The 72,089-nt window shown below is 43.3% G+C and overlaps 1 protein-coding gene across 1 annotated transcript; it reads left to right on the top strand.

Moving 5' to 3' along the window:
* Positions 1-23,160: 23,160 nt before the first annotated feature.
* On the top strand, positions 23,161-23,906 carry LOC124298075 (THAP domain-containing protein 3-like). Its single transcript, XM_046749652.1, has 3 exons — positions 23,161-23,540; positions 23,608-23,735; positions 23,814-23,906. Exons 1-3 carry the CDS (start codon positions 23,344-23,346, stop codon positions 23,852-23,854), a joined length of 366 nt encoding a protein of 121 aa, XP_046605608.1. The 5' UTR covers positions 23,161-23,343; the 3' UTR covers positions 23,855-23,906.
* Positions 23,907-72,089: the final 48,183 nt, after the last annotated feature.

Below are 72,089 nucleotides of genomic sequence, written 5' to 3' on the forward strand. Positions count from 1 at the left end.
GGTCATCGGATTTAAAGAGATCCGATCGAACTACGGTTACTTCCGCGCCCGTGTCTATTACCCACAGACAATCGACGCCATTAACAGTACCACGCGCGTAAAGGCCAGACTGTCGTAGACTTTTAATTAAAAACTGTTCTCTAAGAGGGCTTTCACTACCAACAATCTGCCATGATTTTCGCCCTGACAAATCATCTGAAATTAGTTTTTTGGGTGAGTTCCTGTTGAAGAACTCGATTGAGGATTTGCTTCCCCTATTTCTATATTTCTCTTACGCCAATTATAAGAATTTGGATTCGAGCCTTGCATCGGCTTTCCACTAATTTTTTTAATTAAAAAACAATGATTGGCGTCGTGGCCTGTTTTTTTACAAAATATTCAAGTCAAGCTAGTTTGACTTGTCACGACCACGTTTTTATTTATACGCTCGTTTCGACGGTTTTGAAAAGAACCTCGATTTCTTGATTTAAAATTGTTACCGTTATTTCTATTTTTATAATTTTGAGGTTTTGGCTCCTCCGAGTATTCAAAACTCTGTCTTCCTGAAGTGTTTTCAGACACCTCAATCCGACGAAGTTTGCTTAACCCAAAATATTGCTTTCTCATTGCCTCCACCTCGAGGGCTTTGGCGGTTGCCTCCCGCAGAGAAGTGAGGCCCGACGTTCCAACGGCCATTTTAATTTCCGGATCATTAATTGCATTCAAAAAAGCTTGCGTTGCTAATAAGTTACGAGACGGCTCGTGATCCGGCAAAGCTATACGAGAAAGCCGTTCAATGTCCTGACTAAGAGACGCAAGGTCTTCGTCTCGTCCTTGTCTTCTCGTCTGTAATTGTGCTGTGTACAGTTTTGTTAAGTGGTCATTTCCGTACCTCAACTTTAATGCAGAACTAAGTTTTTCATAATCAGAGATTTCTTCCTCAGACAACGCCGTTAAAACGTTCAAAGCCGGCGTTCGAAGACAGGAGGCAAGACTGTCGGCCCTCATGGCGGAGTCCCACTGATTATGTTTAGCAATTGTATTAAACTGGCGTTCGTAATCTGCCCATGGAACTTTTCCGTTAAAAATTGGCGGTTTTAAAGGATAAAGAGGCTTCTCATTAATCTGAGAAGCAACCTCAGGAAATCCTGAATTATTTAATTGATTAAAATGAGAATATTGAGGTCGAACTTGAGGCAAAGACTCGGAAAAACCAACCTCATTATTTACTCTCCTTCTACTAATTGGAGATTCAACTACTTCCCTAGTAAAAGGCACAGACCTTGAATCTCGAACATCCTGGATTCGTCCTGGATGTCGGACCTGTCGAACAGCGGAAACGGGAACAGGAGAAGGAACAGGAGAGAGAAGCGGCGTAACGACTCTGGAACCTCGTGGAGTGACAGCCGGTTCTCCTGAGCCATTCACCCGATGAACAGCCTGAAGAGCTGCCACAGTCGTCCGGAACAGTTCGTGTAGACTAGTTTCGGATCGTTCTTGTGCTTCTCTATCAAGCCTGCGCTGTTCCAGCTGTTGTTCCTGTTCTCTTCTTCGCTGTTCCAACTGTTGTTCTTGTTCTCTTTTTCGCTGTTCCAACTGTTGTTCTTGTTCTCTTTTTCGCTGCTCTTGTTGATCAAGAAGCAGCTGAAGAAGTTGCTGTTGTTGGCGCTCAGCAGCCTCTTGCTGTTGAGACATGATCTTCAGCAGATCAATTTGAGAGATTGTCGAAGGAATTGGAAGAGGGTCCACTGAAGGCGATGGAATTGTTTCAGGGACCCGCGGATTCTCCATAACAAAAGGTTCTTCTCCGCTACTTTCTCTTCTTCGTGAGCGCGTCAAACGACTGCTACTCATAATTAAAGTTCGCGCACTGAGTTGATTCAATTAATAAGAACTCAAGATCCCGCTTCTGACACCAATTGTAACGATTTAGGCGTTACGTTAATAAAATATGGATCCGCGAGTTTACTTATTATCAAACCAAAGGCGTGAACAAAAATATCGTGCTAAATGCTTTTAATGCAATATACGTGTTTCTCGTTTAAAGTCTGAAACAAGACTGTTTTTACAATAATATCGGTTGGCGCAGCAACCTTATTCTTTTTAAAGACATAAGAGGTTTATAAACGTCTTTTATCTATGCCGACTACTAGATCATTAAGGAGGGGGCAAAAGGGGTGATTTCACCCTTTGTAACAATATTATAAAGTCTTGGTGATCGGTCAAATAAGAAAACGTATTTTTAGTTAACGTTTCGACCTTTTCGACTTTTCTTTTTCATCAGATTTACCCCTCTGGGTCGCAACCGCCATTGCCTTCAATAATTTGTCCTCGAGCCCTTTCACCTGGGCCGCGAGCAGCTTCTTTATCGTCTGCGCTACTGTTGGCTCGATCCCTGCTTCAGTAATTGCGGCTAATCCAGGTTCGCCTCGAGTCGCCGCGGTTTTGGTCCGGCACGCTAATTCACTAATGAAGGACTCTTTCGGCGTGGGCGGGGGGCGGTATTCGCGAAATAACGCGAGGTTTCGTTCCCGCTCCGTGGCGAGATAGATCAATTCGCTCCACGTACGAATTTCCCTTCGACGGAGGACTTCGCGAATTTCGGGACGCATGTTCCTCAAAGCCAGGTCTAGTTGCTGTTCCATAGTGTACGGACGCGGCATTCGTCTCAACAACCCTCGAACACGGGAAAGATATTCCGTAACTGACTCTACTGGTCCCTGAGTTCGTGACCTAGCCTGGTCCTCCACGCGACTTCCGACTGTCCCGTCCCCGAACCACAAACGTAATGCCGCGCGAAACTCGTCGTACGTGACCCAGCTATCTCGTTCGCAACGCAACCATTCCAAGGCCACGCCCGAGAAGATCATCGTGAGCGAACTCAACACTTCGTTCTCGCTCAACTCCGACAAACTACGCCACTCCTCCAATCGCGTCAAGAAATCCTCGACACTCGGCTCGCCAATCCCAGAGAACTTGAGGTTCCACCCTCGCAGGGCCCTCGGGATGTCACGGATTGTTTCCCGGGTACGCGATTCGATGTTTGAATCCCGGGCCCAGGTCGGCCGGGCAGCGCTCGCCATATCGCGAGGGATTGTGGCGGGATCGACCGGTAGCGACCGGAACTCGACCCGCGGAGCTGGTGCCCCCGCCACTAACCGGGTGGAATCCACGATGGGTTCCTCGAGCCCATGTCGGTGCCCCTGGATTGGGGAGGCCTCTCCCCAGTGCCCCTGGGCTCCGCTCGCCAGTGAAAACGGGATCGAGTGAAAGGGTATTTGCGTCGGAACCTGGTACGCGGTCGGTCGCGAGGCGCTACTATACACCGCCGAGGTGGTGATAACCGCCGAGGCGACGGCTGCGCTCACCACCGTACTCGTCGTTGCTACCGTGGTTAGCCGAGTCGCGATGGTAATATTCACGGGTTCTAACAGCCGCGAATCGCTAGCCCTTCGGGGCTGTTCCCGCACCGGTTCCGTGACGGTCGCTAATTCGGCCAACCCCGCGAAGACATCCTCGTCCTCTGGTTCCCAGGTGACCGTCAAATCCCCGCGCTCGCGCAAGAGGTGTCGTACGTACCGATCACGACGCACCAGTAGGCTACCGGTGGAATTTACCCTTGCGGTCACTAACGCCAACTCGATCTCATCGCTGGTCATGTCGCACAACCGAACAAATGGAAGAATTTGTGACGTGGATTTTTCCCGCTCTTCGGTCACTCGGAGAAAAAGACCGAGAACTTACCGCGTGCACAATAATTTGGCGTCCACGATGTACCCTGGATCTAAAACAATATCGCAAAGTTTTTGTTGGGCGCCTGGCGTGATTTAACACGCCTCGAAATCATTAATACGCTATTCCTCGGGCATATGCTCGATAGCTCAGTACCGCGGAGAGGGGAGGGGTAATTTTTGGAGAGAGAGAGAGACACTCGAAATACACCCGCTATTTAACAAAAGTAAAATACAATCTTATATTTCACAATAGCGGTGATACAAAACAAAAAAAAATATGATTCAAAAATCGCTCATCGCGAGTCTAAAACTAAACATAGAATTACACATAACCTACTCTATTTCTTACTTTAATGAGCTCGCGGCTCCCTAACTAAAACGTCACTCAACGATCACAAAATCCTCATACGCAGTTCTCAAAACGTCACTCGACGATCGCAACATTCTCATGCGCAATTCTCAAAACGTCACTCGACGATCGCAACATCCTCATACGCAATTCTCAATTCGCAAATTCGCCATTTGTTCTCCATGGCGATGATTGCTCGAAACGAAACTAAAACTAATTATTCGACGGTGCGCCGTCAGGTCTCGCAACTTAAAACACCATGCTCAAACTTCTCGTCTCAACTGCTGCGCAACGCAACGGCAATTTCGACTATACATCGCCTAACCTCGACTAAACACTATCTTAAATAAACGTAAACTTAACTAAGCGCAAGCACCACTACATTTAACTTCAACTATACACAAGCTCAAAGTAACTCAACTCAACCTACATTATCTTAACTAACGAGTACGGAACTCAATGCAGGCGCAACTAAACGTAACCTAAACTATACGCAATCGCAACGCATCCGAACGTAATTTTTTTCAAAATCCTCCAAAACGTTACCCGCTAATCAGAGCATTCCAATTCGGTGCTTCCCGACCTACTCGAGAGGTGACACAAAAAGAAAACGATAACGCGGCTCGACCCGGTACGGCGAAATTCGGCTATTCTTGATTTCACTAACGAGAAAGATTCAACTAAAACCCGTGACTCTACTCAACTTTTTCAGAAACTCAAAATTTGCTTCACTCTTACTCGCGTACTCAGGCTACGGTCATCAAGCAAGAGAATCGGCAAAAGAATTTCGAGTACTTTGCTACAACGCAAATCCAAAACGGCTATCCGTTACTCGGCAAGCCTTTTCACAATTATGCTCGAAATTCAATCGCGGGGATAGAAGCAGCGCTTACCTTCTACATCCTTGCAACCCCCTTTCCATTCCCCTCGCGATTTTTGGGCGACTCCATTGCTTCGCGGAACTCCCCCCAAAACGTGACTACTAATTACGACCGCCAGAACTAGAGGAGGGCTTACCATCAACCCGGAAAAGTGTGAGTTTTGTCGTAGCGAAGTCCGGTATCTCGGGTTCAAGGTGAACCAGGACGGCCTACAAGTCGATGCCGACAAGGTGGAACCTATCCTAGCGTATCCCGCGCCGAGAAACCTGCGGCAATTGAGGCGATTTTTGGGTATGGCGTCGTGGTATTGAAAATTCATCCCCGAGTTCGCGAGTGTGGCGGAACCTCTTACCCGGCTATTGCGTAAGGCCAAGAGATGAGACTGGGGTAGCGAACAGGAAGCGGCGTTCAAACGCATAAAAGCCGCGTTAACGTCGGCTCCGGTTCTAACGTGTCCCGATTTTGTGCACGAGTTCGTAGTACAGACCGATGCGAGTAGCTTTGGCATTGGCGCAGTCTTGACACAGACTATTGGCGGAATTAAGCGTGTGATCGCGTACGCGAGCCGGACAATGTCGGAGGCGAAACGGAAGTATTCCACAACCGAACAGGAATGTCTCGCGGTGATTTGGGCCGTTAAAAAGTTTAGAGCATACCTAGAAGGATATCACTTCACGGTGATAACCGACCACGCGAGTTTAAAGTGGTTGCGGGAATTGCGAAATCCGACGGGTCGGTTAGCTAGGTGGGCGCTCGACTTACTCGAGTATGATTGCGAGATTAAACATCGAAAGGGGGCGATGCACCATGTGCCCGATGCACTATCGCGGATGTACGAGGGCGAAAACGAGGGGACGGAGCAGCTAGCCGCCCTCGACGTGGCTGGGGACGGCAGACCAGGGACGGAGCGTGAGGCCGTCTGGGAAGTCGTCGTCGATCCCTGGTACCAGCATCGCGTAAAGGACGTCCTGGACTACCCACACAAGTTCCGAACTTGGTCGGTAGTCGATGGGCGTCTAAACCATTTCCGGGCGGACCCCTTAGTCGAGCCAATACAAGCGGACTTGGCGCCGTGGAAATTGGTGCTCCCGAGGGAGCAGCGATCGCGGATTTTTGCGGAAGTCCACGAGGACCCCCAGGCAGGGCATCTTGGCGTCGAAAAGACCTACGCGCGAGCGAGGGACGACTACTAGTGGCCCGGGATGTATCGCGATATAGTTTTGATGGTCCGAGCGTGCGAGCGTTGCCAGGAGTGCAAGGTACAACAGGTGCCACCAGCGGGCCTCATGGGTCGACGGGTCGTCGACACGCCCTGGACTGTGATTGCGGCGGACGTTATGGGTCCATTTCCCCGAAGTCGCGCCGGGTTCGAGTACTTGTTGGTTTTTGAAGATCTATTTACCCGGTGGGTGGAGGTAGCGCCGTTGCGGAAATCCAACGCGAAAAACATTTTTGCCGCGCTGGAAGACCTCGTGCTGTCCCGATGGGGTACCCCGGAGGTGCTCCTGACGGATAACGGCACGGAATTCGCGAATAAGGCCGTCGACGAACTGTGCGCTGCGTATCATATTACCCACGCGAAAGTACCGCCATATCACGCGCAAGCTAACCCCGTGGAGAGGGTGAATCGCGTATTAAAAACCATGATCGTGGCCTACATCGAGGCAGATCACCGGGATTGGGATGTGCACCTTCACGAATTTCAATTTGCGTATAATACCGCTATGCATAGCTCACTAAGAGTCAGTCCCGCGTTTTTAAACTTAGGTCGCGATCCCAAACCGCGGCTGCAATTGCGTCGGCTAGTGGAAGGTCCCGCGGAAATCCCCGTTCCCCGTCCCGAGGTCTGGGAAGTTACCGAATGGCGAAGTTATGTGAATTGCGCGACTTAGTGACGAAACATCTCGAGGAGGCCCACGAGCGACAGGCGCACTACTATAACCGAGGGCACTGCGATGTCCGTTTCGAGGTAGGGGATTGGGTTTGAAAGCGAAACCGAGTCCTGTCGTCAGCGGCCCAACAGGTCGCCGCAAAATTGGCGCCAAAATTCACCGGTCCGTTTCGTGTCGTCGATGTAATCTCGCCCGTCGTGTATGAGTTAGAAGATAGCGAGGGAAAGTATTTCGGAAAACAGCACATTAAGGATCTGAAGCCGTACGTAGAGTCTGGGGAGGTTAGGGAATGAGATGGGAGGCGCGTTACCCAGAGGTGGGAAGTGCGGTATACTTTACCTCCGCTATTACTTTCCCAACAGTGGACCACACCGCCGCGGAGGACCTGGAGGTACTCCGCGCATTTCGCGATGCAGCGCGGCTCGCGCTGCTGCCCGGGCCGGGGGCCGTCACTCCCCCCTTCCGCCCGCACGGGGACCGTGGCCCCAGGGAGCCCCACAGGAGACGTGGAGGAGGTGGCTGCCGCCCGACGGCTGCTTCAACTGCTGGGAGAGGGGGCACGGGTACCCCCGATGCTATGTACCACTGGGGTTCTTCTGCCGCCAGTGTGGTTGGCCCGGGATGACGAAGTTCACGTGCCCAGAGTGCTGGAGGCGGCCCAGCGGGCCGTGGGTAAATAACACCCCAGCTGCCCTAGCCGCTTACGAGAGGGGCGAGCCGCGACCGCGGCTGGTCCAGGAACCTGTCCTCCGTATCAGGGACTTACCCCCGCGAGCCCGCGCAGCGTTGGGGCCGACGCTGGACGACGAGAGGCTGCGGGCCCACTGGCCAGAGATCCAGCCACTAGTAATCGCGCTAGCGAACCGCGGAAGAGGACGCGGAGTACCGCGCGACGGGGCGACCCCGCGAGCCCGCCGCCGGGAATGATTACCGGCCCGCCGAGAGGCCTAGTTTTTTTTCTTTCTTTCCCCTCCATTCTCGTTTGTTTTTTTTTTGTTGTTTTGACTTCCTTCTTTTTTTTTCTTTTCTTTCTTCTCTTTTGGGTTTCGGTTGCTGTATTGGTGTAAGGGGTGTACATAATGAATAAAATTACATAACCAAGGACAGACTATATTGCATTGTTCTTTTTTTTTGGGGGGTTGGGGTTGTGAATGCCGTCGATAGAGAGGGAGCACCCTGACCAATTGACGTCAGAGGCCCTAGGTTCCGGTCATTCGAAGAGTTCGGTTCGCGGGAATTGGCGCTGGCGCTCTGTCACCCCGCGATCCGTCTAGGGGGGGGGGGGGGGGGGGGGGGGAGTTGTAACGTGGCAGTTTTACTGCGCGTTCCACACGGCTCCCCGAACTCTAGACGGACCACAGACTTAGGGAGCACGCGGAGTATACCGCGGCTCATTTCGAAAAAGAGCGCCAGGACAACAGTCACGCATCCGAGACTCTAAGAGGGGACCATCGCCGGTTTAGCAAATAAGACCTTTCAGGATTTTTGTTTATTTTTTTTGGGTGGCGAGTAAATGCGGCTTCGGACAGGGGATCGGCAGCAAGTCAAAACGACGTTACTGGATGGCAATCGCGGCGGATCGCGACGAAAGGAGGGCCTCGCACGAGGCTACGGAGAGAGCGTCAACGGAGAGCTCTGCCGCGAGGAAATCCAAGGCGGACGCGATTCCCGCCGGCGGCCGGCGCGCCGCAGCCTCCCCGCTCACCCCGCTTACACCCATCCAAGGCAACCGCGAGGTACCAGCTAGCGACGAGGGAGCACCACCCCGCCCAACCCCAGGACTACGTAGAGCTGCGCGGGAGACGACATCGCGATCTAACCTCAAGTTCTGCGCCGCGTAGAGACGACAGGTGCGCGGCAAGTTGCGCAATCCCCAAAATCGATGACCGATCGATTGTTGCGCATTCTTAGGGTGATGACGTCACGAAAAATTAGCGCGACGAGATCGGCGTTGCGACCATCCGAGATCACTCTAGTTCTGGCGAGGGAACAAGGCAGTCGAGTTGTTTTTTTTGAGTTAGAGTTTGCAGTAGTTTTGTGCCCGTTAGAGATTGTTTCGTTGCGAGGAGGAGGACTATGAACCGTAACGAGGGTGTAGGGGAGTTCGTACACTGGATGTGGAGCGGTAAGCGCTGCTGATATTCTCGCGATCGAATTTCGAGCGTAATTGAGTAAAGGCTGATCAGATAAAGGATCGCCATTTGGAAGTTTACGTGTCGAAAAGAACTCGAAATTCGTTTGTCGATTCTTTTGCTTGGTGACCGTAGCCTGAGTTGCGCGCAAGGGAGTAGCGTTAATTTCGGGGGATCCAGAAAATCGAGTCGAGCCACGGGTTGAGCCGAGACGTTATTGTCTCGAGGTTGAGTGTGACCGAAGTCCGTTACACGGGGTCATTTCACTTCGTCCGGCCCATCTTCCATTCTCGTGTAGGTCGCGAGCAGTCACGGGGAGCATTCGAATTCGCGACTGCGTCCCGCCGTCGCCGAGGAAGTGAAGCTCGGGTGCGCGCTGATAAGAGTATGCGTTTTTAGAGGAGGATCGCGGGTGTCGCGACGAGCCTCGCCTCAATTTAGTTATTAATTTTTTTTTTTCTTTTTTTGTTTGCATTATCAGTTAGTATTAAGTTGGCGGTCAGCGCCATTTTGTAAAGGACGTTAGCGGGCAGTGCATCGAGTCCGATTTTGTTTTTGGTTTTTATGAAGTAGGGTATTGTTCAGACGGCGACTAGCGCACGTAGGCCGTAGAGGTCTCCTAGAATTATTCACCTTTTTTTTTTTATTTTTTTTTATTTGGTGTGTTTCTCCCTTTCTGATTTCGTTTAGATTAAATTTAACATTGTATTTGGAACCGCGAAGGACGACTTGCGTAGTCGTATTACTATTGCTTTTATCTTTATTTTTATTTCTTTTTGTTTTGTAATATCGCTGATGAGAAATATACCATTGTAATTTTATAGTAATTTAGCCACATCACGCGTTGGCTTACTTGTATTGCAATTCTCTCTACCCAAAAATTACCCCTCCCCTCTCCGCGGTACTGAGCTACCGAGCCTATGGTCGCGGTACATCGTATTACCGATTTTGAGGCGTGTTGACCACGCCAGGCGCCCAACAAAATTTCGCGATATTGTTTCAGATCCGGGATACCTCTCGGACGCCTAATTATTGTGCACGCGGTAAGTTCTCGGTCATTTTCTCCGAGTGACCAAGGAGCGGTAAAAATCCACGTCACAAATTGGCGCCCAACGTGGGGCCTTCGCGAAATTTCCGCTGTAAATTTCCGAGAAAGATAATAGCGTTGCGCGCTCCGGAAATTTTGACGTAGTAACGGATAGCGCTCGCGTAACCAAAACAACAGCGGTCGGAGAAAAGGGGAGAGAGAGGTCGCGCGACACTTCAGTTAAGCGTGTTGACGTTTGGAGTACAGCGAGACAATTTTGAATACAGAGGACGAGAATAAAATTAGATACAAAGGGTGGCGAATAACACCGAAACTTGCGATTCACGAGTCAGGCTACGATTTGACGAATATACCGGGTGGCGAAAAAGTACCCCGTATATATTCCCACCGTATATTTCTAATACTAGGGATAAGATCGTCTGCTTTTACCGCCAATCTTTTGCTTGTGTCATTTTATTTTCTTTTGTTATTGCTTTTGGATTTCTGCTCCCTTCTGTTTTCTTTTGTTTACTGCAATTTCGAAATATTTTTTTTTGTTTTTGTTTTTTTTTTGTGTGTTTCAATGACGGGGTTCAGCATCGCGGTTGAAAATTTTTTTTTTTGTTTTTGTTGCCGGTGCGACAACATATTTTTTTTTTTTTTTCTTTCAGCCCGTCTTTTGTTTTTTCTTGTGTTTTGTTCCGTTTTATTTTGTTTACGGTATTTCTTTTGTTGGCGCTTTTATTCGCAATTTTAATATCGCTAAGGTAATAGAGGTGATCACACCAATACGAGGAAACATCTCTCTCACGTTCTGTTGGTGATAGTGGAAAATAGCGAATTAATTCAACAAGTTTCGCGGAAGTATCCATACTGGGTATCATTGCTTGCGCTCAGACTCTACCTACGGCTTTTGTCTTTCGGTGCGAATAGTTTGGTTTTGCGTGCTCTTACTTTCACCACTTCTCTTTTCTTTTTGGCGTGCTTTTACTTTCGTCACGGCTTTTCGTTTCGCTGGTGAAATCAACATGGCGAAGGTAACAATTGGCGCGTGGTTGTACGAAATGACTAGCGATGAGCTCGAGTTGGCATTAGTGACCGCGAGGGTAAATTCCACCGGTGACCTACTGGTGCGTCGTGATCGGTACGTACGACACCTCTTGCGTGAGCGCGGGGATTTGACGGTCACCTGGGAACCAGAGGACGAGGATGTCTTCGCGGGATTGGCCGAATTAGCGACCATCACGGAACCGGTGCGGGAACAGCCCCGAAGGGCTAGCGATTCGCGGCTGTTAGAGCCCGTGAATATTACCATCGCGACCCGGCTAACCACGGTAGCGACGACGAGTACGGTGGTGAGCGTAGCCGTCGCCTCAGCGGCTATCACCACCTCGGCGGTATACGGTAGCACCTCGCGACCGACCGCGTACCAGGTTCCGACGCAAATACCCTTCCACTCGATTCCGTTTTCAATGGCTAGCGGAGCCCAGGGGCACTGGGGAGAGGCCTCCCCGATCCAGGGGCACCGACACGGGCTCGAGGAACCCATCGTGGATTCTACCGGGCTAGTGGCGGGGCCACCAGCTTCGCGGGTCGAATTCCGGTCGTTACCGGTCGATCCCGCAACAATTCCTCGTGATATGGCGACCGCTGCCCGGCCGACCTGGGCCCGGAATTCGAATATCGAATCGCGTACCCGGGAAACAATCCGTGACATCCCGAGGGCCCTGCGGGGGTGGAACCTCAAGTTCTCTGGGATTGGCGAGCCGAGTGTCGAGGATTTCTTGACGCGATTGGAGGAGTGGCGCAGTTTATCGGAATTGAGCGAGAACGAAGTGTTGAGTTCGCTCACGATGATCTTCTCGGGCGTAGCCTTGGAATGGTTGCGTTGATAGCTGGGTACGTACGATGAGTTTCGCGCGGCATTACGTTTGTGGTTCGGGGACGGGACAGTCGGAAGTCGCGTGGAGGATCAAGCTAGGTCGCGAACTCAGGGACCAGTAGAGTCAGTTACGGAATATCTTTCCTGCGCTCGAGGGTTGTTGAGACGGATGCCGCGTCCGTACACTTTGGAACAGCAAATAGACCTGGCCTTCAAGAACCTGCGTCCCGAAATTCGCGAAGTCCTCCGTCGAAGGGAAATTCGTACTTGGAGCGAATTGATCTATCTCGCCACGGAGCGGGAACGAAACCTCGCGTTATCTCGCGAATACCGCCCCCCGCCCACGCCGAAAGAGTCCTTCATTAGTGAATTAGCGTGCCGGACCAAAACCGCGGCGGCTCGAGGCGAACCGGGATTAGCCGCAATTACCGAAGCAGGGATCGAGCCAACAGGAGCGCAGACGATCGAGAAGCTGCTCGCGGCCCAGGTGAAGGGGCTCGAGGAGAAATTGTTGAAGGCGATGGCGGTGGCGACCCAGAGGGGTAAATCGAGCGGCGCACAGCCAAGTCGCGGAAGCCCGGCTCCAACGAGGCGGACCTCACCGAAGCGACCCGCGCGAGGACCAAGGAGGGGAGCGGCCCCCTCGGTTAACCAGCCGGCCCCTGGCGTGTCCCGGGCCGAACAATTTCGTGGCGACAAGGTGTGGGACGAAAAGTTATGTATGAATTGTCATCGTCCCGGTCACCGATTTAGCCGCTGTCCAGACCCCTTGCGAATCTTTTGCTACTATTGCGGATACGACGACGTCTATTGGACGGATTGGATTGTCCGCGGTGTTCGGGAAACCAGGGAGGGCAGCCCCGCTAAGTGTCGGCGCGGCGCCCCGAGTGGAAGACACCACGGCCTTGCGTGGCGTCGAGGGGGGAATCGCGACGTGTTTTCCGATGCAGACCATGGAGTTCGGTCAACGCTGGTTTTTGCGGGTGTGTATCGGGGGCACATGGGTCAGTGCGTTGTTAGACACCGGCTCATCGCGAACATTTCTCGGTACGATCGGACACCAAATTGCGTTAGAGTACGGGCGACCGGTAAAATCACCCAGCTGTTCGAGTGTCGTATTGGCGAATGTATTGGTAGAGTCAATCACCGGGGAAGTAGAGCTGCCGATAACGTTGCTGGGTGTCGCGCATAAGTTTTCGTTGCGGATTATCCCCACCTTAGTTGGAGATTGCGTTCTGGGCATGGATTTCGTGCGAAAATTTGGCCTTTCGATTGACGGCGCGCGCGAATCATGGAGAATCGCGAATATTCCGGAATACGAGGGAAAATTTGAGGAGGGTCGCCCGATCCCCGTTACCGAGGTGTCAAGTTGTAGCGTAGGGTGCTTCATTTTTAGGCGATATTTTTTTTTTGTTTGTGCTACCTGAAAATCTGATACTTTATACAAAATAAAAAATTATGCCGCCGGGTAAAAGGCTTAAAGTGCAATAGCGGCTTAGCTCATTTAAAAATTCAATTTCCTATTTAAATAACACGGAAAAATTTTTTTTTTCGGTTTCAACTTGATTTTTTGACGTGAAAAAATTTTTTTTGGAAAAAACGCGTGTATAGCTTTTGTAGGGCATAAAATTTGCTACAAAAAGTTCCTCTGCGTAAATCCCCCCCGATTAACAGCTTTTGAGTTATAGAGCTGCGAAGATGAATGTTTATTATATTTCACATCAAATCATTTCTAAATCTAGATTTATTATTTTTACATCAAATAATAATTTACTATAGACAATAAAACGATTTTTTCGAGTCATTATATAATTCAGGTTTCTAATTTAAAAAATTATTTTTGAATAAAATAGAAAAAAATAAATTTCTATCAATAATTATAATAAAATCAAATTTCAAATACGTTAAATTCAAATTTTTGTTCACATTTTATTATTCTATTTTTAGTTCTATTTTATACCGCGGCGGCGCTGCTTTTCGTCTATACCTCCATTGTTGTAAACAGATGTTTTTACTCTCCAATCGTATTGACTGGCATCGATCGCTGACAACTGTAATAAAAGCTTATTATTGTTTATTTTTCTATTTCTGTCATAAATGTCAGTTGGAATAATCAGATTAACCAAATAAAAGTGAATTCGACTTAGTGATTGTGATTTGACTCATATTTAACCGAAATGGTTAGTAAAGACTCCCGTAAAAACATTTATCTACTTGGTTATGAACGTAAATTATTATCTCAACGTAAATTACCGACTAATCAGGAAGTTTTGAGTTTATTGATGTACAATTATAAATCTCTTGGTAAACCACTGAATCAAAGTTTAAAAACTGTTATCAATGAAGTGAATAGTGTTTGGAGTAAAACGAAAATCCCACTGATGCAAGTTCGCAACAGTGTTGAAAAGTTAAGAAATTTATATTTTAAATGGAATAAAATAAAAAAAAATTCATCACGTACGAAATCGGCTGCTCAGAAAGTTAAGGAAAATGATTTTAAGCTTTTGTCTAAAAAACTATTTGACATTGCTTGTCAAAATAAAAATATTGTTTTAACAGATGAACAAAAAAAATTTTTGGATGACGAACGAACAAATCGGCGCCGAGGTATTATACCATTTAACTCAGAAGAAACGTATTCTGACTCTGAAGAATCAGTTGAAGGTAATTCGACGTGACTTTGTTTTGCTTGATTTTTATTAACATTTCGTGCTCTTTTGTTATAGAATTGAGTAAATCTTTATCCAACTGCACAATCTCATTTGAATCCCGCACTCTTAGTTCACATTCTTTACAACGAATGCCATCGAATTTTGAAGATGAACTTCCTCCAAGCTCAGCACCTCAAAAACGAAATATTTTGACACCTGAAGTAACATTTGCGCTGGATCGAACGAATGTATCGGATAGAGATGCAACGATTATCATGGCAGCTACTGTGAAAAGTTGCGGTGTTCCTCTCGAAACTGTAAATATGTGTCCAAGTACAGTTCGTAGGCAGAGAATTAAAAATAGAAAAAAGTTTGGAGAAAATTTAAAGGAAAATTTCAAAGCATCGGATGCGATAACTCTTCATTGGGACGGAAAGCTTCTGCCTGAAATGACTGGCTCTTCAAAAGTTGAAAGATTACCAGTTATTATTACGGGTCTAAATTGTGATCAGTTGTTAGGAGTGCCGAAATTGAATAAGTCAACTGGTTTTAATCAGACTGAGGTGATATTTCAATTGGTGCAGGAGTGGAATTTAGCTGACAAAGTTGGAGCGTTATGTTTTGACACTACTAGTGTCAATACTGGTATACTATTTTTGAGACAATTTTTTGCTTTGGCACATTTATGTAAAACGTTCTAATTCTGATAGGTGTCAAAAGTGGTGTTTGTAGTCTTATTGAAAAGAAAATTGGGAAAAGTTTGTTGAATTTGGCCTGCAGGCATCATGTATATGAACTGGTTCTACGTTGTGTTTTTGAAATATACTGGCCAGTAACTTCAGGTCCCAAAGTACCGAAATTCAATGAGTTTCAACAGAAATGGCCAGAGATAAACAAGAATAACTATAAAACAGGCTTGGATGATCCTTTGGTGGCCTCAGTTATAAATGACAAAAAAGATTCTATCCTACACTTTATTTCTCATCAATTGCAGGTACTTGAAAAATCACTTTTTTATAATTATATAAATACAAAACTATAAAAAAAATTTATTTTCTTGTAGGAAGTTCAACCACGTGATGACTATCGTGAGCTTCTCGAATTGGCATCAGTGTTTCTGGGAAACCGTTTTACGGGAAATAGCACTTTCAAAGCTCCTGGACCGACACACCATGCGCGATGGCTTTCGAAAGCCATTTATTCGTTAAAAATGTATCTCTTCAGAGAACAATTTTCACTAAGCAGTCAAGAAAGTGAAGGACTTCGTCACATTTGTATTTTTATAGCATTATTGTATATAAAAGCATGGTACGGTGCACCACTTCCAATTCAAGCTCCACGACAAGATTTAGAATTTTTAAAAAATTTATTGCAATATGACACAATTAATAAGAAGATTTCTGTAGCAGCTTCGAAAAAATTCAGTACTCATCTCTGGTATTTGTCTGAAGAACTTATTTGTTTATCACTTTTCGATGATGAAGTGAACTCAGAAATGAAAATTAAAATTATAGAATCAATTGATCAAAAAAATTGTAAAAATAAAAATTTCAAGCGCGTCGATGTTAAAAATGTAAAAATTAGTTCTTTCATGACAAAAAATTTGGACGATTTTGCATCAAAGCAGTCAATAGTTTTATTTGATAGACTTAAACTCCCGACTGAATTTTTGAAATTACATCCAAATGAGTGGAAATCTAATAAAGATTATAATAAGTGTTTAAAAGTTCTGCGAAGTTTACACGTCGTGAACGATGCTGCTGAAAGAGCAGTACAATTGATAGAAGCTTTTAATCGGAGTTTAACTAACGATGAAGAACAGAAACAATACTTATTACAAGTTGTGGCAACGCATAGGAAGCAATTTCCTAATGCTAATAAAAAAACATTAATGTTAACAGAAACTCATAAATAACATGAAAAGTTACATTTCTAGATATTATCATTATTTATTAATTGAAATTTATATTTGGACACTCAATTTTAGTGGTTTCTGAAATACAAAAATTAGTAGTTTTTTAATGTCTATGATAAATTGTTATTGTTATTTAATATAAAAATAAAAAAATTTAGTTATTAATTGATATTTATTTTTTTCTATTTTATTCAAAAATAATTTTTTAAATTAGAAACCTGAATCATATAATAACTCGAGAAAATCGTTTTATTGTCTATAGTAAATTATTATTTGATGTAAAAATAATAAATCTAGATTTAGAAATGATTTGATGTGAAATATAATAAACATTCATCTTCGCAGCTCTATAACTCAAAAGCTGTTAATCGGGGGGGATTTACGCAGAGGAACTTTTTGTAGCAAATTTTATGCCCTACAAAAGCTATACACGCGTTTTTTCCAAAAAAAATTTTTTCACGTCAAAAAATCAAGTTGAAACCGAAAAAAAAAAATTTTCCGTGTTATTTAAATAGGAAATTGAATTTTTAAATGAGCTAAGCCGCTATTGCACTTTAAGCCTTTTACCCGGCGGCATAATTTTTTATTTTGTATAAAGTATCCGATTTTCAGGTAGCACAAACAAAAAAAAAATATCGCCTAAAAATGAAGCACCCTATTGTAGCGGTATCGTAGAGCTAGGGGATACCGAGAATCGCGAATTACAGGAATTCTTAGCAAAGGAATTACCGAAAGTCTCGGGAGACTTGGGTCTCACTCATCTCGCGGAGCACGAAATAGACGTGCAGGGAAGCGCTCCGATCAAGCAGCGGTACTATCTCGTATCCCCGAAAGTGCAGGAAGCTATTAACGAGGAGGTAGACCGTATGCTCGCGGACGGAGTGATCGAACCCTCCCAAAGTTCGTGGTCGACGCCAATCGTGATGTTCAAGAAGCCAATCGGGAAATATCGGTTCTGTTTGGATTTTAGAAGAGTAAATAGCGTTTCGAAGAAGGATGCGTACCCGATCCCGTTTATGAACGGTATATTGGATAAATTGCGGTCGGCCAAGTACATCTCGACTATAGACTTGAGTCAAGCTTACCACCAGATTCCCTTGACACGCGAGAGTCGCGAAATAACGGCGTTTACGGTCCCAGGTCGCGGATTATTCCAGTTTGTGCGGATGCCATACGGGCTTACCGGAGCCCTGGCCACCTTTCAGCGGTTAATAGACAAATTAATTACTTCCGAGATGGAGCCGCATTCCTTCGCGTATCTCGAAATTATTGTAGTGACCACCGATTTTCGTTCGCACTTAAAATGGCTATCTCGCGTGATCGAGCGGATAATGTTGGCCGGGCTTACCATCAACCCGGAAAAGTGTGAGTTTTGTCGTAGCGAAGTCCGGTATCTCGGGTTCAAGGTGAACCAGGACGGCCTACAAGTCGGTGCCGACAAGGTGGAACCTATCCTAGCGTATCCCGCACCGAAAAACCTACGGCAATTGCGGCGATTTTTGGGTATGGCGTCGTGGTATCGAAAATTCATCCCCGAGTTCGCGAGTGTGGCGGAACCCCTTACCCGGCTATTGCGTAAGGATAAGAGATGGGACTAGGGTAGCGAACAGGAAGCCGCGTTCAAACGCATAAAAGCCGCGTTAACGTCGGCTCCGGTTCTAACGTGTCCCGATTTTGAGCACGAGTTCGTAGTACAGACCGATGCGAGTAGCTTTGGCATTGGCGCCGTCTTGACACAGACTATTGGCGGAATTGAGCGTGTGATCGCGTACGCGAGTCGGACAATGTCGGACGCGGAACGGAAGTATTCCACAACCGAACAAGAATGTCTCGCGGTGATTTGGGCCGTTAAAAAGTTTAGAGCATACCTAGAAGGGTATCACTTCACGGTGATAACCGACCACGCGAGTTTAAAGTGGTTGCGGGAATTGCGGAATCCAACGGGTCGGTTAGCTAGGTGGGCGCTCGACTTACTCGAGTATGATTGCGAAATTAAACACCGAAAGGGGGCGATGCACCATGTGCCCGATGCACTATCGCGGATGTACGAGGGCGAAGACGAGGGGACGGAGCAGCTAGCCGCCCTCGACGTGGTTGGGGACGGCAGACCAGGGACGGAGCGTAAGGCCGTCTGGGATGTCGTTGTCGACCCCTGGTACCAGCATCGCGTAAAGGACGTCCTGGACTACCCACACAAGTTCCGAACTTGGTCGGTAGTCGATGGGCGTCTATACCATTTCCGGGCGGACCCCTTAGTCGAGCCAATACTAGCGGACTTGGCGCCGTGGAAATTGGTGCTCCCGAGGGAGCAGCGATCGCGGGTTTTTGCGGAAGTCCACGAGGACCCCCAGGCAGGGCATCTTGGCGCCGAAAAGACCTACGCGCGAGCGAGGGCCGACTACTACTGGCCCGGGATGTATCGCGATATAGTTTTGATGGTCCGAGCGTGCGAGCGTTGCCAGGAGTGCAAGGTACAACAGGTGCCTCCAGCGGGCCTTATGGGTCGACGGGTCGTCGACACGCCCTGGACTGTGGTTGCGGCGGACGTCATGGGTCCATTTCCCCGAAGTCGCGCCGGGTTCGAGTATTTGTTGGTTTTCGAAGATCTATTTACCCGGTGGGTGGAGGTAGCGCCGTTGCGGAAATCAAACGCGAAAAACATTCTTGCCGCGCTGGAAGATCTCGTGCTGTCCAGATGGGGTACCCCGGAGGTGCTCCTGACGGATAACGGCACGGAATTCGCGAATAAGGCCGTCGACGAACTGTGCGCTGCGTACCATATTACCCACGCGAAAGTACCGCCGTACCACGCGCAAGCTAACCCCGTGGAGAGGGTGAATCGCGTATTAAAAACCATGATCGTGGCCTACATCGAGGCAGATCACCGGGATTGGGATGTGCACCTTTACGAATTTCGATTTGCGTATAGTACCGCTGTGCATAGCTCACTAAGAGTCAGTCCCGCGTTTTTAAACTTGGGTCGCGATCCCAAACCACGGATGCAGTTGCGACGACTCGTGGAAGGTCCCGCGGAAATCCCCGTTCCCCGTCCCGAAGAATGGGGGGACCGAATGGCGAAATTAGGTGAGCTGCGTGACTTAGTGACGAAACATCTCGACGAAGCCCACGAGCGACAGGCACGCTATTATAACCAAGGGCACCGGGATATCCGTTTCGAAGTAGGGGAGTGGGTATGGAAGCGAAACCGAGTTCTGTCCTCGGCTACCCAACAGGTCGCTGCGAAGCTAGCCCCCAAGTTTGCCGGTCCATTTCGCGTTGCGCAGGTAATCTCGCCCGTCGTCTACGAATTAGAGGATAGCGAAGGAGGGGGTCGCGGTAGACACCACCTAAAGGATTTGAAGCGGTACGTGGAGTCTGAGGCAATTGCGCAAAGAAACGTGGAGGAACCGTGAGGGGGAAATAGGCTTCTCGGGGAGAGGAAAGGAGTGACCGACGATAGCCACGATCCCAACTGACTCTTCCCCTTAGTTGGCGGAGATGTGGCGAGGGAGGAGGACGATGTGAGGGCCATCAGGGACCTACTAGCGTGGGAAAGGATCCCGCAACCACCCGCCTCCACCGAGTGTCACCCAGGGCGGCCTGCACCGTCGACCTGGCGGCAGTGGCTGCCACAAGGGGGGTGCTGGAACTGTTGGTGGCAGTTCCATGATTACAGGGATTGCGCAGAGGAGCTGGGGGTCTTCTGCCGCCGATGCGGGTGGCCAGGCTATATCAAGACCACCTGCCCCGACTGCCACGACCAGCCCAGCAGGCCCGGTAGGGGACCCCCTCGCTGGCCACCAACCGAAGTTCCAGCAACCCCCATAGCGAGAGAGTTGGCAGCGATCCCCACCTTGCTCGCGAGGTGGGTGCCACCACCCCCAGGATTTGCGTGGGGAGTCACCTCGCCGAACCCCCCTTTTGCGAGGGAAGTCACCCCGCCGAACCCCCCTTTCGCGAGGGAAGTCACCCCGCCGAAGCCCCCTTTTGCGAGGGAAACCGCCCCGTCATCCCGCACCGTTGCGGGGGAAGCAGGACTTAGTCTGGAGGTGGAGATGCTCCGCCTGCGGATCGTGGCGTCCGCGACCGGCCGGGGCCGGGATCGAGGCCGGCCGGGGCGGCGCGGCTAGGCCGACAACAACCAAAATATTTTTTTTCTTTCTCTTGTGATCTTTCTTTCTTTTTTTTTCTTGTATGATATTATAATAAATTCTTAAACTCGACCCTAAATGGCGTCCGCTTTCTTTCGTAGATCCCAGGTGGCGGGTTTTGAGAAAAATTTCAGGTCCAGTGGCGAAGTAGAAAGCTCCCTTAGACAACCATGGCGTGAGGAAGGGGATCAGTTGAGCTCGCGAAGAATCCCAGAGGACACGGGAGTGGGTATCTGGCCACACGGGAGAAAATTTTTTTTTGTTTTTTTTGTTGTTTTATCGTCCTCTTGGGAGGGGATTCTCGGTGAGTACCGCGCAATAGCGTGTGAGTACTTCGAGCTTGCGGTCACCTCGCGAAGTTCGGCTCGCGGGATGCAGCGCTGGCGCTCTGGCACCCCACGATCCGTCTAGGGGGGGGGGGTTGTAACGTGGCAGTTCGGTTAAGCCTGCCCGTTACAAGAGACTCCCTGAACCCTGGGCGAGATCCCGGAATCAGGGTCTAGAAAATCGAGTCGCGGAATAATCTTAGAGAGCGCCAGAACTGGAGTCACGCACCCGAGCTTCGACAGGGACGAAATAGAGCATTGCGACCCAGATATTTCAGGTTTTTGTTTTTTTTTCATTTTTTTTTGAGTGCACCGGCTACCCTCCAGTGACCAACTCCGACACCAAACATCTTTCGAGGCAAGGCGAAACCACGAAGAAGTCGCGGGAAGGACACCGAGGCTGCGGAGGGGGAGGCAACGCAGACCCCTGCAGCGCGGGAATCCAAGGCGGACGCGATTCCCGCTGGCGGCCGGCGCGCCGCAGCCTCCCCGCTCACCCCGCTTACGCCCAGCCAAGGCAACCGCGAGGTACCAGCTAGCGACGAGGGAGCACCACCCCGCCCAACCCCAGGACTACGTAGAGCTGCGCGGGAGACGACATCGCGATCTAACCTTAAGTTCTGCGCCGCGTAGAGACGACAGGTGCGCGGCAAGTTGCGCAATCCCCAAAATCGATGACCGATCGATTGTTGCGCATTCTTAGGGTGATGACGTCACGAAAAATTAGCGCGACGAGATCGGCGTTGCGACCATCCGAGATCACTCTAGTTCTGGCGAGGGAACAAGGCAGTCGAGTTGTTTTTTTTAGAGTTAGAGTTTGCAGTAGTTTTGTGCCCGTTAGAGATTGTTTCGTTGCGAGGAGGAGGACTATGAACCGTAACGAGGGTGTAGGGGAGTTCGTCCACTGGATGTGGAGCGGTAAGCGCTGCTGATATTCTCGCGATCGAATTTCGAGCGTAATTGAGTAAAGGCTGATCAGATAAAGGATCGCCATTTGGAAGTTTACGTGTCGAAAAGTACTCGAAATTCGTTTGTCGATTCTTTTGCTTGGTGACCGTAGCCTGAGTTGCGCGCAAGGGAGTAGCGTTAATTTCGGGGGATCCAGAAAATCGAGTCGAGCCACGGGTTGAGCCGAGACGTTATTGTCTCGAGGTTGAGTGTGACCGAAGTCCGTTACACGGGGTCATTTCACTTCGTCCGGCCCATCCTCCATTCTCGTGTAGGTCGCGAGCAGTCACGGGGAGCATTCGAATTCGCGACTACGTCCCGCCGTCGCCGAGGAAGTGAAGCTCGGGTGCGCGCTGATAAGAGTATGCGTTTTTAGAGGAGGATCGCGGGTGTCGCGACGAGCCTCGCCTCAATTTAGTTATTAATTTTTTTTTTTTTCTTTTTTTGTTTGCATTATCAGTTAGTATTAAGTTGGCGGTCAGCACCATTTTGTAAAGGACGTTAGCGGGCAGCGCATCGAGTCCGATTTTGTTTTTGGTTTTTATGAAGTAGGGTATTGTTAAGACGGCGACTAGCGCACGTAGGCCGTAGAGGTCTCCTAGAATTATTCACCTTTTTTTTATTATTTTTTTTTATTTGGTGTGTTTCTCCCTTTCTGATTTCGTTTAGATTAAATTTAACATTGTATTTGGAACCGCGAAGGACGACTTGCGTAGTCGTATTACTATTGCTGTTATCTTTATTTTTATTTCTTTTTGTTTTGTAATATCGCTGATGAGAAATATACCATTGTAATTTTATAGTAATTTAGCCACATCACGCTTTGGCTTACTTGTATTGCGATTCTCTCTACCCAAAAATTACCCCTCCCCTCTTCGCGGTACTGAGCTACCGAGCCTATGGTCGCGGTATATCGTATTACCGATTTCGAGGCGTGTTGACCACGCCAGGCGCCCAACAAAATTTCGCGATATTGTTTCAGATCCAGGATACCTCTCGGACGCCAAATTATTGTGCACGCGGTAAGTTCTCGGTCATTTTCTCCGAGTGACCGAGGAGCGGTAAAAATCCACGTCACAATATATACGTGATACATGTATGTGTATATAATCGATTGCGATGGAAAATACAATAACAATTATTGAGGTAACAATGAGTACCTGCGTTTTTTGCAAAACAAAGCAATCAAAATATTGTGGGCGATTATTTTACAAGTGAGTATACAACGCTGAAGCGTTCTGCAAATGATAACTTGCAGAGGTTATGTCAGCATACGAAGTATTTCCTAATTATATTTAACGAGTATTATAACGTACGAATCGTGTCAGTAAAAATTCACAATATTTGAATTATGAACCGATCTTATTATAATTGAAATTGAAAACTCGGGTATTATTGACTCAGGGATTAAATTATAATTCGATATGTAGATTTCCCGTGAAAGATGTGTTGCGCCTTCAGTAGTGGTTAAAAGAAATGAAGAGGAAGGACTGGAAGTCAAACCGAAATAGCACATTGTGTTCAGCTCATTTTACAAATGACTGCTTTGATAGGACAGAATTCCTAATTACATTGAAAAAGAACAGTGTACCAACTACATTTGACAACCCAAAATCAGAGTGTCCATCTTGTCACCGATTAAGGGAATATAGACGTGGCTATTCATTCTTCAAGTAAGTACCGTTACTCAATGCAACATAACGTGTGAATCAATAAATTTAAACTTTGCTTGTTATGTAGTTTCCCATTGGATAAACCTGATATTATGAAGCAGTGGATCGCAAATATAAACATTGGACCATGGTCTCCATCAGGTGATAGCTTTCTGTGTTCCGACCACTTTGAACCCTCTTGCTTTCAGAAGAAAAGTAAAAATTATATAACTTTACGAAAAGCCAGTATCCCAACGTTATTTGGCAAGATCTGAAACTATTAATCCCTTTTAGGTCAGAGAAAACTCAGTGTGCATAAAGACACGTTGATGTGATGCACTATTGCGTCAATGCCGTCAAAGCGGTTAATTGCCTACAGATTATAAAGTGCTCTGTTACAACTTGCAACAGACCGAATTTCAGGATGAATCCGATCGGCCCACCACAGTGAATGTAACCTAATTACATGATCACCTACACATTTGTACCTGATTTGCATGCTCAGATATGTACATCTTTTTCATTTTCTTTTGATTGTGCTTGTAACTTTTTCTTCATGTGAATGGATTGTGGATTGATACTACTAATTATATTACGGTTGTGGATTATCGCACGCAACTCTATAAAAATGCCTTAACGTTGGCAAGGAATATTTTATTCTCCATATTTTTGAATAAAGTTTTTACTCACCCAATTCGATATAATTTAATTCAAAACTTTTTTTACATGTCCTAAACTCCACTTTGATGATCAATGGATGGTAAATGGATTCCCTAACGGTTGAATTAGTGTTATACAAATTTTTGAATAATCCGTATGGAATTCAGCCCACCATAGGATGAAGGATAATGGACGGAAACTTCTTGGAATTGAGGACTTCTTTTGAACATAAAGAAAAATCACGCTTAAATACAAGTTTTTCGTCACATTATTTAATGATCTTTTACACTATATAATTGTAAATAATAATGTAATTTCGAAAAAGTGATTTGTTCTTCATTTAATGTATCAAACATTATTTTACTCGTCAAAAACTTTTTTGTGTGACGAATGTATCGTTAGATCTAAATAGCATATATTACGCAGTTCGAATCTAGCGCGCATTTTGTGACAACTTTCTGTACAAGATGGGGGAAATTTAATTGTTCAATTGGACGCACAAGCTTGCACGTAGAGTATACGGTAACATCCAATGCAGTGTATACAGGATGTCCCTAAATTGTGGAACACGGACCAGCCAGCGTGATACCTGACTGAAATCCAACCGAGAATTTCTTTACCGGAAGCTCGTCCGACGCATAGTTTTTGAATTATAAGCAATAGCGCTAGGCCAATCAGAGTGCATCATTTCATCTGGATTTGCCGCCACGGAAATTGCTGTTTTATTCGTTTGGGTGAATTATTATTATTCGTTTACGAATTAAATATCGGCACCTGCCCTCTCTCCCTGTTGTACCCCTTCTCGAGCGCTGACCTCGGTATTGTTGCCGCGGCACACGCTGCCGGCCGCACACCCACGGACGCACACTCGTGTGTGTGAAACATAAGCGAATGCCCAGCTACACAATACTACGAAACACACATTTACGAGTGAAAATAAAAATAAATCTCCAATTAAATCAGCCGATTTAAGATTTACTGTAATAAAACACTTCCAATCATTGATGTATGCATAAAACTAGAGATTTTAGATGATTAATATGCCGTTACGGTTCATAATTACTGATTCAATTAATCTGGCTTGAGATCTTCAGAATTATGCATTTCAAACATTTTTTGAGTCTTTGCAACAGAATTTTTCCATTAGTTTTAAATTCATCATTGACATCCGATTTTTCAATAATGCGAGGGGAAAACAACTCGCTGAATTGACGTGTCAATAGGTTTCTAAATCAATTACGATTCACCTGAGTTAACACAAAATAACTGAATAAATGAGAATTCACTGAATCACTAAAAATGATAACTGAACTCATGAGAATTATTTGAGATATAACTGAATTAGGAAGAGATGTAATAAGTCAAGTTATTTTAAATTATTTTAGATTCGTGCCAAAATTTTATGTTTATAGAGAAAAATAATTAAATTCGAATAAGAAATTAATTTTTACTCAAGAAGAAGAAAATTCCCAAATATCTTAATTCAAATGAAGCAATTTAAATTCAATAAATCTATCTGAATTTGAGGAAAAATAATTTATTTGGAATAGAAAAATGAAGTAGAATTACATGAATAAATTCAATTAATTTTGTGTGACTTCGAATGGGAAAAACATGAGAATTTTTTTCATCCAATAACATTTTTAGCGCCGTAAACTGATTAATGGGACAATTGAGTGTTGCCGAAAACAGTGCCAATAAATCTATGTAACGTGAATTTAGCAAAATTAACCTTTCTCGACTAATCAATAATTTATTCAGTGAAATAATGTATGGTATTACTCACTTATCACTCAGTTGGTTTATCTGAATTTTCATGTCTTTGAATTCATTTCTTCTTTGCCGTGAAAGGATATTATGCACTAAAATGCTTTTCTCTGTCTACATAATTGAAATTTCTTTCGAAAATTTGGCAATGTCCGGGTATAAGAAACGAAGTTTCCAGGTAGAATGAAGCATTGTGGAAATTACAAAATCCCATTTAATTCGAGCATTAATTTGTCTGGCTATGAAATACATTTTTCGTCCCAAAATAGGCTGCGAAAGCATGAAGGGATACTGAGACTCATCGCTTTTCGATTTTAAATTCGATGTTTCGAATTTCTTTTATTATGAAAAATCTTGTTGGCATCCCCCCTCATTGGATAGGTCTTTGATTGAGGTAATTTTTAAAAAAAGGAAATTTTCATTTTGAGAATGGATTCACGGATTTAAATGATAATTGGTACCATGAGGATTTTGGGGTCGCTGATCACGAATCTGGGGTTAGATTTGAAAAATTCGAAATGGTGTACTCACATGGTGAAACAAAATCTTGGCTAATGATATGCTGACCACGTGGATCTGGTGGATCTAGTGTGGGGATCCGGGTTGAGGGCCATCACCACCAGATCGTTCCGGCATGAGGGCTTCGATGAGCGAGGGCCGGGATGCAGCGCCGACGAAATAGCTACAACGGGGAGTACCAGTAAAGCAAGGAGTGAGTTACAGTCTGTCGCAAGTCCAGGAGACCGGTGACGTAACATTGCCGCACACCTCAATATCGCAACACATGAGCAGTACGACCTCCCCCCCCTCTCACCAACGATACCGCATAGCTGCAGGAAAACATCTCTAACCACCTTCCGACGTCCCGATACCTCGATACCTGTCGTCGAGAGAAAAGAAAAACAAGCGGCGAGGGATTATCGCCGCCTATCCGTGGACCAGGCCACGCGACCTGCTGGTCCAATTAAAATACCGCAAATTTGAGGAAGAATCACGTGACAGCAGCTCGACGAAAATCAGGATCATCGCTCATCTCGTGACTCTACGTTCAGTTCCTGAATCGCAACGACGTGCTATCGTCATATTTAGTGCCATTACTGCTATCACCGTACTTAGTTCTCGCTATTATACCGCATTTGCTAGTACCTGCTATATCTTCTTTTACGTAAGTGAGGTTCCTTTTCTATTTTGTGAAGCCACGAGATTACTTGCAATATATCGTACCTTTACCTTTATCTCTTTCTCTCTTTACCTTGCAGTTAGTCTGCTTGAGCCAATTGGGCTCGTATCTTTTCTCTTTATCTTGCAGTTGGTCTGCTTGAGCCACCTGGGCTCGTACCTTATTCTCTCTTATCTCTTATCTTGTCCCTTTCTCTGTCTTATTGCAAGTAACTTCGCGACTGGTTGACTATTACTTACGCATTGTAGTGACTATCGCTTTATCTTATTATCTTTCTCTTCTAGAATATTTGAATGTCTAATATCGCTGTCTAGCAGCGCGTTCCGTTGAAGGATCAATTTTTATCTTAGCTACTGAGCATTGCTATTTTGTTACATTTTCTCTGATTAGTTTCTATCTGTCTCTTTACCTATTATCGTTGATTATCGTATCTTAGTGAGTGTACCGCGGGAGCGATCTTATATCGCTGCGCGGTCCCGCTCGTCGTTCATTTGACATTGGAGTATTGTGCCGTATCGCATAACATCTTTTTCACTATTTTCTTCGCTAATATCGCTGATCGCAGTTGTCCGTAGTCTATTTGGTTTGCCGTACGTTGCATATTAATTATCTTGAATATTGTTTGTCTTATCTTGAATTGCCTTTTATCGTAACGAATATTATCTCTCTTTCTCTCGCACTTAACGCAAACTATAGATTACGTATTATCTGTTATTCTCTATATTTTATGATAATTTTCTATTTGACCTGTCGCTTGAATTTACCTTGTAATTCATAATTCCCTGTCTGCTTATTTCTGATCATTCTGGTAATGTGATAACTACACGGAAAAAAAAATTCTGTTCGGCGAGCTGTATTCTACAGCTCCAGTAACTATACGCACTCTACGGTCTATCTTGTAGTTACAGCAACTATATATTAGTCAGCTCTGATAGCTGCAAGTTGTTCAGCTCTCACAGCTGAATGGTTTTGCTCTAAGAGCTGTAAGTTGCGCTGTGCTCTGGTGCGTTGACATATTTCATAACCTTCAAATTTCATGAGTATGATTTAAATACAGTTGATAGATAATTGTTTAAATAGTCCATTCAAATATGTAAATGACACTGAATAAATAATGATAATAATGATGAAAAATAATACTAATAGCAATATAATTGTACTATTTAATAATAAGCGCTGTGAGCGGAGCCGAAAAATTCTGGTCTAGCTCTTCGAACGAAGCTGTTTAGCTGAGAGAGCTGAACAACGTACAGCTATGACAGCTGACTAACAGTCAGTTATACGAACCATGCAGTGCTCTTCCAATAACAGAACGTTTAGTTCGACGAACTGTTTACAAGTAACTATCTAATATTTAGTTCCACGAGCTGAATTTTTTTTTCCGTGTATTACAATTGTTGTATTTCGCATGTGTTTATAATCGCTTCTCCTATTTTATGATTTATTTGCTTACCGCTTAATTTAAGTACAGTACATCTTTTCTGTTTTGCCTATCTATCTTAAAACCGTGTTAATCATTACCTTTAGTACCGCGAGCTTGCGCCTATTTCCCGCTTATTCGGAAAACGTTCCGTTATTTGTTAACTCTCTCGCTTAACCTTTCTCTGGCTGTAAATATTGTTAATTATCGCATTTATCGTAATTGTATCGCAACCTCTTCAGCTACTTGCTTGTCATTAAACTTATCGCTTCTTGTTTAATATATTTGACATTATTCCTGCTTCACCTGTTTCTTATTTTATCTATTGGATTCGACTCCGCCCCTCCACCATTATCTTGTCTCTCTGAGCGAACTGTGCAAAACCGTCGTAGAACCTGACCTTACCTTTATCTATTACCTTTACCTTTACCTTTGTCTTTTTCTCTAATTATCTATTTTTGACGCATGTGCGTCTGGCGCCCAACAATCGTATCTTTCTCCTTTAGTATCTCTCTCTATCTAATTAGTTAGGTTAGTGACTGCGCCGTAGGGTAACCAATTATCGTTATATCGTTTTACCCTCAAAAAAAAATTGGTTACGAAATGGCGCCCAACGTGGGGCCACGCCAATAAAGAGGGATTATCTTATTCAGTGGTAAAAGCAAAGTTTATCGCATACTGTCAAAGCACCAGAGAAAAGTAAGAGACCGAACACGAACCCCAGAAACCCCAAAAATTGACCAAATTGCGAGGAACTCAGACAATTGAGCAACATATTTATATTAACTGATTAAAGCGACCAAGATTGGATATAAACCAAAGTTTGAATATTAGAATTCCATATTGCGACCGAATACGGCCTAGATATCGCTAAATTAAAATATCGAAAATTAAAAACCATTTAAATATCGCACGGATTAGCCGCCATCAATAACGTAAATCTGAAAACTATTTAAATATCGCACGGCTTAACCGCCATCAATAACGCAAATTCGAAAATTATCTAAATATCGCACGGCTTAACCGCCATCAATAACGCAAATTCGAAAATTATCTAAATATCGCACGGCTTAACCGCCATCCATAACGCAAGGTCGAAAAATATTTAAATATCGCACAACATAACTGCCATAACTATCGCGAACATAAAAACACTTGGATACCGCAGAGATTAAACGACGTACCTCTCGAATAATATCAATAGAAAAACTCAGGGATAATACGATACGACCTAAAGGTCCTGACTTTATAAACTGCTCAGTCTAGTGTATGGCAGGGGTGATCCCTTGTTGTAATCAAACTTGTTATCGATTCGCTAGATCACGGTGTTTTGGTTTCTTCAGCGAGGTCACCATATTAACCTTCTTGCACAACAAAATTTATTGTGAAACCTTTGGCTTGGGTAGGATAATATAATCTTCCGTTGTTGATATCGCAGTTTCCGGCTTTACAGGGTCACGCTAGTTAACCGATTCAATAATCTGTCAATACCGCAATTTCTTTCTCTTCGGGTCACCTATCGCTAGTCAATACTTCTTATGTTAATACACACGTCCGCTAAGGCGTGGGTAGACTCTGGGTAGACTCCTTGACCGACGCCGAGTTAAACACGGAGTTAGAAGGGCGCTCGTTGTCAATAGCAGGTATATTACCGGTCCGTCGTCAGCGGTTGACGAATTACTGTAAACAACACGGCCTAAGCATGGACGACCCCCCTGCTCTGGACGATGTTTATATGGCTACACCGACAGACGACAGCGACAGTGTGACGTTACCTACACAGACGCAACCGATCAACACCGCGTCCTATATCGACGAGGAAATTCGTGACGTGACGCGACCGTCGAACCGTAACCCCGATACGTCAGCAACCGGCGCGATTCGGAAGCAGCCACCGGAACCACAACCTAGCCGAATTAGCCCGCGAAATATACCGCCAGAATTCCTTCCCGGCAATGACGCACCGGCTAAGCCGGCGCCCGTTCAGCAGCCGCCTTTGAGATCACGGGAGTATCACCCGGCGAATCCGCAACCATTTGACTACCGCACAGGGAATTCTCCATCTTATGAATATCGCGAAGCACCGCCGCTGCGGAGACCTGCCTTCCGCAACCAGGGTTTCGAGGACAGCCAATATAACTTCCCGCGACCGAGCATGAACAGCAACTTCGCATCACCGTCCAGACCGACAGCGTTAGCCGCGTACGAAGTTATGAGGAAATGGAATCTCAAGTTTTCGGGAACGCGTAACGAGGACGCCGAAGCATTTGTCGCACGTATAGACGAGGGCCGATCGCTCATTAACATTCGCGACGAGGATATTTTAAATAGCATCCCCTTCTTCTTGTCAGGTGTCGCAATTTATTGGTTCCGCAACAAACGCGAAACGTGGCATTCTTTTGCAGAATTTAAAGCCGCATGGCGCCGTGGATTTGTCAATCCAGAATTGCAGTTCGCATTGAGGGAGGAAATTCGTAGACGAACCCAGGGCGAATTCGAGTCAGTCGCCGATTATTTAAGGTAGTAGTCCGGTGTGGCGACCGAAATTTAGACGTTTTTTCATGATTTTTTTTACAAAGTAAATAAAATGCTATCGTTTTAAAATTTTTACATGTTTTTATTGGTGTTTTGAAGTATATAAAAAAATTTTTTTAAAGTTAATTTTACATCAATTTGTTTAAAATTTTTGACGTCAATATGGAGTCCTCAAAGAAAAGATGAGTTGGTTCGGGGAAACACACAGCCTTCCAAAGTCATCTGAAATAAAAAATTCAAAGAGATTATTATTCTGTAGACTTCATTCTAGGTCCCGAACCTAAAATATACATAAAAATAAAAAAACAGAAACAAAATGGCGGACTTGTGAAAAAAGTTCTCAAAATCTAATTTTTTTTCTTCATAAATTGTTTAAATAAAATAGTTTATAATTAAAAAATTAAATGTTTTAAAGGTTCGGCATCTAGATATGTGTGTCTAGAATAACGGGTTAAATTTTTAGCTAAATCGGTTGAATAGTTTTGAGTCAGTGATTCCCCGAAGTTTCGAAAACATAGTTTTGAGAAAAACGCTTTTAAAGTTTTGACAACAGATTTTTTTCAATAAAATTATACTTACATTAATCAGCTATGCCTGGTGCATAGAGCAGTCCTTCCGTTTCCTCAAAATTGTCAGCAGCTTTTAGAGCTCTACGTAAAGTTCTGGCTTCTTTGGAGTTGGCTTCTGCAGTTTTCTCTGCCCTCAAAATCCGTGCATTGTCAACATCGTCAGCGTAGTCTCTGGCTGTTTGTCCTAATGTAACGCCCATTGTCTCCATAATTTTGAGTACAGGTAGAAAACCCTCATTAAAGATGCAAGCGGCGGTATAGGTAGCAATTTCCAGAACGTTTTTCCCAGTAAAAGTATGCTTCGGAGCAAAATTCCATACACAGTGATTAAAACTTTCGTTGTTATTTTGCGTGTTCCCGCCCAAGCATCTTTTCAATAAATCGTCGGACGCCAAAGTCTCGTACACAGGTTTTATGAGATTTGTAACTTGTTCGTCAAACGTTACTGGGTGTTCATAAGTGCTCTCTTGATTTTCCGCTTTGAGCTGTTGATACTTGCACCAAGAATCTGAGCAGTAAGAGTGCTGAGGGTTTTCGTCTGTTGATGTCATGTGGTAGAATGTAGCCCACACGGCTTTCTTCATTTCTTCGAGAGAATGACAGTTTCTGGTGATTGCCAAACCGTAGTACATAGACATTTTTAACATAATCTTGTTAGTTAATTGCAACGGTTTAGGTTGTGGTGGCTTAGCGCTGGTCGACGAGTCTCTCTTTATCCTACGCTTTTTCGGAGCACTTTCCTCGGTACTCTTCACTTTTACGGCCATCTTCGTGTTCTTAGCTGCATCCAATTGTTTTTTCACTTTTGCGTACTCGGTAAGAGTTTTTTTTACACCTTGAAGTGCTCGGTACATTCTTTTCTTCACATGCAATACGCATTCTTGCTTCTCAACTTCTGGGTCGCCACCGTAAGGTTTATCGTCTATCAAATTTTTATGGGTTTTACTGTCTCCATCTCCAATGTACCTCACATACTTAACATCATAACGCTGCAGAGAACGCTTGAACATTTCCGAAATCCCGTTGACCTCCATTTTACCACTACTGCCCTCGTGGTTTGCTGTGCATTCATCTTTGTGATCATCGTATAAACTCTCGGCTTCGATAGGATCTTTCGTTGCTAAATACTGGCATCCTTTACATATGCTTGAGTTAATTGTGACGTCAACAATTTTATTAGAAAATTTTCCTATCAATGACACAATGCCCAAGAGAGAGGAAAAACCTCTCTTAGCCCACGAATCATCTCCTGAAACGGTCAAGTGATTTTCTGGGAAACCTTCTGCCACGTTCTTTGCGTTTTCTTCCTTTATTGCTTTTTTAAGCACATTATCAGCAACAGATTTGACAGCGACGCTTATTTGCTGTATCACTTGATAATAAAGAGACTTATGAAAAATATTTAAATCCATCATCGAGCAAAAAAGATTAATTCCAGCGTGACCGATGCCAAGCAATCTCATTACATAAGTAAATCGTCGGTTAATTTCATACGCATTTTTTATCATTGGACACGAATCAATCAGATATTCTCGGCACGAACACTTCACACATAATTTAAATCCTTTAGGTGAATTTTTCAAAAATTTAATATCACTGTTGCAAAGTTTACATTTTAACTGCGATTCTAACGCACCAAACACCAAAGCGAAACTGATTAAAACGTACTTGAAACTAGAGTCATGGTTTACTTCAAAGTCACTGTTATCTTTCAGTTTTTCTGCGCTTGTACTCACAAAATCAGTATCAGCTTCTGCAGTAAATTGATTCCCCTTAAATGATCTCTTTCTTTCACCTTTATTCTGGTGCGAACTTCCACTAAAGCGCTTGTTTCCCATTTTAGAGCGGTGTGTATTCGTCGAGTGCAAAACGTTTACTGATGAACTGCTCAATAGTACAGCTCGGTATGTTGTACCAAATTCTTATATTTTGTCCATGTAAGACGAAATTTTTGGCATTATACGTATACCTGGGTATACCTGGGTTATACCGGGGGTATACCTGGGTATACGTATTGTATACCGGACAATAAAAGAGGTGACGGTCAGAGCAGCTGCTGCTGGCGTGTCACACGCTTTCATACACACTACGGCGCGCTCTCTTATTTTAGCTATAACTTTAAGAATAATTGAAATTTATGTCTGAAATTTTTACAGCATATTTTTAAGATGTTTTTCTTCCGAAAAATGTAAAAAAAAAAAAATCGATTTTTTGAACCCGTCACACCGGGCTACTACCTCAACATATATGAGAGCGTATTTCGACAGATTGAGGCCCGCGTGGTCGGAAGAGGAACAGTTAGATTACGCATACCGCAACTTATTACCACGATTACAGCTTGCAATTCGACGAGAGGAATTACAGGACCTTGATCAATTAGAAGACATTGCGAGTCGGATAGAAATCAGCTTCCGCGTAGCAAATAATCATCAAGCACCGCCAACCCCGGAACGATCGGTACTACCCGAATTAGCTTACCGCGGGCAAAGAAATCCAAGGCCTTCTCGCAATAATTTCGCAGCAATTAACTTTTTCGAGGAAGGCCCGGAACCTGAGACGGAACTGGCCAACGCGACCCAATTCGCTCAATCAACACCTAATCGTGGGACACAGGGTAACCGACCCAACGGTCGAAGTGCACCACCGCGTGCTAAGACCCCGCGATTCAATAGTCGAAACGATACCAGTGCGCCAACCACTCCTACCGCTACCACGGCTCAGACGGATACCGCGGGCATCGCGAATAACTCTCCTGAGTTCGCCGGTAACCCCTTTCTGCCGAGCCCGAAAGGTACGCTGATCTGCTACAGGTGTAGAAAACCCGGTCACCGATATGCGAATTGTCCCGAACCCGCAACCGGTCTATACTGTTTCCGATGTGGCAAAGTCGGATATACTAAGGTGACGTGCCCGAATCGGTGTGCGGGAAACCAGTGATGGAGCCGCACGAACGGGGAACCGCGGAAACCCCTCCGTCACCCGAATCGTTAGATTTTTGTAATCCGATCCAAGCGAACGCTAGAATTCCGCTATTGTTTCTCAACTTCGAAATTTTATCGCAACCCGTCGCAGCATTATTTGATTGTGGCTCTTCTCGCACCTTTCTTGGCCCAGAGGCTATATCGCTAGTTACCGCTTTAAATCTTCCAATTTTACCGTCTCGCTTAGGTCCGGTCAAAATGGCCGCCGGACAGGAGGCACAGATTACAGGTGAGGTGGGCTTACCGGTCATGCTACGAGGGGTTTACCATAATATTCCCGCTCGTCTAGTGCCCAGTCTTAGCTTCTCTTGTATCATTGGGTTAGACTTCATTCGGATATTCGGGATCGTAGTGAATTTTGCCGCATTGACCTGGCGTTTCCAGGAGGACCCTAAGCGTATTTACACATTCGATAATGATCCACGCGTAGCTGCCAATCCTTGTTGCAATGGTTTAGTCACCTTATCGGAACAGCAAACTCTCAAATTAGCAGCCTTTATGAAGTCCGAAATACCGCCTATGCCTGAACACATTGGAGTAACCAAGCTCACTTCCCATCGAATTGACGTAGGGAACGCTCTCGCGATCCGCCAGAGATCTTACCGCGTATCGCCTAAAATACAGGAGGCTATAGACGAAGAGGTAGGCAAAATGCTAGCAGCCGGCATCATCGAACCATCTCATAGCGCATGGGCTAGCCCCATAGTAATGGTAAAGAAGCCAAATGGTTCTTATCGCTTCTGCATAGATTTCCGCAAAGTCAATCAGGTATCTAAGAAAGACGCGTACCCTCTACCTAGAATGGACAGTATCCTAGACAAGCTCCGTTCAGCTCGCTATATCTCGACCATCGACCTTAGCCAGGCGTATTATCAAATTCCGCTTACCGAAGACAGCCGTGAAATTACCGCATTCATAGTCCCCGGGAAAGGACTATTTCATTTCACTAGGATGCCTTTTGGCCTAACCGGAGCGCCGGCCACGTTTCAGAGGCTATTAGATAGATTAATAGGACCGGATATGGATCCACATGCGTTTGCCTACCTGGATGATATAATAATAGCTACTAAAACTTTTGACGAGCACCTTCACTGGCTCAAACATGTCTTACACGTCATTCATTCCGCAGGATTAACCGTCAACCCTGAAAAGAGTAAGTTTTGTCGCTCGGAGGTCAAGTACCTCGGTTTTATCGTAAATGAACACGGCTTACAAATAGACCCGGATAAAGTTTCGCCTGTAGTTAATTATCCAGTACCGACTAATGTCAAGTTAGTCCGACGCTTTCTAGGGATGGCATCTTGGTATCGTCGCTTTATTCCCAAGTTTGCTTTAATTACCGAACCGTTAACTAGGCTTTCAAAGAAATCTCAGGACTGGATTTGGGATCAGGAACAAAATACCGCATTCGATGAAATTCGAACTCATTTAACTACCAACATTAGCCTACCCGAATTTTGAAGTACCTTTTGTCTTACACACGGATGCTAGTAATGTCGGAATCGGGGCAGTATTAATCCAGACTCAAGATGGCGCGGAGCGTGTTATCGCGTATGCCAGTCGAACCCTATCGGACGCCGAAAGAAAATATTCAGTGACTGAACTGGAATGTCTCGCCGTGTTATGGGCCATACAGAAATATCGCGCTTACATTGAGGGCTACCATTTTACCGTCATTACCGATCATCGTAGTCTAAGGTGGCTCCATAATCTCAAAAACCCCACGGGAAGATTGGCCCGCTGGGCTCTCGAGCTACTTAGTTATGATTTTGAAATCATCCACCGTAAAGGTGCGCTAAACGTAGTTCCTGACGCACTAACCCGCATCCCCGAAGTAGCCGCCGTTATAATACCGTCGGATGACCCTTGGTACGATCGTCGTAGAGCCGAAGTAATATCGCAACCCAAGAAATTTCCGCGTTGGAAAATAGATGGGGATAAGTTATATTTTTATCGCGAAGACCCAATAATCGGTACCCTAGTTCAGGATTTAGATGCTTGGAAACTAGTCTTACCCGCAAATCTTCATTCTCGTGCCTTGCAAGAAGCACATAGTGACCCCCAAGCCGGTCACCTAGGTGTTGACAAGTCTTACCGCAGGTTAGCTCTCGCATACTATTGGCCTAAAATGTATCACGACGTGGTCCAACACCTCAAGCGTTGTGACGCCTGTCAGCGAAGCAAGGTTGACCAACGGGCCCTAGCAGGTTTAATGGGACGTAGGGTCATCGAACAACCGTGGACAGTAGTCGCCGCCGACATAATGGGTCCATTCCCTCCCAGTCGCTCGGGCTACGCCTATCTCCTTGTCTTCCAGGACCTGTTTACGAAATGGGTCGAGATTTGCCCTTTGCGCAAGGCTACCGGTCGTAATATTAGTGACGCCTTCACCGATTTAATCGCATCACGCTGGGGCACCCCCCAAGTACTACTGACTGACAATGGCACCGAATTCGTAAACAAAACCATGAAAGAACTTGCCGATACCTACCACGTAACCCACGCGACGACGCCACCATATCACCCTCAAGCAAATCCCGTGGAACGAGTCAACCGCGTGTTAAAAACCATGATTATCGCTTTCCTCGAGCAAGAACACCGGGAGTGGGACCTACACCTCCCCGACTTTCGTTTCGCTTACAATACCGCATATCATACTTCCGCGCAAACGAGTCCAGCGTTCTTAAATCTCGGTCGGACACCAGTTCCAATAAACTCCCTTCGGCGAATAGCCAGCGGCGACGTACAAGTGGAAAGACAGAGTCCCGAACTCTGGAAGGAGCGTATGGAACGCCTCCAACTGTTACGGGAATGGGTCGCCGAAAACCTGGCTAACGCGTTTGAACGACAAGCGAGTTATTACAATTGCCGTCACCGGACCCAGCCGTACTCCGTGGGAGAACTAGTATTGAAACGCCAACATACTCTTTCTTCGGCTGCTCAAAATTACAGCGCCAAACTGGCTAAGAAAATCCATGGACCATATCGCATTACCAGAACCATCTTCCCTGTAGTCGTTGAACTTAGCGACGTAGTTAGCAACAAGGTGATTGGGAAAACCCATATTGGGCATTTAAAGGCATATCGTAACAATTAGACTTGACTTTCGCAGATACCGCAAATACTTCTCGCACCAATTTTTTATACCGCAACCACCCATATCGCAACCGACTCGAGCATGAGCGACTCCAGCGGGACGGAGGGGGAGGTCGAGGAGCCGCAGTTCCCCGAGGCGGAGGCCGAATCCAGGGGCTGGGCCAGGCTGGCTCGCCACCAGCCGCTGCTGCAGCAGCTGAGGCGTCAGCATCCGGCCTTTTGGATGGATCTGACGACCGCCGCCCTGGAGGTCCAGGAGGACCGGGCGGAGAGTTACCGGGCCCTGCGACAGGCCGCCATTATCCACCCGCACCCGGACGACAGCACCCGGGTTACCCAGGCCGGTAACGGCCTCGGGCGGAACGAGGTCGGGACTCAGGCGGAGCACCCGACCATCTGCGAGACGCGGTCAACAGGGACCCAGACCCACGAGACCAGGGTCCCCGTTACCAACCAGCCGCCGACAACGGGGGTAAAACGGGCCTCCACCCCACCCGAGCCCCACCATTCCCGGGAGAGAGCCGCACCCCGGGCGGCAAGCACCAACCCCCGGCCAACACCACCCGCGGTCTCACCGGTGAGGCCGAGATACCCGCGACCGGTGGTCGGTGGCAGATCCCCGTACGGCTCGTGCTGGATCTGCCAGCAATACGGCCACCGGGTGTCGGCGTGTGCGGATAGAGTGCCCGAGGACAGAGCTTGCTACAAGTGCGGTATTTACGGATATTTACACCCGGAGTGCCCGGAGTGCCACCCGCCACCCGAAGTGCCCAGCAGGCAACAGGGCACCTCCCCACCGCCACCGGGGGAGCCAGACATATATTGGACCCGGCGCGGCGGCGGCCCCGTCCACCGCGATTTTCGTTTATTTTAAGACCATTTTTTTTTATCTTTCGCAAACTTTTTTTTCTTCTTTCGCTAATTTTTCGTTTCAATTTTTATTACCGCAATTTTTTTTTCTCAATTTTTCATTACCGCAATTTTTATTACCGCAATTTTTTTTCAATTTTTTTTATTACCGCAATTTTTTTTTCTCAATTTTTTATTACCGCAAATTTTTTATTTTCAATTTTTTTATTACCGCAATTACCGCAGCCTCTCGCCAAGGTTACCGTTTTTTTATTACCGCAAACATTTTTTTTTATCGCAAATTTTTTTTATTATCGCATATTTTCTTTTATTATCGCAAAATTGTTCCTTTTCTTTTTTTTTTGCCGCTAGGCTATTGTAAATAAACCATCTTATTACCGCTACACAATTATTTTCTCGCTGATGTAGTAACAGTGATCCACCTTATCACATGTATCCAATCACTCACGGTGCGCCCACGATCCACTCCTGAATTCTGTCATATTCACCGATACGGGATCAATTAACCCCACTCTCGTAAATCGGTTACAAAATAACGTCCAACAATTAAAACCCCACTCGACCTTAACATCATGACTTCGTCGGAATTGAAGAAAGTAAAAACTAAAGAAACCGGCTCTCGGTAAAATAAACGCCTAAATTCTACCGCGTCATCGTTGCGATGTCTAGTCATATAACGCAGTGACAACTTGGGGTCAAAACTCCTTTTATCGCAATTATCTTAAAAATAACGCTTACAAATTCTTTTTTTGGTCGCTTTACCCAGAGTAACACCTTACATGAGGCCAATATTTCAATATCGCTCTATACCGCATAAATTGTCTGGACTCCTCTGCAACAACCCCCTTCAACCAAGCAATCGAATCAATCAACTTTCTACCTTCTCGCAAAAATTTGGCTCATCCTTTCGCTTCCTTCACTCACAACCGATCAGGTCAACAGTAGAACTTGGAAAACTATGTTTCGCCAAGAGTCAGCAAGCCGTACTCCAAAGTCTCTCAACTAAGTCAAGTATCGCATGGATTTTCCATTTCAATCCTATCTATCGCAACTATCTCTAACATCTCTAACGATCATCTAGTCACATGCAAAAGTAAGTAGTCAATATAATGGTTTCCTAATGGCAAAGGACCTCGGTCCTCCGTAAGGAGGGGGGAGTTGTGACGTGATATTTCGTACCCCGTCACTTTTTTTAATTATCGCATTTCCCTAGGTGCAGATATCGCTAAAAATAACGAAAGCACGTCTGAGGCCAATACTCCAAAAATGAACGACTAATTAATCTTTAAGTTGAATTCTCTTTACTAAGCTAATTGTATGCTATTTTCTAATTCTGTAATGCTCTACGAGAACCATCCGTGAGACCTTCGCGTCACGATACCAGGACACTGCCTGACAGGGGTCACGTACCAGCTCAACATCGACCACAACCGACTACAGACGATCGAATACCGCTGAAACCACTCCCGATGGATGCCTATCTAGTTGTCGAACAGGGTCGTGCGTGATGCACAAACAGCACCTCCAACTATTTGAGACTTATCGGCCAGGAGCCGAACCACGAACGAATGCTTCTACCGCTCGGATGCATCGTTAGGCGGCGTACAGGGCTGTGCGTCAAAAACACAACAAAGCCTCCCGTCGACGATACTTATCAGCCTGGAGCTGAACCGACCCTAACATCTACTAAGTCGTTGACTATCCAATAGAAGACGGTTTTCTCTTCACGAACCGTCTTGTCGAAGGACTGCGGCGTGGAATAGGCTAATGATATGCTGACCACGTGGATCTGGTGGATCTAGTGTGGGGATCCGGGTTGAGGGCCATCACCACCAGATCGTTCCGGCATGAGGGCTTCGATGAGCGAGGGCCGGGATGCAGCGCCGACGAAATAGCTACAACGGGGAGTACCAGTAAAGCAAGGAGTGAGTTACAGTCGATCGCAAGTCCAAAGAACCGGTGACGTAATATTGCCGCACACCTCAATATCGCAACACATGAGCAGTACGACCCCCCCCCCCCCCCCCCCCTCTCACCAACGATACCGCATAGCTGAAGGAAAACATCTCTAACCACCTTCCGACGTCCCGATACCTCGATACCTGTCGTCGAGGGAAAAGAAAAACAAGCGGCGAGGGATTATCGCCGCCTACCCGTGGACCAGGCCTACGCGACCTGCTGGTTCAATTAAAATACCGCAAATTTGAGGAAGAATCACGTGACAGCAGCTCGACGAAAATCAGGATCATCGCTCATCTCGTCACTCTACGCTCAGTTTTCGCAGTAAGCAGTACGTGTTCTCGTTAGAAAGTTTCTCGTATCAGTATCGCATCTATATCGCATTCTATACCAGTTTCTATCTTCTTTCACGTAAGTGAGGTTCCTTTTCTATTTTGTGAAGCCACGAGATTACTTGCAATATATCGTACCTTTACCTTTATCTCTTCCTCTCTTTACCATGCAGTTGGTCTGCTGGAGCCAATTGGGCTCGTATCTTTTCTCTTTATCTTGCAGTTGGTCTGCTTGAGCCACCTGGGCTCGTACCTTATTCTCTATTATCTCTTATCTTGTCCCTCTCTCTGTCTTATTGCAAGTAACTTCGCGACTAGTTGACTATTACTTACGCATTGTAGTGACTATTGTTTATTTTATTATCTTTCTCTTCTGGAATATTTGAATGTCTAATATCGCTGTCTAGCAGCGCGTTCCGTTAAAGGATCAATTTTTTATCTTAGCTATTGAGCATTGCTATTTTGTTATATTTTCTCTGATTAGTTATATCTGTCTCTTTACCTATTACCGTTGATTATCGTATCTTGGTGAGTGTACCGCGGGAGCGATCTTACATCGCTGCGCGGTCCCGCTCGTCGTTCATTTGACATTGGAGTATTGTGCCGTATCGCATAACATCTTTTTCACTATTTTCTTCGCTAATATAGCTGATCGTAGTTGTCCGTAGACTATTTGGTTTGCCGTACGTTGCATAGTAATTATCTTGAATATTGTTTGTCTTATCTTGAATTGCCTTTTTTCGTACCGAATATTATCTCTCTCTCTCGCGCTTACCGCAAACTAGAGGCTACGTATTATCTGTTATTCTCTATATTTTATGCTAATTTTCTACTTGACCTGTCGCTTGAATTTACCTTGTAATTCATAATTCCCTGTCTGCCTATTTCTGATCATTCTGGTAATGTGATAACTATCACAATTGTTGTATTTCGCATGTGTTTATAATTGCTTCTCATATTTTATGATTTATTTGCTTACCGCTTAATTTAAGTACAGTATATCCTTTTCTGTTCTGCCTATGTATCATAAAACCGTGTTAATCATTACCGTTAGTATCGCGAGCTTGCGCATATTTCCCGCTTATTCGGAAAACGTTCCGTTATTTGTTAACTCTCTCGCTTAACCTTTCTCTGGCTGTAAATAGTGTTAATTATCGCATTTATCGTAATCGTATCTCAATCTCTTCAGCTGCTTGCTTGTCATTAAACTTATCGCTTCTTGCTTAATATATTTAACATTATTCCTGCTTCACCTGTTTCTTATTTTATCTATTGGATTCGACTCCGCCCCTCTACCATTATCTTGTCCCTCTGAGCGAACTGTGCAAAACCGTCGTAGAACCTGACCTTACCTTTATCTATTACCTTTACCTTTATCTTTGTCTTTTTCTCTAATTATCTATTTTTGACACATGTGCGTCTGGCGCTCAACAATCGTATTTTTCTCCCTAAGTATCTCTCTCTCTATCTAATTATTAAGGTTAGTAACTGCGCCGTAGGGTAACCAATTATTGTTCTATCGTTTTACCCTCAACTTTATTAAAAATATTGGTTACAATACAATACCCATCTTTTATTGCGATTTGGGGTATGTTCCGATATGCACTGCGAGCATTGCACAGTGCTCTCACTGTAGAAAAAATCGTTCCGATATGGACTGCAGTATACGGCCGCAGTACCCTAGGGAAATATATGACGTCATGAATAACCACCATTTTTCTACTGCGAACACTGGAGGTTTCGAGGTAAGGTACTCGCAGTGCTTTGATCACGTGATTAGTCAAAACCACGTGCCCAACGGTTAATAAACAGTGCTACAGTTTGATACCAAAATATAGTTTGAAAATATAGAAGTGTTAATAATTTTTTAAGTTTCTATAAATTTGTTGGAACAATTAAAAAAAAATGGAGAAGTTAGTACGATTAGAATTATTAGATTGCATACACAATCTTTTGTACATGGTTAAAGTTACAAAAGAAATTTTTGATCTTGCGACAGAAGGTAAATTTATCATTGTATTTATTTATTTACATATTCCAAAAGTAGATACATAACCTTATTTTGCTTTTACAATAATTTATCGTTATTTTTCAGATACGACGTTCGCGACTAAGCTTTTGAATCGGTGTATTAAGGAAGGTAAAAATATAATAATGATCATTATATGATAAATTTTTAATATTTCAATTAATTCTTACATATAGAATGTTATGTCTTTGATGGTCCTCTGGAGACTTATAATTCGTCAGAAATTGAGGATGAAAATCAATTTCCGCCAGATACCGGCGAGTCAGAAGCTGACCCAAGTTTTGCGAAACCCTCAACATCTTTTGAAGAAAATTCGGCTGGAACATCCTTTAAACCATCGAAGGCGAAGAAATTACTGGGCAAAAGTAAAACCAGTAAAGATCATAACAAAAGTACTGGTAAGTTATGGTGGAAGCCAAAAAATTCATATAATTCTTACTTATCACTTTATTATGTATTTGCATTAAATCAATTTTAACAATGTGATCATCAAATTAAAGATGTCAAAAACTTGAGCAGAAATGAGACTTTACTTCTGATTGCGGCGTATAAGGAACATCAACTTGACTTTCTGGACTCAAATGTCTCAAAGGATGACACTTGGACCAAAATTGCCAACGAAGTCAACGAATCCCTAGCTCTCCAGGTTTTGCCGCCTATCGGTGAGGACAAGTGCCGAACAAAATGGGACACTCTCAAACGTCATTACAAACGTTTGAAAGATACTAGTAAAAAATCGGGAAGTGCACCAATAACCTGGGCTTACTATGACGTAATAATCTAAATTAAATAACTTTCTCATACTCAAAAATTACCCATCAAAATTTTAATTAAATTAATGAATAGGAAATGGAGGAAGTATTTGGTGAATAACCATGGGTTAAGCCTCTCTCTACTGCCGGCTCAAATACTGCCAACAAAATGGGTACTTATATTGTTAACTAGTTTTTACTGTTATGTGAAATTTAGAAAAAATTAAATTCAATCTTCGTATATTTCATAAATTCGCAACAGAATCGATAAATATGAACTTTTTTGGTATTTTTTAGATCCTGAAATGATCGAGCCACCGCGAAAGCGTCAAAAAAATTTGACGAACTACTGTGAAGAATTACTTGCAGCTAAAAAAGAAAATTGTGAAACTCGCAAACAGCATCATCGCGAGAAAATTGAATCTATAGCTCAATTATCTGGTACTCTTAGCAAGCTTGTGGATTTCATAACAAAAGGACATGGAAATGTATGATTTTTAGTAGTGTAGTTTTGGTTTTTTTATATTCTTAATTTAATATGCTATACAAAATGCTAAATACAGTACTTATTTCTTTTATATTTCAAAGTATATATGCTATTACTTATGTTAAAAAAAAAAAATTAGAGAGTATTTTATCGAATTTTTTTTCTATTAAAGTTTCAATTATTAATATTTCAAAATTAGGTATGTCTTCATATTGTTTTTCATAAAGTTATATCTATGTCAATGTTATAGTTAACCAAAGGAAAAGTGCAAACATAATGAAGAGGCTTACTTTTTTATTCTCAAAGATTTATTTTAAAAATAACATAAGGTATTTTTTTATAAAAAATGATATGTGAAAATAAATTATAAGCTAAAATATATGAATATAATAAATTTTACAAAAATTTTATCATTTATTCCTATTGAATTTTTTTCCTAAAACCAACAGAATAGGCTTTTTTGTAACGTAATTTTGGAAAAACACTGATCAACAAAAAAATTTACAATTTTCATTCAATATACAATTTTCTTTTTTACAAATAAGTAGATTAAAAAATCTATTGCTTCTGTATATTTTCTTAGATTCTAATTTTCAGATAATTAGTATGCATGAATAAATAACAAAAGTTTGCATGTTACAAATTATTATTAATAAAATCTTTCAACCTTTCTCTTTTCTCCACTCCAGCTACTTTCATGGCATTGTTAATTTCAATATCTACATCAATTTCTGGAATTTGATGATTCACAAGAATTGGAATATCGATCAAATCATCTCTCATAATGCAAATGTTGTGCAAAATACAACAAGCAATAACGTAATATGGTATTAAGTCCGTTCTTTTGAATGGCAATTTGTCCAATAAGCTACGAAATCTTCCTTTTAATGAAGCATTTGCTCGTTCTATCATCATACGAGCGCTCGAATGTATCTTGCTGTATCGCAACGATTTTCGATTAAAGTTACCATTATTTCGAAACGGTACCATGATACAAGGTTGAATACCGTAAGCCTTGTCTCCTAACAAATGGGTATCATCAGGAAAAAATTCAGGTGTACAATAATTTTGTAAATTTGACAGCCGGAAAACACGAGCATCATGAACAGAGCCTGCTTGACCACAGTAAGCATGAATAAATTTTAACTTGTGATCACACACTAGCTGAAATTGTAAAATTAAGTTTATTTCAACATGCTGGGTGAACATATATAGCTTATCAATATAAATTTAATTTCTTTAAATACCTGAGTTTGGATAGAATGAAATCCTTTACGATTTATATAGCTGACATGGTGTTCTTTGGGCTGAGCAATTCTTATGTGTGTTCCATCGACCGCTCCCAATACATTCGGAAATCCGTACTTTCGATATATATGATTTGATGTTATCCTCGCTTCTTCATGAGTAGGCCATTTTATGTAAACCGGTAAATAATTATAAATTGATTTGACAACTTTCCAAACAGTTCTCCAAGCTGTTGCTTTTCCGACATCAAAACGATCACACACTGATCTGCAAAATTAGAAAAATTGTAAGCTATTTCATTCAACATCGTTTTAATTTTCAGTTACTGAAGATCTTAATAAGATAAAAGGAATGTGAATAATCTACCTGTAAGAATCTGGTGTTGCCATGGTCCAAATACTCAGAAGAAGCTGTTTTTCGATAGAAATCGGGTATCTACCGAAGTGAACAGATTGCTTTTGCAAGTCGGGTCCGAGTAAATTAATGAGAAATTCAAAAATATCTCGTCGCATACTACAATTGATTTACAAAAAGTATACAATGAATGGAAATTAATAATAATTTAAGTAATTGTTGTTGGTAATGTGAAAAGAATGATTATCACTTCATTGGGTAAAACGCATGCCTTACCGGAAATGACTTTTGAAAGTCGTATCGGTCATTCGAAAAACCGTAGTTTCCACATAATTTTGAGTTCTTGGAATGATATCCTGTTCGGCTCGATTTCCAAAACAATATATGAGATCTTTATCATCACTAGAATCATCTTCGTCTGAAGAGTCCAATAAATTTTGAACTGCACCAACAAGTACTATTCCAATTACTACGTAATCCATTAGCTGTAAATTTTTTTTTGATGTATAGTAATCAATAATTATTTTTTGTATAAAAAAAACCCCAACTTTTACTTTACATAACCTCTATACAATAACTGATATATATAGTTAATATATGTTTAGTAATAAAAAAAAAAAATTTTTAATGCAAAACTACTTACTTTTATTATAGTAGAAATTCAATTGACAATTGATATTAATATCAATTTTTTTAATTTAACAATATTCCAACAATAGTTCTCCTCATTGATTATTAAACTATAATAATACACTCATTTATAAGCTGCGTCAAAAATAGGGCCGACAGTATACTGGACTGCGTTCCGTTTTAAATAGTAACCAGTGTAAGTCCAGTATAACTGACTATAAAGGAACAATTTCCCAGTATACTAAATTCACGTTACACTGTACAGTGGTCGCAGTGTATATCGGAACATACCCTTGATGTGCAGTCTCACAGTTATAACTTCTCCGCGAAAATTAACCAGATCTCCGTCTTGATCGACTAACCGAAGCTGTACGTGATCTATGGTCTTGACGGTGATCGGAAGGTAAATGACGTGCGACGGTACTTCCACGATCTTATACCCCGGTGGAACGATAGGGAAAAATTCGTAAATAGTACGCACTTTATGTCCATTGACGTAGGCGCCCGTTGTAATGCTACACTCGACTCGTAACGCGTTGACCTTGAGAATAGTAACAGGCATGTCCTAATGGTGAGTTTGGTTAGCTGCCAATACGCGCGGTGTAAATCCGAGAAGCTGACCAATAGAATCCTCAGGTTCCAAATTTACGATATGGTTTCATTAGATTTCGCTGCGGAACGAATTATTGTTAGGCTTTATGCTGATTTCAATGTTGGTATTTTTTAACGCGTCTTGAACATACTTTTCAATATCCTCAATTTCGTAGCTGCCAGTGGATATAGTGACTACCTTATCGGCTACGTATATTTTATTGTGACCGACATCGACGTTGGAAATAGAATTGAAGGTCAACAGTTCAACGAGACCGAGAACATAATTTTTGTTCAGAGCAAGTTCGATCCGAGGAAAATATTGCGCTTCGAGAATCGACGACGTTCCCGATATCGTTAATGTAAACGAATCATCCACGACTGCGAGCGCTCGACTGACGTTATTAAATTACGTGCCATGTTTATACAGCTCATCGCTTAGAAATTTCAGACACAAGTGTCCGCAATCGAATGTACCGTAATCTTGATACCTTTCGTCGTTGTACTTGACGCTACCAAGATACCGAGTTATTTCACGAGGTCTAACGGCGGTTAAAGATGACCGAAACTGTCGAAGTAAACTACATCGCTGCCGCGTTTCTTATACGCAACCCAGTGTGTCCCAGGACCATCTTTATCGTCGAGATTGACTACAGCTGTTTCGTTTTTACGCGGCCCGGTTTTGGGCATTTCGTTGCGCATAAAGACACCTCGGAAGTATGGAATTTTCATGATTTTTGCATACTTCAGCAAATCCCAGTTGGTCAACGCTCGGCGTGGTAGCTTGACATTTAGTTTTTTGAAAGATGAAGACCGAAACCCTTTTTATAAGGTTTGAGATGGAGACCTTTACCTAAGGCGATCGCTTTCATCGTTTTGTTATGCCGTATGCTTTCCTCCAATTCTCGTTTAGCCGCGCTCGCATCGTTTACAGCCTTTGCTATACCCGCAGCACCTCCCGCTAACGCACCCGTAGCGCTCAGACCGGTAAAAATAGGTATGAGAAAAGGTAGAAATCCGCCAACTTTTGAGGGTACCGGTAGAACGCGTGGTGATCGAACTTTATGTTTACCACCTTCTTTTTTCACAGCTTCTCGAGCACCTTTGAGTGCAGACTTGATGCTCGTTTTCGCGTCGTAGCTTCGAATCATAGACTGTTTTGCCGCTCGTATCATTTTGTTCAAGGAAACGTTCTTAGGTTTTCTACACCCCATGCCTAACTTTGTTTTCACCTTCATCGTGTTAGCTACAGCCCAAGCGGCTGCCTTCTCACCGAAATTTGCGTCCTTTGCGAGAACCCGTTTCCAGGCTTTTTCGGCTAATATTTTATCCGCAACACTTCTAGCTTCAAGGTTCTCACGATTTTTCGAATACGCTATATCGTGTCCCTTACACGCTGCATCGAGAGGATTGATACCGGAATCGTCTCTCGCGAGTCTTTTCGTCAACTTGGTGCCAGAACCGCAGTACTGGTAACCGGGAACATGCAACTCGATCGGAAGTTTGTTGATAACGCTATTTACCAAACCTTTCCCACTTGATCGCTTTTTTGACGATCGCTTACGATCACGTGTGTGCACAATCATGTCCGCTCCGCGACTGAGAGAAAGTTGATTTAAACGATGCATTTATAGAAAATCTAGCCAGTCACGTTTGAGATGAGGTTCGAGACACAATCGACCAAGCTGCCCGTGATGAATTTTGACAAATTTACGCAGCAGAGTACAAAACGGAAAAAACGTCATGGCGAATTGTTGCCAAGTAGTGTACGTGCGGTATTCTGCGGACCATCCAACTGTGGCAAAACCAACGCATTATTTGCGCTCATAACGCATCCGAACGGTTTGAGGTTCGAAAACCTGTACGTTTACTCGAAATCTCTCAATCAACCGAAATACAAGTTTCTGAGTCGAGTGCTCGAAAATGTCGACGGTGTTGAGTATTACCCCTTTAACGAGCATGAGCACGTCATTGCACCGAACGAGACGCAACCTCACTCGATCATGATATTCGATGACGTAGCGTGCGAGAAGCAGGATAACATACGCGCGTACTTTTGTATGGGTAGACATCACGACGTAGACTGTTTCTATCTTTGTCAGACGTACGCTCGAATCCCTAAGCATCTCGTGCGCGACAACACCAACTTGCTGGTCTTATTCAAACTAGACGACATGAATCTGAGACATGTGTACAACGATCATGTAAATACCGATATGTCGTACGTAGAGTTTGAAGACTTGTGTGCGACATGCTGGAACGGTGACAAATATGGGTTCGTAGTGATCGACAAGGATAGAGAGCTCGGTAATTGTCGGTATAGGAGGGGATTTGACAATTTCATAAACATGACAAAAGAATAAAATACACGATCGTCAAAGACGACGGAACAGTATCTTTCCAGAACTAGTTGTGTCAACATGCAGCAAATTCGTAAGGAAAAAGAAGTCTTGCATCGTATCGCTCAAGCGAATAATGCGATTCGTCGTAAGCACAGAATCCTCAAGACGGGAAAAGAGTCGCTGCAGGAAACAATGAAGGATGTCTTCAAACCTGTGGTAACCCCGCTGCAGAAATTAGTCAATGTTTCTCGAGGCACGAAACTTGTCAAGGAAGAGGTGAAGGAAGAACTCAAAACTGAAACGAAGGATAAGCCGAAAAACGAAATGGAAGATTCTTTTGCAACTGCAGAGGAAGAGGATCAAACCGTCACAGAATCGTCGGTGAGATCAGAGGATGAATATCTTGAGATGCTCAACGATAAACAAAGACAGCACGAGTTGGATACCGTGTACGGGGTACGGAGTCTTTCTACTGCCGGGCTGATGGTTGGTGACTCACCGATAAGCTTCGAGCGCGATTCCGATCGCATAGGCGGCATGCTCTATCCGAAAACTCAAGGACTGTTGGAGCTGCTGTTCAAAAAGATGCCCAACAGCGCTCACGTTACCCGCAACGACAGGGAGAATTACAGGAATATCCTTCTCGCAACAAATGCTCACAGAAAGTACTATAGCGCCACCGAACCTATCCGAAACGCTCAGAGCGCCAAATTGAAACGTTTAATTGCTGAGCTGCTGAATATTTCTACGTCAGGCAAAGACGTATCACCATCGTCACAGATGTAGAAGCGTACGGGCGAAGGTGTTCTGCTACCTCAGGCTTGGGTTACTCGACAAGGTGTTAAAACAGATTATATTTTCTGGGACGACGCTAACGAGCTGGTGGAACGTCTTCGTTTACTCCTGGCATCTCAAGCGGCTGGGAATACAAGTCACAACAATGAAATTATGTCGATTCTGGAAGAATTGCGGGAAGCCGGAATCATTTATTGGTCAATTCTCGTCGACTCTGCAATCATTTACGAGATGAGCGTCGACGTGTTTGGACGTCAGCTGAATAAAAACACAGCTGTGAGCACTCGCGGTCCTCCGGGTGTCGGGTTTCAAACAACAGCGGATGGGCATTACGATATACAGAACAAGAGACTGTGCAACGTCGCAGATCCCGAAGAGCCGTACAATGCTGTAACTTTAAAAACCTTAAGACGAAAATTCAGCGTGCTGCAAAAACAAATCGACAACCTCAATCAAATGATCAAAGCTTTGGAGATCACCACGGAGAAAGCCTTGGATAACTTCTACACAGACTTTGAAACAGGCAGAGACTTGTCGATTCGAAACGCGGAAATCATTTCCAAATTAGACACCAGATTAATAGCGTTGGAATATGAACGAGAAAAAGCAAGCACTGGTGACAGAACTGCATAAGCCTGCACGCCGGAATTATCCGCGTCGACGCTAGACGTGCGCGGCATCGACGCGACCTGGCAGGCGGATCTTGTAGATATGACGTCGTACGCTGGACAAAACAAAGGCTGCAAGTACATGCTCACAGTCAGTGATATCTTTTCAAAGTATGCGTGGGCTATACCGATAAAGAGCAGGTCTGGAGATGATGTTACGAAGGCAATGGAATCTATGCTTGTCCGAGGAAGGGTACCGAAAAATTTACACGTTGACAGAGGAACGGAATTTTACAACTCGAAATTCGAATCGCTTATGACACGCTACGGAATCAAACTTCACTCCACGTACAGTAATTTGAAGGATTCGATCTGTGAAGGTTTCAATCGCACGCTGAAAAGTAAAATGTGGACACGGTTCAGCATGCAAGGAAGCCACAAGTAGCTCGATATCTTATCTGATTTGGTTTCGGCTTACAACAACACCAAACACCGAACCATAAGAATGAAACCGTCGGATGTCAACGTTGCAAACGAGAGGCTGTTATTGCGTCAGGCGTACGGAGGGCTTCGAGCGATACCTACTATATCGGCAAAATTCAAATCTGGCGACAAAGTTCGAATCAGCAAATTCAAAAATGTCTTCGAGAAAGGTTACACTCCCAATTGGACGACTGAAATATTCACGATAAGTCGAGTGGAAAATACTCATCCTGTGACGTACAAGCTCAAAGACTACCGAGATCAACCCATCGCTGGTGGTTTCTACGAACAAGAGCTCCTCAAGGTCAAGCATCCAGATATCTATCTGGTGGAGAAGGTGCTCAAGAAGCGTGTAAGAAAAATATACGTTGAATGGTTAGGTTTTGACAATACACACAACAGTTGGATAAACGAATCGGACATGTAACTTTTGAATAAATGAATTTTTTTTGTAGAAACTTATGTGTCTCTTCATTTTATACCCGACACATGACAAGTATGCATCTTTGTTTTTTTAGACAATCAACAGACATATGCATCGTTGTACAATTTTTTTATACTTCGGAGCGTTCTTATTAACCATCCTACATAATAATATTTTATACATCATGGTACAGTTGTAAAAATTAAGCCCTACATAATAATAATAATACTTTATACATCATGGTACAGTTATAAATTAAGTCCTACACAGATTACGGTAATTATAAAGCTACGGTGCAGGCTTGTAATCCCACGGAAGCGTGTCGGTCGTGTTTTGAAACACGATCCGCTTGTCGTCATTCCAGCTTAGTGCTACTTTCTGCTGTTCTACGGTATATACCTCGTGCTTTCGACTCAATATCAAATGCTGATTTGAGGATAGATTTTCACGGTTCAACGCACAGTCCAAATAATCGTTGAAGGTCATTTTTCTTAACGCTGATCCTCTAACACCTTTGGCACGTTTGTTGTCTTTTTCATCTCCCAAGACTCGGAATGCGTACAATTTAGCTCGTAACCCTACACGTAACCAAACTCCGCATCGTCTGAGATGGTAAGAACGTCGCATTGTCTAAAGTCTGATACCCATTCGAAGGAACTGTATGGCAGAGCAAAGCTCATAGCAGCACCGTACATATTATTGACGTCAAAGTACATGACATAAGATTCTCCGACCTCAGGATCGAATTCCTCTCCCATATATCTATTGTTGGCCTTTGCGTATCTGTTCGAACACTGTGATACACCACCTCGAATACCCTTTTCGATAAACATAACCATGCCTATGTCGGTGAGAAGCTCGAGTTCGATGCCTGTACATTTTAACATTGCATCAAACGACAGACCGGGCGCTGTGTAGTAATGTAACGGGTCCAGTTTGTACGTCGTCCAACAATTCTGTCGAAAATTTTGAAAAACGTCAGCCAGTAAAAACACGTCCGTCTGTAAATACAAGTCCGAATACTCTCCCAAAGTTTGGACGTTAAAAGTTTGCCATACGTCGCACGCGTGTGCGTAATCGTCGTCTGATATATTCCGGTCGTTCAATTTTGAATAAAACTGTTCTTTGGCTGGTAAATGTTTCTCCTCGAGCTTCTCCCAACTGTCTATGTATTCGTACGGGAAGACACCTTTCCTAGTCAATAACCGAAATTTGTTCAAGCTACTGTAGAATTTACGTGTTATTGTTTTTTGACAATCGTCCAGATACGACGATAATTTATCGAGGCTGCTAGGCATGAAACGGTACGAATCTATGAAACGGAACGTTACATCCGTTCCCTTAACGAATTTAGTGAAGGAAATGTACTTTTCTTTGTTGACAGGTAATAGTTTAACAGTACCTTCGAATGACGTACCCAGGGCTTTGATCAAAAGCTGCGAATCGTAACCCGAAAGATTGTGGAATATCACTGGGATAGTGTGCGAATTTTAGTAATTTAGATTACAGCTGCGGTAAGTAGCACCACCGTACTTTCCCGTGAAATGACAGTGATCCCGATGTTTCACGTCTGTGGGCGTAAACGGTTTTTCACAAATATGATAGACTGCCGATAAATCAAATTCATTGATCTGATTGAAATTTAGTGGTTCCATCGGTACAACAGTCTTGTAATATCCCTCTAACGAAAGTGCCAATGCCTTTAACTCGTTCACAAACCATTGAATGCAAGTTTCTCCGCGATTAATTTTGAATTTTGAAAGCGAATCGTTACACGCATAATGCAGATAGTAAGCTATACTATACGGAAGATGCTTCTGATAAATTGTTCTATTTTCCCCAAAACTTTCCTGTGTGGGCTGCAGTAAACATTCTAGATCTGCGTAAACGCAGAACGGAACGGTTTCTTTGTGCTTGAAATTTTTAAATTTGAGAATCTTGTCCTGTTCTGTCGGTAAAATAACTTTGGTTTTATTCAAATTCATGCAATCTACATTGTGCTTGATCAAACACCTTTCAGATTGGAAGTGTGATAGACACCTATCGCACAACCAAGTACGACCATTACGTTTAGAAATTTGGAAACTTGTCAACCGTGATAAATTCTGAATCCATGCAAAATGATGTGTTACATTCTTTTCAACATTTTCCATACAATCATCGTCATCGTCGTCGTTTTCAGACTCTATTACTAAAAGATGGATTCTAGGCATGTCAGACTTGTTTCGACTCAAATAAATGGGTACAATTTCACTGGGCTTTTGTTTTTCCGCACTGTCTATACCGTAAACGTTAATTGAAAGTTTGTTAAGATTCTCAAACTTTGGAATCTGGTCTAAAGACATTGGAAAATGCAAACCGTCGTATTGTAGCACTGAGCTGAAATGTGGATACGAAGTGATTTCGCTGGGATTGTTGTTGGCTGGAAAGAGGGCTGCGGTGACCGACCAGAGGAAGCAATACGCGTCTCTGTTGCGGATGTTAACGACAGCCTTCTTATCTTGAATATCTTTGGGTAGTGGTGTGTATGTGAACACACCGCCTCGCAGTGGCACATACTTGTTGATATTTACAGTCAAATTGATTATTTCGGTCAGCGACCAACCAGAGTCTCTCTCTTGAAAATCTTCCACCTTGGCCAACACTTTTTGCTTCACGTTCTCTTCGAATCACCCGTGTATGTCGGCTGGCTGGAGGATGATCTGGTTTCTGGTGTTAAAATATTTCATTTCCTCAACAAGTTCAGCGTTTTTCGTTATATTGAATTTACAACACAAGACACAGTTTGCTTTTAAACTTCCCACTTTTCGTAGCATTTTCTTCAGTCTTGCAACGATGAGGTGTTTCGCATCTTCCAAAAACCTGTTCAAATCTTTATGCCGCAGATTGATAATGGCTCCCGTTCGAATTCAGCTCTCGAAAGCTGTCTCCAAATCTTCCCACCGTACTCGATCGCTTCTTCGTCGGCTTCGTAATCCGTCACCCACTTTTTGAAATTGTTGAAATTTGACTGTCAACGATTTCAGAATTCCAATTGTAGTCAAAATTCTTGTCTTCTCCCCGATCGTTGAGGCGTTGTTGCGTAAGATCAAAAGCCTGGTATTTTGGGTTCCGAATCGAATCCATTCTGAAATTTCTACCGGTGACGATTTTTCAGATAAAATCTTGAACGCAGTTTCCATAATTTGTATTAATTTCAAACACTTTTCGTGATCCATGTTTCTTCTTCTTCTTTCGATCACACACACACTTGACAAAGATAGAGTTGCGAAGCTTGCTCTAGAATGATCGCTCTACGCTGACACGATCTCTTTTATGGGTAGAAACGACGTGACTCACACACATTACCGAAAATTCGGGAACAACCGTATGCAATATTCTTGAGCGAAAAAAATTTCAAGATATTACTCGAACGAACCTGCAGCGCGTGGAAGATAGGAAGGCAGTTCTTGGAATTGGGCGAAGGAGTTTCACACGCCTCATGTACGAGAGAGAGCTGTGAGTGTGAACTAATCGCTAGTGTTATACATGCAACTGTGATAGGCCTAGTAGATATCGTTCTCCAGGAGCGTTACGGGGATGTTTTACTTTGCCCACGGTGTCAGTTTCACGATTTCGAGGCCTACGCACTAGTGCAGTAGGGCAGAGTGAGAAGAATATATCCTGCAAACGTAACCGACAAGTGTCAACCACTCTATGATTTGGTATTAGTTTAATCGTGAACCTAAGACATACGAAGAAGCTGTACGCAGAGTGGGGTGCTCCGTCCGTCTGATGAATTCATTAGCAGTTGAACTTGCAAACCGTCAAGGTGGGTGATTGAAATCAGTGCACTTATACAGTTTTTACCTTGAGTGTACAACAATTTTCGATCTTACTTGAGTGAATAGAAATAATTTAACGGGTGTGCGTTTTTTTTTTTCAGCTTCCTTCAACAAATTGTTCAAATAATTTCACCACCATCTCGATCGGTGAGTTGTATCAGAATATTACAATTTTTTTAAGCTTCTGTAATGAGCAATCAAGACTTTGGACGTCTGATGGAATTATTTTCTCAAATTTTAACAATAGACAATCAAAACTTCAAACGTATGTGTGTTCATTTTTTGATGTCTCCTCAGACATGGAGTACGTACGGATTACGGCCACCATCAGAGTGCCACGAGAATGGACGTGTCGATTACCGGTCAACTTACTTATGAACGGGATCGAAATCGCAATTGCTGCTTTTGAAAACAACGAAAGTGAAATCTACGTGCACCAGGCAGGAGTATTGACGGTGCTGGAACAGGAATCTGACGGCACCTGGTGGTTTCGCAAAGTGTAAGCTGATATTACATCTTAACAAAAAAACAACAATTTTTTTTCATTTTTGATAATTTTTCGTTTTCAAATTATCGGGTGATACAATAGTTTCATGATGTTGACAAAATTTATTTGCTTTTTTTATTTTTGTATCATAACAATTATAAAACTTACATGATCCTAGGTTCCTTCAATTTTCTAAAATTACATCACTTGTTTTTTTTCTCTATTTCAGATCATTAGTGGACCAAAACGTTGAAGAGAACAAAAAAAAATGTATACGCACTTTTTGTTTATTCAATAAAACATTTTTTGAAAAAAATTTTACATCGATCAATTGTTCAATTTTCTCAAATGTTAATTATTGTAATTGATTCTTCTATACATATATAATTGGAACAGTGGTGTAAGAAGGAGACGCTGTACACGTTGTCCTGGTACGGTGTACAAGTTAGGCGAGAGTCGACGCATCTTTGAACTCGATTTGCCCATACTGGCCGCCGAGATACTGCGAGAGCAGCCGCTCCTCCTCCATCGTCTGCGTCAATTTCTGGTATTGAGTCTCGTCCTCGTTGAGCAGTCGCACAATCCGTGCCGGTAAGAATATGCTGAATTTATCGTTCAGATCTGTATGTGACGATACGCTGTTCCAAACCTCGTTTGGACTCGTCGGATATTTGTGACTTTGTAGATTTCGAAAATTTCTAGCTCCGTCAATTTCTTTGTCGGTAGGAATTCGGTCATGCTTGCCACTTTGTTCAGTTTTGTGAAATCCATTTTTTTAATGTTCAACAGTTACGTGTTTTTTTTGATAAATTTAGATTTGCGAACTTTTTTGTCACTTTGTTTAGTTCTAACTTCTGATTCACAATGGTTTTCAAGTCGTGAATATTTTTTAAGAACAGATCGATTCGCTGTTTTAGTTCTGCTTTACTTGGAGTTTTCTTCATGAGAGCTGAAGGTGCAAGACTGTCTTTCGGACCTGAATTTCAGCCTTTTATATCCGGATTCCTCCCACCAGGCACACAGAATCCTTGAAAAACTTCTAGAAGCTACCGAAATGATGTGTCATCGATTGTACGTCAGAACCTTCCAAAATTCAACGTCGCACCGCAATCTGTTGTCCGCAGGCCGCTCGCCGTCAAGTCGAAACTCGTCGGACGATTCCGAGTATTGTTTTCGTCGGACGATTCCGAGAATTGTTTTCGTCGGACGATTCCGAGAATTGTTTGTCTCAAATTCAACGTCGCACCGAAATCCTTTGACCGCATGCCGCTCGATTCCGAGAATTGTTTGTCTCAAATTCAACGTCGCATCAAAATCCTTTGACCGCATGCCGCTCGCCGTCAAGTCAAAACTTGTCGAACGCATTGTATGTCAGCCTACATTCGTTCAAGGCCGTGAGAATCTTCTCAAACCTTCCGGAAGCTCTCAAAACCTGACACACGCCAGGATTCTCGCTCGAACGTTCGAGGATCCACGGGGTCCGCTCGAACGCCTGAGGATTCACGGAGTGCGCTCGGTAATGCGGTTATCGATCCCCGCTCGATGAGCATGATTTTCCTTACCGACAATGAACACAACTTATCCCACCAGGGGTAACACCACGGCAATTTCAGGCATTTTTACCGACGATCATGTTCATTTGGAGGATTTTTTACCGACAATCTTACCGACGAACGGCCGGCAGAGTACGTTTTATCTTACGAGAGTGGGGGGTAACTTCAAGGGTTTGCGTCTGGGATGTATACATATATAGGCGGACTGGTCGGCTTGGTCGGTAAAGAAGGTGTTTCTATCCAGAACTCGCCTTGTATATCTACTTAATTCGCCCATATTGCGTGTTTCATCTTTTGTGCCGAATCACAGTTTCTTCTTATAGCTAATCCGTAATAAACTGTTAATTTATCAATCAATTTGCCGGTAAGTTTGCCTTTACCAGGAAGAATTTTTTTTTTTTTTATTGTTTTACCGGTTTTAGTTTCTTTTATTTCCACTGTATTTTTGACCAAATTGCGTAAACGGGTACCCATTCTTTTTTGTACATGTCCGACGCATTCTTTTTTATTTGTTTCAAAATTTTCGCCGTAAGGTTTGGCATTAAAAACTCCGGAGTATGTTTTGGAATCCCCGTCACCAATATAATTTTTGTATCTTAGGCCAAATTTTTCTAAAGATCGTTGAAACATTGAAACGATTGATGATACTTCCATGTTACCAGATGGTCCTTGGTGATTGGTTCTACATTCGTTTTTTTGCACGTGTTCCTCTTGCCACTCTTCATACTCGACCGTGGTAAGTTTTTTTTTCCACGTTTCACACAATTTACAATAGAACCTTTTATAAAAACATCTATAACTTTTCCAGAATAGTAGCCAATAATCGTACTTACACCGTATAATGATGCAAACCCACGTTTTTTCGACGTGCCATCACCTGACACGGTAACATCTGTCGTATCTTCAACATTATTTTCATCACACGTTAATTTTTTTTATTGATTTGCAGCAGACAACAAAATTAATTCGGCAACAGTTATGACGCACTCATGTATTCTATCAACATAAAAATTGTACGTTGATGCATTCAAGAATGAGGAACTTATATCCATCAAACCACAGAATTTTTTACATCCGGCAAGTCCTAAGCCTAGTATTCGCATCACAAAAATAAACTTGCGATTTATTTCGTATGATCTACCAATTTTTCGGCATGATAAAATTTCTCTCGGCATACAATTTTCGCATTCCACCTGAATTTTAAATCCAAGACCAAATTTCACACACTGTTTAATATCGACTTTACCATTACACATTTTGTCCTGTCCATTTTCATTTATTATATTACCGCACTTCACTCAAGTTGATAGTGTTGAAAATACTAAAAAAAGTCTATAATGGCATACTCAAGAGTACCGTCTTCTGGCACGTGTATTTCGTCTTGACTCCTCAGTTTTTTCGCAGACGTGCTGGTGAATGATTTCTCGTCTACCTCTGCAGTCTTAGGGTTGAAAGATTGTCTTTTTTTTTGGGTCTATCTTTTCTCTGAGCACCCGATGCTTGATCAGATCTTGTAACTTTATGCATTTTTCACAAAATTTAGAATAACCTCGATAAAATTCACAACGAATACTTATAACTTCAAGCAACCTTGCATTTCGACTGACAACATTCAACTAAATTCCAGTACTAAGATAGGTTAAATAACTAATTCAATGTGACCATAGAAAGGGAAAGAAAGGAGAAAAGGTAAGCGAAGAGCAAGGGACAAAGACGACAAACGAACAATAGCTAAACAGCTGCCTCGATATACCTGCCTCCATGTACCTGCGTCACGCTCGGTTATTCGCTGTGAGCCTCGCTCGTGCCGCCACCTAGCGGTTTCAGAAGCTAAATAGCCGGCGTGTTAATTTACATTAGAGGCATACTGATAAATATCCAAATCAGCAAAATATTATCAAATAAGTGATATTTCCATTGTAACAGTGAAGTGAAAAGTTGAAAATAATGACGAGTTGAAACTCCAGTAGTATGTAGCGATATAATATTAATAAATACACAATGAAAACCACTACCTTTTACGAATAAAGGTTTTTATTATTCTACTTGATAGTGTTTGTTTTATTAGAAAAAATTGGTGGCTGTAAATTTACTAAGACGCAGATAACATGAATAATATTATCGATGCAAAGAAACAAATGTTCTGGAATTTTATACAAAATTTGATATGTTTTAAGTCGTTGCATAATTCTTTCTACATGAATTCGAACTCTCGCGATGTTGTAAGTCAGATCTGTTTCTTCTTTCGAAAATTCTGATTTTCTTTCCGAAAATGGTGGCATAATAAGAAATACTCGTTTACCACTTGCATCAAGGATAGATCTAATTTCAGGAAAACCTTTATCTGCTAAAACCACATCACCATCTTCCAATGAATCTACCAAATTCAATTCAATAGTTAATTGGGAATCACCTTTTCTACCGCCGGCAACTTTCGATTTGAAACAGATGAAACCAGATGGTGTGATTCCAATCAGTACTTTTGCTGTAAAACCTTTCTTATAATGAAAGTGACAGTAAATACGGTCGTCAACACTTGACGGAACATCTATCTTGAATTCAGTGCAGTCTATGATAACCCGAGTATGAGAATACTGAAGTAGTATAGCAAAGGGGGTTCTGAGTACAAACACCTTCTTTACCGACCGAGCCGCTCCGCGCAGCTCAGACGCAAACCCTTGAAGGTTACCCCCACTCTCCTCGGGGGGAGCGAGAACTTTTTTACCGTCCCGCATTCTTTTCCCACGTTATCAACCACGTGACATTCCAAAATTAATAGTTCCGAGAATTGTTTTTTATCCACTCGGATATCGCTGATGTGTAACATCAACCACCCCCACATTCCTTTCCCACGTTATCAACCACGTGACATTCCAAAATTAATGGTTCCGAGAATTGTTTTTCACTTACTCGGATGTCGGTTTGATATCCAAGGTCGACCGACAGTCGCGGTACATTCAAAGCCATGGTCTGCGGTGTTGGGTTACCATCGCTGTTGGAATGCCAAAAGGTGCGCGCGCATCCGTACAGCTGCCCTATAAAAAGGACGCTCATCACAGCAAACGATCATTACGTCACAACCTGTCAAGTATACGTGAGGAAAAAGCTCAAGATGGAATCCGCGAAGTGTTTGAGATTGATCGATATTATGGAATCGGCGTTCAAGATTTTATCGGAAAAATCGTCGTCGGCAGAAATTGCAAAATGGATTCGACTCGGAACCCAAAATATCAGACTTTTGAATAAAATCTTACGCAACAACGCCTCAACGATCGGGGAGAAGACAAGAATTTTGACTACAATTGGAATTCTGAAATCGTTGACAGTCAAATTTCAACAATTGCAGAAAGTGGGTGACGGATTACGAAGCCGACGAAGAAGCGATCGAGTACGGTGGGAAGATTTGGAATCAGCTTTCGAAAGTAGAATTCGAACTGGATCCATCGTCAATTTGAAGCATAAAGATGTGGAGAGATTTCTAGAAGACGCAAAGGTACTAGCTGTGACGAGGCTGAAAAACGCTCTGAAGAAAGACAGGAGCTTGAAAGCCAACGTTATCCTGGCTTGTAAATTTGAACTTAGAAAAGTTGATCGCACGGTGGAAGAGATCAAATTTTTTAATACGAGAAATGAAATCATCCTCCAGACAACGGATATCAACGAATGGTTCATCGAAAACGCGACGGAGCGTTTGTTGAAAAAGGTGGAAGATTTCCAGGAAAAGGATTCAGGCTGGTCGCTGACTGAAATAATCAATTTGACTGTGAATATCAACAAGTACGTACCACTACGAGGCGGTGTCTTCACATACACACCACTACCCAAAGATATTCAAGATAAGAAGGCTGTCGTCAACATCCGTAACAGCGACTCGTATTGCTTCCTCTGGTCGGTCACCGCAGCTCTGTTCCCAGCCGACAACAACAATCCCAGCAAAATTACTTCGTATCCACATTTCAGCTCAGTGCTACAATACGACGGTTTGCATTTTCCAATGTCTTTAGACCAGATTCCAAAATTTGAGAAACTCAACAAACTTTCAGTTAACGTTTATCGTATAGATAGTGCGGAAAAAAAAGCGCAGTGAAATTGTACCCATTTATTTGAGCCGAAACAAGTCTGATAAACCTACAATCCATCTTTTAGTAATAGAGTCTGAAAACGACAATGATGATAATAGTATAGAAAATATTGAAAAGAATGTAACACATCATTTTGCATGGATTCGAAATTTATCGCGGTTGACAAGTTCCCAAATTTCTAAACATAAACGTCGTACTTGGTTATGTGATAGGTGTCTATCACACTTTCAATCTGAAGAGTCTTTAACAAAGCACAATGTAGATTGCATGAATTTAAACAAAACCAAAGTTATTCTACCTACAGATGAGGAAAAAATACTGAAATTCAAAAATTTCAAGCACAAAGAAACCGTTCCATTCTGCATTTACGCGGATCTCGAACGTTTACTGGAACCTACGCTCAAAAAGATGGGTACAAGAACAATTTATCAGAAGCATCTTCCGTATAGTATAGCTTACTATCTGCATTGTGCGTTTGACAACTCGCTTTCAAAATTCAAAATTAATCGTGGAGAGACTTGCGTTCAATGGTTTGTGAACGAGTTAGCGGAATTGGCACATTCGTTAGAGGGATACTACAAGACTGTTGTACCGATGGAACCGCTCAATTTCAATCAAATCAACGAATTTCACTCAACAACAGTGTGTCACATTTGTGAAAAACCGTTTACACTCACAGACGTGAAACATCGTGATCACTGCCATTTCACGGGAAAGTACCGTGGTGCTGCTCACCGAGGTTGCAATCTAAATTACCAAAATTCGCACATTATCCCAGTGATATTCCACAATCTGTCGGGTTACGATTCACATTTTCTGATCAAAGCACTGGCTACATCGTTCGAGGGCAGAATTGAGCTTCTACCCGTAAACAAAGAAAACTACATTTCTTTTACAAAATATGTCGAGGGGACAGATATAAAGTTTAGATTCGTAGATTCGTACCGCTTCATGCCCAGTAGTCTTGAGAAATTAGCAACGTATCTCGGTGATGATCAGAAATCAATCACACGAAAATTTTATCATAGCTCAGATAAATTTCAGTTATTGACCAGAAAAGGAGTGTTCCCGTACGAATACATAGACAGTTGGGAGAAGCTCGAGGACAGACGGTTACCATCCAAACAACAATTTTACTCAAAATTAAATGATCGGGATATATCAGACGACGACTATGCACATGCATGTAAAGTTTGGCAAACTTTTAACGTTCAAACTTTGGGAGAGTATTCGGACTTGTATTTACAGACGGACGTATTTTTACTGGCCGACGTTTTTTAAAATTTTCGACAGAGCTGTTGGACGACGTACAAACTGGACCCGTTACATTACTACACAGCGCCCGGTCTGTCGTTTGATTCAATGTTAAAATGTACAGGCATCGAACTCGAGCTTCTCACCGACATAGACATGGTTATGTTTATCGAAAAGGGTATTCGAGGTGGTGTATCACAGTGTTCGAACAGATACGCAAAGGCCAACAATAGATATATGGGAGAGGAATTCGATCCTGAGGTCGAAGAATCTTATGTCATGTACTTTGACGTCAATAATTTGTACGGTGCTGCTATGAGCTTTGCTCTGCCATACAGTTCCTTCGAATGGTTATCAGACTTCGGACAATGCGACGTTCTTACCATCTCGGACGATGCGGAGTTTGGTTACATACTGGAGGTTGATTTGGAATATCCTGAGGAACTGCATGAAATTCATAAGGATTTACCACTGTGTCCGGAGCACTACATACCTCCGATCTCGAATAGTAAGCAACCGAAATTGACGCCCACGCTATTTTCCAAGAAAAACTACGTTGTTCACTACAGCGTTTTGAAACAATGCTTACAATTAGGCTTAAAATTACTCAAAATTCATAGAGTTCTCAAATTCAGGCAAACCCCGTGGCTCAAAAAATATATAGATTTGAATACCGATTTGCGAAAAAAATCTGACAACGAATTTGAGAAAAACTTTTACAAGCTAATGAACAACGCAGTTTTTGGCAAAACTATGGAAAACGTACGAAAGTATAGAGATGTCAGGCTGATCACGAAATGGGATGGAAGATACGGTGCTAGAGCTACTATAGCCAAACCCAATTTTCACAGCTGCACCGTTTTCGACAAAGATATAATTATCGTTGAAATGAGTAAGACGAAAGTCAAGTTGAATAAACCATTGTACGCAGGTTTCTCCATCATGGATCTGGCTAAAACATATATCTACGATTTTCATTACAATTACATTAAGCAGAAATTCGGCAACCGAGCAAAATTAATGTACACGGATACCGACAGTTTGATTTACAATTTTACCGTCCCCGACATATACGAACACATGAAGGAGGACTTGCACAAATTCCATACTTCTGATTATCCGCTTGACAACGTTTACGGAATACCTCGAGCAAACAAAAAAGTTCTCGGCTTGATGAAAGATGAGAATAATGGAAAAATAATGCTGGAATTTGTAGGATTAAGAGCTAAACTGTACGCATTCCGAGTCTTGGGAGATGAGAAAGACAATAAACGTGCCAAAGGTGTCAAAGGATCAGCGTTGAGAAAAATAACTTTCAACGATTATTTGGAATGTGTTTTGAACCGTGAAAATCTATCCTCAAATCAGCATTTGATATTGAGTCGAAAGCAGGAGGTATACACCGTAGAACAGCAGAAAGTAGCTCTGAGCTGGAATGACGACAAGCGGATCGTGTTTCAAAATACAACCGACACGCTTCCGTGGGGCTACAAGCCTACACCTTAGCTTTGTAATTTATAACTATACCATGATGTGAAGATGAGAGTTCGTCGAAATTCCGGTCAGGAAGAAGAAGAATTTAATACTTTGAAGGACGTGAATATAAAAAGAGTCGACGTTTCGGCCGGGCCCTGCCGACCATCCTCAGGAATAAATTCTATTTTTCTATTTAGAGGATGGTCGGCAGGGCCCGGCCGAAACGTCGACTCTTTTTATATTCACGTCCTCCAAAGTATTAAATTCTTCTTCTTCCTGACCGGAATTTCGACGAACTCTCATCTTCAATCTACCTCCTGGTCACAAACTTCCCTCCTAAATACCATGATGTATAAAATATTATTGTTATGTAGGATAGTGAATAAGAACGCTCCGAAATATAAGAAATTGTACAACGATGCATATGTCTGTCGATTGTCTAAAAAATAAAGACGCATACTTGTTGTGTGTCGGATATAAAATAAAGAGGGACATACGTTTTTACAAAAAATTCATTTATTCAAATGTTACATGTCCGATTCGTTTATCCAACTGTTGTGTGTATTGTCAAAACCTAACCATTTAACGTATATTTTTCTTCCGCGCTTCTTGAGCACCTTCTCCACCAGATAGATATCCAGGTGCTTAACCTTGAGGAGCTCTTGTTCGTAGAAACCACCAGCGATGGGTTGATCTCGGTAGTCTTTGAGCTTGTACGTCACAGGATGAGTATTTTCCACTCGACTTATCGTGAATATTTCAGTCGTCCAATTGGGAGTGTAACCTTTCTCGAAGACATTCTTGAATTTGCTGATTCGAACTTTGTCGCCGGATTTGAACTTTGCCGATACGGTAGGTATCGCTCGAAGCCCTCCGTACGCCTGACGTAATAACAGCCTCTCGTTTGCAACGGTGACATCCGACGGTTTCATTCTTATGGTTCGGTGTTTGACGTTGTTGTAAGCCGAAACCAAATCGGATAAGATATCGAGCCACTTGTAGCTTCCTTGCATGCTGAACCGTGTCCACATTTTACCTTTCAGCGTGCGATTGAAACGTTCACAGATCGAAGCCTTCAAATTACTGTACGTGGAGTAAAGTTTGATTCCGTAGCGTGTCATAAGCGATTCGAATTTCGAGTTGTAAAATTCCGTTCCTGTGTCGACGTGTAAATTTTTCGGTACCCGTCCTTGGACAAGCACAGATTCCATTGCCTTCGTAACATCATCTCCAGACTTGCTCTTTATCGGTATAGCCCACGCATACTTTGAAAAGATATCAATGACTGTGAGCATGTACTTGTAACCTTTGTTTTGTCCAGCGTACGACATCATATCAACAAGATCCGCCTGCCAGGTCTCGTCGATGCCGCGCACGTCTACACGTCGACGCGGGTATTTCCGGCGTGCAGGCTTATGCAGTTCCGTCACCAGTGCTTGCTTTTTCTCGTTCATATTCCAACGCTATCAGTCTGGTGTCCAATTTGGAAATGATTTCCGCGTTTCGAATCGACAAGTCTCTGTCTGTTTTAAAGTCTGTGTAGAAGGTATCCAAGGCTTTCTTCGTGGTGATCTCCAAAGCTTTGATCATTTGATCGAGGTTGTCGATTTGTTTTTGCAGCACGCTGAATTTTCGTCTCAAGGTTTTTAAAGTTACAGCATTGTTCGGCTCTGCGGGATCTGCGACGTTGCACAGTCTCTTGTTCCGTATATCGTAATGCCCGTCCGCTGTTATTTGAAACCCGACACCTGGAGGACCGCGAGTGCTCGCGGTCGTGTTTTTATTCAGCTCTCGTCATTTTTGCATTCATTACCGAGATGAGCGTCGACGTGTTTGGACGTCAGCTGAATAAAAACACAGCTGTGAGCACTCGCGGTCCTCCGGGTGTCGGGTTTCAAATAACAGCGGACGGGCATTACGATATACGGAACAAGAGACTGTGCAACGTCGCAGATCCCGCAGAGCCGAACAATGCTGTAACTTTAAAAACCTTGAGACGAAAATTCAGCGTGCTGCAAAAACAAATCGACAACCTCGATCAAATGATCAAAGCTTTGGAGATCACCACGAAGAAAGCCTTGGATACCTTCTACACAGACTTTAAAACAGACAGAGACTTGTCGATTCGAAACGCGGAAATCATTTCCAAATTGGACACCAGACTGATAGCGTTGGAATATGAACGAGAAAAAGCAAGCACTGGTGACGGAACTGCATAAGCCTGCACGCCGGAAATACCCGCGTCGACGTGTAGACGTGCGCGGCATCGACGAGACCTGGCAGGCGGATCTTGTTGATATGATGTCGTACGCTGGACAAAACAAAGGTTACAAGTACATGCTCACAGTCATTGATATCTTTTCAAAGTATGCGTGGGCTATACCGATAAAGAGCAAGTCTGGAGATGATGTTACGAAGGCAATGGAATCTGTGCTTGTCCAAGGACGGGTACCGAAAAATTTACACGTCGACACAGGAACGGAATTTTACAACTCGAAATTCGAATCGCTTATGACACGCTACGGAATCAAACTTTACTCCACGTACAGTAATTTGAAGGCTTCGATCTGTGAACGTTTCAATCGCACGCTGAAAGGTAAAATGTGGACACGGTTCAGCATGCAAGGAAGCTACAAGTGGCTCGATATCTTATCCGATTTGGTTTCGGCTTACAACAACGTCAAACACCGAACCATAAGAATGAAACCGTCGGATGTCACCGTTGCAAACGAGAGGCTGTTATTACGTCAGGCGTACGGAGGGCTTCGAGCGATACCTACCGTATCGGCAAAGTTCAAATCCGGCGACAAAGTTCGAATCAGCAAATTCAAGAATGTCTTCGAGAAAGGTTACACTCCCAATTGGACGACTGAAATATTCACGATAAGTCGAGTGGAAAATACTCATCCTGTGACGTACAAGCTCAAAGACTACCGAGATCAACCCATCGCTGGTGGTTTCTACGAACAAGAGCTCCTCAAGGTTAAGCACCTGGATATCTATCTGGTGGAGAAGGTGCTCAAGAAGCGCGGAAGAAAAATATACGTTAAATGGTTAGGTTTTGACAATACACACAACAGTTGGATAAACGAATCGGACATGTAACATTTGAATAAATGAATTTTTTGTAAAAACGTATGTCCCTCTTTATTTTATATCCGACACACAACAAGTATGCGTCTTTATTTTTTAGACAATCGACAGACATATGCATCGTTGTACAATTTCTTATATTTCGGAGCGTTCTTATTCACTATCCTACATAACAATAATATTTTATACATCATGGTATTTAGGAGGGAAGTTTGTGACCAGGAGGTAGATTGAAGATGAGAGTTCGTCGAAATTCCGGTCAGGAAGAAGAAGAATTTAATACTTTGGAGGACGTGAATATAAAAAGAGTCGACGTTTCGGCCGGGCCCTGCCGACCATCCTCTAAATAGAAAAATAGAATTTATTCCTGAGGATGGTCGGCAGGGCCCGGCCGAAACGTCGACTCTTTTTATATTCACGTCCTTCAAAGTATTAAATTCTTCTTCTTCCTGACCGGAATTTCGACGAACTCTCATCTTCACATCATGGTATAGTTATAAATTACAAAGCTAAGGTGTAGGCTTGTAGCCCCACGGAAGCGTGTCGGTTGTATTTTGAAACACGATCCGCTTGTCGTCATTCCAGCTCAGAGCTACTTTCTGCTGTTCTACGGTGTATACCTCCTGCTTTCGACTCAATATCAAATGCTGATTTGAGGATAGATTTTCACGGTTCAAAACACATTCCAAATAATCGTTGAAAGTTATTTTTCTCAACGCTGATCCTTTGACACCTTTGGCACGTTTATTGTCTTTCTCATCTCCCAAGACTCGGAATGCGTACAGTTTAGCTCTTAATCCTACAAATTCCAGCATTATTTTTCCATTATTCTCATCTTTCATCAAGCCGAGAACTTTTTTGTTTGCTCGAGGTATTCCGTAAACGTTGTCAAGCGGATAATCAGAAGTATGGAATTTGTGCAAGTCCTCCTTCATGTGTTCGTATATGTCGGGGACGGTAAAATTGTAAATCAAACTGTCGGTATCCGTGTACATTAATTTTGCTCGGTTGCCGAATTTCTGCTTAATGTAATTGTAATGAAAATCGTAGATATATGTTTTAGCCAGATCCATGATGGAGAAACCTGCGTACAATGGTTTATTCAACTTGACTTTCGTCTTACTCATTTCAACGATAATTATATCTTTGTCGAAAACGGTGCAGCTGTGAAAATTGGGTTTGGCTATAGTAGCTCTAGCACCGTATCTTCCATCCCATTTCGTGATCAGCCTGACATCTCTATACTTTCGTACGTTTTCCATAGTTTTGCCAAAAACTGCGTTGTTCATTAGCTTGTAAAAGTTTTTCTCAAATTCGTTGTCAGATTTTTTTCGCAAATCGGTATTCAAATCTATATATTTTTTGAGCCACGGGGTTTGCCTGAATTTGAGAACTCTATGAATTTTGAGTAATTTTAAGCCTAATTGTAAGCATTGTTTCAAAACGCTGTAGTGAACAACGTAGTTTTTCTTGGAAAATAGCGTGGGCGTCAATTTCGGTTGCTTACTATTCGAGATCGGAGGTATGTAGTGCTCCGGACACAGTGGTAAATCCTTATGAATTTCATGCAGTTCCTCAGGATATTCCAAATCAACCTCCAGTATGTAACCAAACTCCGCATCGTCCGAGATGGTAAGAACGTCGCATTGTCCGAAGTCTGATAACCATTCGAAGGAACTGTATGGCAGAGCAAAGCTCATAGCAGCACCGTACAAATTATTGACGTCAAAGTACATGACATAAGATTCTTCGACCTCAGGATCGAATTCCTCTCCCATATATCTATTGTTGGCCTTTGCGTATCTGTTCGAACACTGTGATACACCACCTCGAATACCCTTTTCGATAAACATAACCATGTCTATGTCGGTGAGAAGCTCGAGTTCGATGCCTGTACATTTTAACATTGAATCAAACGACAGACCGGGCGCTGTGTAGTAATGTAACGGGTCCAGTTTGTACGTCGTCCAACAGCTCTGTCGAAAATTTTAAAAAACGTCGGCCAGTAAAAATACGTCCGTCTGTAAATACAAGTCCGAATACTCTCCCAAAGTTTGAACGTTAAAAGTTTGCCAAACTTTACATGCATGTGCATAGTCGTCGTCTGATATATCCCGATCATTTAATTTTGAGTAAAATTGTTGTTTGGATGGTAACCGTCTGTCCTCGAGCTTCTCCCAACTGTCTATGTATTCGTACGGGAACACTCCTTTTCTGGTCAATAACTGAAATTTATCTGAGCTATGATAAAATTTTCGTGTGATTGATTTCTGATCATCACCGAGATACGTTGCTAATTTCTCAAGACTACTGGGCATGAAGCGGTACGAATCTACGAATCTAAACTTTATATCTGTCCCCTCGACATATTTTGTAAAAGAAATGTAGTTTTCTTTGTTTACGGGTAGAAGCTCAATTCTGCCCTCGAACGATGTAGCCAGTGCTTTGATCAGAAAATGTGAATCGTAACCCGACAGATTGTGGAATATCACTGGGATAATGTGCGAATTTTGGTAATTTAGATTGCAACCTCGGTGAGCAGCACCACGGTACTTTCCCGTGAAATGGCAGTGATCACGATGTTTCACGTCTGTGAGTGTAAACGGTTTTTCACAAATGTGACACACTGTTGTTGAGTGAAATTCGTTGATTTGATTGAAATTGAGCGGTTCCATCGGTACAACAGTCTTGTAGTATCCCTCTAACGAATGTGCCAATTCCGCTAACTCGTTCACAAACCATTGAACGCAAGTCTCTCCACGATTAATTTTGAATTTTGAAAGCGAGTTGTCAAACGCACAATGCAGATAGTAAGCTATACTATACGGAAGATGCTTCTGATAAATTGTTCTTGTACCCATCTTTTTGAGCGTAGGTTCCAGTAAACGTTCGAGATCCGCGTAAATGCAGAATGGAACGGTTTCTTTGTGCTTGAAATTTTTGAATTTCAGTATTTTTTCCTCATCTGTAGGTAGAATAACTTTGGTTTTGTTTAAATTCATGCAATCTACATTGTGCTTTGTTAAAGACTCTTCAGATTGAAAGTGTGATAGACACCTATCACATAACCAAGTACGACGTTTATGTTTAGAAATTTGGGAACTTGTCAACCGCGATAAATTTCGAATCCATGCAAAATGATGTGTTACATTCTTTTCAATATTTTCTATACTATTATCATCATTGTCGTTTTCAGACTCTATTACTAAAAGATGGATTGTAGGTTTATCAGACTTGTTTCGGCTCAAATAAATGGGTACAATTTCACTGCGCTTTTTTTTCCGCACTATCTATACGATAAACGTTAACTGAAAGTTTGTTGAGTTTCTCAAATTTTGGAATCTGGTCTAAAGACATTGGAAAATGCAAACCGTCGTATTGTAGCACTGAGCTGAAATGTGGATACGAAGTAATTTTGCTGGGATTGTTGTTGTCGGCTGGGAACAGAGCTGCGGTGACCGACCAGAGGAAGCAATACGAGTCGCTGTTACGGATGTTGACGACAGCCTTCTTATCTTGAATATCTTTGGGTAGTGGTGTGTATGTGAAGACACCGCCTCGTAGTGGTACGTACTTGTTGATATTCACAGTCAAATTGATTATTTCAGTCAGCGACCAGCCTGAATCCTTTTCCTGGAAATCTTCCACCTTTTTCAACAAACGCTCCGTCGCGTTTTCGATGAACCATTCGTTGATATCCGTTGTCTGGAGGATGATTTCATTTCTCGTATTAAAAAATTTGATCTCTTCCACCGTGCGATCAACTTTTCTAAGTTCAAATTTACAAGCCAGGATAACGTTGGCTTTCAAGCTCCTGTCTTTCTTCAGAGCGTTTTTCAGCCTCGTCACAGCTAGTACCTTTGCGTCTTCTAGAAATCTCTCCACATCTTTATGCTTCAAATTGACGATGGATCCAGTTCGAATTCTACTTTCGAAAGCTGATTCCAAATCTTCCCACCGTACTCGATCGCTTCTTCGTCGGCTTCGTAATCCGTCACCCACTTTCTGCAATTGTTGAAATTTGACTGTCAACGATTTCAGAATTCCAATTGTAGTCAAAATTCTTGTCTTCTCCCCGATCGTTGAGGCGTTGTTGCGTAAGATTTTATTCAAAAGTCTGATATTTTGGGTTCCGAGTCGAATCCATTTTGCAATTTCTGCCGACGACGATTTTTCCGATAAAATCTTGAACGCCGATTCCATAATATCGATCAATCTCAAACACTTCGCGGATTCCATCTTGAGCTTTTTCCTCACGTATACTTGACAGGTTGTGACGTAATGATCGTTTGCTGTGATGAGCGTCCTTTTTATAGGGCAGCTGTACGGATGCGCGCGCACCTTTTGGCATTCCAACAGCGATGGTAACCCAACACCGCAGACCATGGCTTTGAATGTACCGCGGCTGTCGGCCGACCTTGCACTCCGGTCTTGTCTGAACCCGTCCAAAATTCATCGTTGAGTTCACACGGCAGTTACAAGCCAAAAAATTTCACGTGGTCGATATCAAACCGACATCCGAATAAGTGAAACACGATTCTCGGAACTATTAATTTTGGAATGTCACGTGGTTGATAAGGTGGGGAAGGAATGTGGGGTGGTTGATATTACACATCAGCAGTCCTACCGTGGAGAAAGGAATTCGGAGTGGTTCATGTTACACATCAGCAGTCCTATCGTGGGAAAAGA

The sequence above is a fragment of the Neodiprion virginianus genome, chromosome 2, assembly GCF_021901495.1.
Source record: "Neodiprion virginianus isolate iyNeoVirg1 chromosome 2, iyNeoVirg1.1, whole genome shotgun sequence".
NCBI classification, from domain to species: domain Eukaryota; kingdom Metazoa; phylum Arthropoda; class Insecta; order Hymenoptera; family Diprionidae; genus Neodiprion; species Neodiprion virginianus.

What these genes read in the sequence shown, in the direction of transcription:
- LOC124298075 (XM_046749652.1), top strand. Translation starts at nt 23,344, where the DNA reads ATGAAGAGGAAGGACTGGAAGTCAAACCGAAATAGCACATTGTGTTCA. An exon ending in CGTGGCTATTCATTCTTCAA is followed by an intron (nt 23,541 to 23,607) that starts GTAAGTACCGTT and finishes CTTGTTATGTAG; the next exon opens with TTTCCCATTGGATAAACCTG. An exon ending in CTCTTGCTTTCAGAAGAAAA is followed by an intron (nt 23,736 to 23,813) that starts GTAAAAATTATA and finishes AATCCCTTTTAG; the next exon opens with GTCAGAGAAAACTCAGTGTG.